At 41.2% G+C, this 72,089-nt stretch overlaps 1 protein-coding gene across 1 annotated transcript; it reads left to right on the forward strand.

Annotated features, from left to right (window-relative positions):
- Positions 1 to 7,205: 7,205 nt before the first annotated feature.
- C9H14orf39 (chromosome 9 C14orf39 homolog) lies at positions 7,206 to 40,852 on the forward strand. The gene is made up of 18 exons (XM_009514205.2): positions 7,206 to 7,320; positions 10,364 to 10,420; positions 10,750 to 10,806; positions 13,809 to 13,935; positions 19,231 to 19,320; positions 23,806 to 23,993; positions 24,477 to 24,519; positions 24,935 to 25,055; positions 26,264 to 26,358; positions 31,192 to 31,331; positions 31,794 to 31,873; positions 33,914 to 33,999; positions 34,089 to 34,153; positions 35,269 to 35,339; positions 36,996 to 37,153; positions 37,679 to 37,814; positions 39,294 to 39,351; positions 40,576 to 40,852. Exons 1-18 carry the CDS (start codon positions 7,206 to 7,208, stop codon positions 40,776 to 40,778), a joined length of 1,890 nt encoding a protein of 629 aa, XP_009512500.2. The 3' UTR covers positions 40,779 to 40,852.
- Positions 40,853 to 72,089: the final 31,237 nt, after the last annotated feature.

Here is a 72,089-nt window from a genome sequence, read left to right on the forward strand (position 1 = left end):
CCCCCAGACCATCCCGGGACAGGGGCTGGAGGAGAAAAAACTGCTTTGAGAGGGTGGAAAGCCTGTGTGAATGGGCAGCTAATTGAGACCGGCCAGATGAGGATGATGATGGTTACTAATATTACTGCAGGTCTTTCTTTTTCTTTTTTTTTTTCCTTTTTTTTTTTTTTTTTTAAAAAAGCACGCACATGATCTGGCGAGGGAGTTACTGGGCTGCAGCCTAATGACCATGAACAGAGGGAGACAGGCTCCATAATGAAAGCCAGGACTGTAGGCTAAAGAAATGAATCCTCATTAAGGGCAGCGAGAGCAGCTCGCGGGGGCGAGGGGCTGCCCCCCAGGTCCCCAGCCTTTGTTCCCCAGAAACCGGCCCGCACGGGGAGATGCTGGCAGCTCTGCTGGGAGGGGAGAGGAAGAGAAAGGAAAGGGCAACAGAGAAATGGACCCAGGAACCCTGTGTTAACCACTTAAAGGGTGACCCGAGGGGGGAAATCAGCCCAGCCCCAGCAGCCCTGCGCCCTCTCCAGCTGTGAACGCCGGGCTCTGTATTTGGGAAGTGGCACGGTCCGGGGAGACCCGGCTTGTCCCTGGCCGGGGAAGGGCCTGGGGGCTCCTTGCTCTGTGCCACCAGCCTTGAGAGAGAGATCAGCTCAAAGGGGACCCCCCCGTCCCTCTCCCACTCCCACAGTCGTTTTATTCGTGGCCGGGACCCCGGCAGGTTCCCTCCCACCCCGTCGCTCCGGAGGAGCCTTACCGCCGCGCAGGTCTTTGCCTCCACAGCGCAACCGGGACCCCCAGGATCGACCCCCACCCCCATGGGACCCGGTGCCGTGTCCTGGAGCGGCTCCCCGGGAAAGCACAGGGTCCTGGGGTGCCCAGGCTCCTGGCTCAGCCCTCGTGTCTCATTAGAGATGCCTGCGAGCCTGGGTGGGCACTCGGGCGCGGGCGTGCCCCCTTCGTTTCTGCCTGCTTCCTTCCACACCCCCCCACACCCCCCACACCCCCCCCCCAATAATAAGGGCACTACTCGTGACATCAATAGCCGGCAATGACAACCACCTTAATTTAAGTCACTGCTCTGACCCTTGCTACAGGTAAAGTGAAGAGTTATCCCTGCAGAGATGAACACACTGGAGAACAAACCAGCACATTAAAAAAGATTAATCAAAACTACTCCCAGTAATCCGTATCGGCCCAACGGTGTGCTCTCCGGCATCCCCCCCTCCAGGGCCTTAAAGCAAAAAAAAAATGCTAAGCAACATGTCCATACACCTTCATATCAGCAGTTATCAGCTGTCCTGGGTCCCGGAATCGCAGTCCCTGGGAATGATTTATCTAGACAGAATTTCTAAACGCAGCAGAGGTGCGAATATGTGGTGGGTTTTTTTTAAAAACCTCTGATTGGCGTTAAGTATTGCATTCAAAAAATACCCCCGGGAAAATGAAGCCCCACGTTAAAGGTCTTGGTAGGATTGCCGGAGATGTGAGAGTTCATTAAGTGATGCTAACCCAGCCCGCAGCGTTGGCCGAGAGCCGGCGTGCAGGCGGCCCCTCGGGAGGGTACCCGGGCGTTTTTGGCCTTGGATGGATATCGGCAGGGCCCGGCCTGCAGCCGGGGAGCGCTGCGCGTCGGGCAGGGCTTGGGGCGGCTCCCCGCTCCTCCGGAGGAGGCAGGACGGATGCTCAGCCGGAGAAGAGTGCCCGCCGCCGCTTATAGGAAAGGTTACTGGAAATGTCAGCCCCTCCGGGGAGCCGGGGTTTCGGGGGGGCCGGGGGGCGGCGGGGACCGTCTCCCACCGAGCCGCCCGGGAGCGCTGGGGGAGACAGGACGCCAGGCTCAGCACGGTATGGCGGAGGATGCTCGGTAGGGAAAAGACCCGGGTTTCGATGTCTTTCCTGTGCTTGCCTTTTTATTTTTGAGTGCCATAATTGTTCAAGTAGTAGCTAGCAATCGCTCCGTTTCTTCCTAAAAAGAGTTATGTTTAAAGCTGTAGTCTGCTTAGTGTTAGGGAGAGAGTGCAGGCTGGGTCCCCACTTAAATTACTGACGACCGTCGAAAGCACCAAAGAGTCCCTAAAATGCTGTCGGACCGACAGAGATGTTCGCCTACTTTCCACTCTCAGACCACGTATTCATTAAATCTTTGCCCTTCGCCGTATTATTTAGGTTACCTGTAATACGAAGTGGCTGGTATGTTTGATGTTAGAATAAAGACGCACAGAAAACTCCAAAAACTGAATTATTTTGAGACTGCTTAAGAAAGACCTTCCTTGTACAGGGCCCCGGTCAAGGCCAGGGCTGCAGGCAGAAAGGATCTATCTTCATTTTTCTTTAGGGTGTAGATATGGGCCTGGTTTTAAAGTCCCCGAGCCACCGGGATTTGTTTGGCTGCTGCCTTTACCTGCAGGTAAATACACACACAAACTAATCCCCTTCTAAACTGAGATGTGTTCACACAAAATCTGCACTCTGCTCAAAATCGCTGGGTTCCATCAGGGTTTTCATTGAAAATTCCGACAAAAGCAATCAAACAAAACCTCAAAGTATTCAAATAAATCTAGAAGTTTTTGACCGTTCAGGTGTTCCCCCCCCAATTTTTTTCTTTTCTTTTCTTTTCTTTCTTTTCTTTTCTTTTCTTTTCTTTTCTTTTCTTTTCTTTTCTTTTCTTTTCTTTTCTTTTCTTTTCTTTTCTTTTCTTTTCTTTTCTTTTCTTTTCTTTTCTTTTCTTTTCTTTTCTTTTCTTTTCTTTTCTTTTCTTTTCTTTTCTTTTCTTTTCTTTTCTTTTCTTTTCCTTTTTACTTTTTCATTTTTCTTTTTCTCTTTTTCATTTTTCTTTTTCTCTTTTTCATTTTTCTTTTTCTCTTTTTCATTTTTTTTACCTTTTTAAAACCTTTCTTTACCTTCTTTTTTCCCATGGGAAGTGGTCCTTTGAGAAAAGAAGGCGTTCTTGCGGCTCCCTTCCCGTGGGAGGCGGGACCTGAGAGCAGAAGTCGTAAGGAACACTATTTCGTGTCTATGGAAATGCAAAAAAAGACCTTCAAATATTACCTCTTCTCCCAGGACGGGGACAAGGGCTGTCACGAAAACACTTGTTTAGCAGAAAGCAGGAATGGGGACAATTCGCGTGTTTGGGGGAGGGTGCAGAAGCAGGATTCGTACCCTGAGACAGCGGAGTGTCTAAATGCTTATGGGGCTGAGTGTATGGGGCTGAGGCCGGGGAGGTGCTGTGCCACGGCGGGTCCGCGCCCCGGCACTGTGCCGCCTTCCGGCCCTGCCCGCAGGTCGCTCGCTGCAGATGAAGGCTGCTCGGGAACTGGGGTGCTTCCCAGCCAGGATGCTCCTCCGCAGCTTTGGGTGCCCTGTGGGAGTCGGCAGCGTCCCGCCCAGGCCGGCCCGGCTCCCGGTTCGGCTCCCTGGCACCGCCCCGGACTGGGAAACAGGACCGGGGCCACCGCCGAAGGTGGCACCTGCGGGAGCTCCAGCACTGCCGGGGCCACTTCAAGGAGCGAGTTTATCCCAGAGCAGCCGCAGGAGGACGGGAATCGCCCGCCCCTTACCCCGAGACATTGCCATGACTCCTCTTCTTTTTTTTTTTTTTTTTTTCCAAGATAACAACTAGGAGGTCCCTGAACCTTGCGAGTTTTAAGAGCCAGTACTTCAGCCTCTCCGCGTTACCTGCTCATCGCCTTTCTGAGCTGGTTATTCAGGCTGAGAAGAAAGGCGCTTGTGTGGGACTCCTTTACCCTCTCCCTGCCCCTCTCCAGCTGCGATCGCTCCCCCCCCCACCCCGTGTCTCCAAAACACTGCAGGGACCCCCGTGTCCCTACCCCGCTGTGCGAGGGAAGGCACCGGGCGCTCTCCCTCTGCGGGAGGCCGGCCAGGGGAGGCTCAAGGAGGGCGACGACGCTTCCCGGCTTCCTCCGGGGGGGCGTTTGGCGGGGGTGTCCCTAGAGATCTTCCCAAACTCGATCATAGGTGCTGCTGGGGGCACTGGGAGCACTGGTGCCCTGCCCTCTCTGCGGTGAAGGTCTCGGGTTCCTTTGTCCTCTCCATCAGCTGATGAGGAAAGGAGGGCTGGGGGGAGCCCGCCAAAAGCGGGGGAGCGGGGCTGGGAGGGAGCGGGGCCCGCCGAGGGGCAGCGCCGGGCTGGCGGGTGGCGGGCCTGGGGCTCTGCCAGCGGGCCTCGGAGCCCCTTCTGAGCCCTGAAGTGACCCTATCTCTTTTCAGAGGAATGCAACTCATTCATCATTGATTAGAGATGATACTATGAAAGAGTCCTTCCTGCCTGCCGGCTGGTAATGAAAGTAGTTGTTTTCGGCTTAGGGGTTGCTTTTTTTTTTTTTTTTAATTTTATTTTATTTTATTTTATTTTATTTTATTTTATTTTATTTTATTTTATTTTATTTTATTTTATTTTATTTTATTTTATTTTATTTTATTTTATTTTATTTTATTTTATTTTTAGGGGGATGCTCTTGCGAAGCAAGGCAAAACAAACAAGGCGGAACCAGCGGGACACAAAGCCCTCCTTTCTGCAGCTGCCGAAACTTTTTTTTGGTGGGTGCCACAGCGACAACCTCGGGTCGGGAGTTCTTGTAATAAATGGATGGGTTAAAGGAGCTCCGGGCCCTGAAAAGCCCCAGTGGGGACCAGCTCTTGACAGTCCTGAGAGGGAATTAACCGGGAAGTCCCCGCTGCTTTATCCAAAGCCTGTTGAAATGACTGACAGCCTTCCGGGTGAGCTCGGGTCCCTGGATCTGTGGGAACCTCAGCCCCCCTTGGCATCACTGCTTAAATTACCGGGATACCGGGAGGTGTTAACGAGCATCACCGGACTGGTCTGCTATTAAATTCCTGTTTCTAGAAGTTTGGGGGGGTGAGGTGTCTTTAAGAGAATTGCTTAAAGAAAAAAGCGATTTCTCTTTGGGTTTTATTTAATGATTTGAGACGAGGGGCTGCAAAGCGGCAATTGCGGAGGCTCTAAGGGCATCTAGGAATTAAAGCGTCCCTGGGGAAGCGGCTCTCACCCCCCGGGGCAGGCAGAGAGAGAAGGTGGGTGGTGGGAGCAGCACGGAGATGCGCTTGGAAAGGAGGGAGCCTCCCCGCCAGCGGGGTGCACACAGCAGAGGCCGCAGACGTGTGGCTTCCAAAGGAACATGCCGGTTTCCACTTCTGTGTCTCTCTCTCTCTCTTTTCTTTCCCCTCCTTCATCTCTGACCTGGAGCCAGGTAGGTCAGCTATTTCTCTTGGAAGCTGCATTTCTTGTGGGTTGAATTGACTCTTCTGCAAGCAGCACCGCATCTGACCGACACCCGTGCTGCGGGCGGCAGAAACAGTTTTCTGCTCGTCTCTTCCGTCCTGCCTCTATTTCCCCATGCGTTTCTTTTTTCATTAGCCATGTTGATGTCTCCCCCCCAACCCGTGCCCCCCATCTAATGTATTTTCCTTTATTTATTGATAGTCTTAAATCCATCCTCTCCCCCGTTAATCTCAATAGGGAGGAAAACCCAACCCTGTTACTACCGCAGTTTGCAGGGAAGCATCATGTTTTACTTTCTTCCGCACCCCGGCTATGCATTTTTGCCTTGTAACGCTGCACATCAATCAAGAAATAATCGCACACAATTTTGTTAGCGCAACTTGTGATGAGCGGCGAGGCTGCCGTGGGCACCGGGGCCGGTGGCGATCCCCAGCGCCTTCAGTGCAAAGCACTGTTCCAGGATGCGAGTGGGGCAATTTAATGTGTTTTTTAAACTGTCAGAGGGCCGGGCCGCACCTTTAGACGTGAGATATGGAGGGAAGAAGGCATTATGCAATCGCTACACCTGCGGGCCCCCCCCGAGTCGCCAACACGCGTGCGACCGGAGGGTGGATGAAGCCATTTACACGCTGCGCGTTCTCCCCGGTAGATGGAGCATCTTCATCGCTTTTCACCCATGGCCCCCGCCGCGGGCTCGGCCCTCGGCCCCGAAGCACTCGGCAACGTTCATCTTTCCCTCATAATGTTAAGGCAAACGGGTGTTGTGGGGTTTTTTTGGGAGGGAGGGTGAGGGGGGTCACACGCACCCCGCGGGTGTGCCCCCGAGGGAGCGGAGGCGGTGGCGGCGGGCTCCGCCTGTTGACCTTCCTCAGTAGTCCCTGTCGCTGTTTACAGCCCCCCAGAGGCTAGCCAGGCAACAGCGAGACCCTCTCGCCCCTCTCCAGCCTTTGGCTGGCAACCAGGCCGTCACCCCTTTCCAGGCGGTGAGACCACTCTCCACAAAGCTGCTACGGCCTGATGCCAAGGTGCTTCGCCGTTCCCCCACACGCCAGGGAAGGGGCCCTCGGCGCAGCAGCCCAGCCCAGGGGGAGAGAGCTCCCGGCAGCCCCCGCCGCCGGGAGGGCAGGGGAAGGGGGCCGTTCCCTCCAACCCGCTTCTCCCGAGGGCGTGGGGCGGCCGGGACGCGACGCCCCCCCCATCCCGCGGCCTGCGGCGGACACGGCGCTCAAGCGGCCAGGCCGGCCCCGGGGCGGATGGAATTTTTTTTTTTTTTTGGGTGCCAGAGCAGTGTCACAGGCTGCCCAGGGAGGGTGTGGGGTCCCTTCCCTGGAGACATTCACACCCCGCCTGGACGCGGCGGTCCCGTGCCCCCCGCTCTGGGTGTGCCTGCTCACGCAGGGGGTTGGATGAGGTGATCTCAGGAGGTCCCTTCCAACCCCCACCATTCTGTGATTCTGTGACCTGCTGGCAAAATGGCCTTGGCCCCTTCTGCCGGCAGGTGAAGCCGCTCCAAGTCTGCCAGCGGGAAGCCCGACCGCCGGGGCGTTGCTCCAGCCTGGTTCCGCACCCTCCCGCCGGCTCCCCGCCGCGTCTCTCCTCACGCCCGCCCAGGGCCAAGTGCAACGCCTTGCCATTTTCCCACCTCACGGCTGTGAGGGAAAGAAACGCGGCGGTGCTCGGCCCCCGTGGGGGCTGGAGCGGGCCCTCTACCTCCCGGGGTAGGTTGGCGGCGGCTATGGGCCGCTCACGTTACCCTCCGGGACAGCGGGGACGAAGCTGTCGGAGCGGCGCTGTGGCTGTGCTCCGGGCCCCTCCGCTCGGCGGCCCTGGGCGAGGCCCTGGGCGAGGCCCTGGGCGGCTGTCATGGCTCTCCTTGCCCTCCCCCCTTCCGGCAGTGCCTCAGGCGGTCCGGAGCCAGCACGTCCTGGTCACTTTCCAAGGGCCGATGGCCCCCCAAAATGAAGAGAGGCCACCGGGCCGCCCCGGCCAGTCACCCCTCCGCACGGGGGACCTGCTCCCCTTCTGCCGCCATTTTGTGGTCCTCATCCGCAGCCCCTCTGGTATCCCACAGGATGGTTTTTTTTTTTCCCTTACCATTTTGGCAACAATGGGCTTAATTTTTAAATTCCAGGAGTTTAGGGAATAATCTACAGCATTATCCGTTTGTTTGGTGTGTGTCCGACTAAGTAAAATATGGCAATCTAGGAGATGTTTGACTTTCTGAGGACTTGACAGACACATCGGTAGCTAGTAATGAAGGCATGGTACATAATGTACGGTCGCAGTGCGCTTTAAAACATCAGTGTTAGTAACAGGAACTTCATAAATGAAGAGCCCTACAATTATGTTAACTCAGATGTAATAACTAGAATTGCCAGCAGTCAGAAAAGGGCTTTGATGTTAGAAACAGTGAAAACAGCTGGTTTTGAAGAAGATGGCACGTCTTCACCTTGAATGCAGTGCTCAGATCTCCTCCCAGAGTTCCTAAAACGGTGTGGCAGAAGAGGGGCAGAGGAAGATAAACAGCACGATGGGAAGCATGTTTTTTTTAAACAGATCCAAGAAGTTAGTCTAAAGATGTGAACGCTACTAAATTACAAGAAGAATCAAATAACCAGTCACTTAATAGTCTTAAATGGTAATGAATAGCACAGGAGAAATAGAGCTTGCTCTCATAAGAGCCCTGCTGGAATTAAAAATATTTATATAAAGCCAACAGAAATTAATATTGTTGCACAGCTGACAATGGGTAGAATTGAGTGTTTGATTTTAAGGAAGACATTTACCTCACAGATTATAGGTATTTTTCAGCTTTTAATGAAGAACCTAGAAATGGCCGTTGTCAGATGGGGTATGAAGCTACTGCTGTAACTCTGCAATGAGAAGTGGCATTAATGTTAGTGTTTTGATAATGGCTAGAGCTTCCATCAGGTAGATTGTTTGTGGTTTCTGCGCTCAATACAATCTTGTAATATGTGAAACTTTATTGCCACAATTTAATTCCATATAATTACATTAATGCAGTACAAAAATGCAAGATGCGTAATTTTTTTCTTCTGGCAGCGTTCTGTATAGCACCATTAGAAATAATATATGCAGTTTGAAGCTGTTTTACCCATTGCTGTTTATTACGTATTTATCTTTAACAAAAATAACAGCCATATATGAGAATACATCTGAATTTGTCATCCAGAGTTGGCTAATGGTTCGATGCTACTTTTCTCCAGTAGGATCAAGAATCAGCCTTTACTACAGTCCTATCCTGTAAGTCATCAATTGTCCAAAATTCAGATATCTTTGGTTTCAGGCTGCTGTTAACTACTGTTTTTAAAATCTACAAACATCCTATGGGTTACGAGTGCAATTGAACCTCCCTTTTTTACACATGTATCCTCTTAATTCACAACACAGACCAGCATTTGTAATTTGCAGTTATGTTACTTTATTTTAACAATATTCAGGGTAACAGGTATTTTACATATACATGCTTTCAGAAGCAGTCATTTTCTGCAACTTTACCCTTTACATAGGTTGTATTGTAAAATTACAGAAAAGAAACTAAGCAGTCACTTTAGTTCTGTTTCTTCCTTCTACAAAAGCATTCAAAAGATAAAAATAGTCATAACTGCCTTAGTGACTAGATAATAGAATAGCATGTATCTTAATAATATGCAGCTGTAGAGTCTGCTTTGTCGGTGAACTTTGTCTTGTGATTTATAAACAAATGAGTAGAAATTCTTTGCTGTTTTAAAGTAATGTTTGTGCTTTTTATTTTTCATTCATCTCTGTACCTTCTGTGTGCGCCCCAATGTTTTGCAGTTTTTATGGGAACTGTCAGGGAAACACAAACACCGTTAAAGTCTTTCTAGAAAACAGATTTTTAATATATGCTCCAAACAAATTTTTGCATCCAAAGGAATTGTTGAGGATTTTCTTTCACATGGTGTAAAAGCAAAAATATTCTGCATTGACCTGTGGCTTGAAGTAGTATTTCATAGTATTTTTCTTAGTATTTTCAGAAAATGGTTTTGTTTGCTCTCCTAAGTGTTTCCAGGCACTAGGAGCTTGGGTTCTGAGCTTTTAAACACATTTGGTAAAACTGTTCTCTCTTTCTCAGTGTTTTTATCACAGCCTGTACTAATCCAGTCACTTGGATTAGGTGTTCTGATCCTCACTTAACTATTAGGCAAATTCATTTCTGTCAAACATCCAGCATTTTAAATGCTCCCCCACCCCCTCCTGTTTCCACAGTCTCAGTGCTGCAGTATGGAGCCTTAATGCCACTTTAGTTAAGTTCTGCAGTTGTTTTCTATTCTACTTTATCCCGGATTAGGATCCCATCACCAATTTGTTGTGGCTTTACTTTTAACACAGTTCTAAGGGTACAGGGAAGTCGTTGTGGGGCAGTTCAATATCAGTTAACCTTGCTTAACGTTAAGTATATCTAAGCTAACTAGCTGTATTCGGTACGTTCTGATAAAATGGTGATTGCATCCTTTTTAGAAGACTATATGACTCCCAAACTGTTTAAAAAAACCATAACTGAATTCTTGCACATAACACCACTATGCAAACAGAATAATGGATTTGTAATAATCTGCTTTCCACACATGTGTGTTCTGTCTTTAATCACACTTATGCTTACGGTTTCTGATTTAAACGTTCTTTTCAATTACTCTGGGAGGAGTGTACACAATGGGTAAGTAGCTTTTTCTTTACCAGCATTGCAGTCGATAGGCTTAGTAAACCAGCTGGAGTAGAGGCTACAGATTTTGTACACCAGCATCTTTTCTTGTATTCTTCATGCCTTCTGAGAACATTAAGCCTCTCAAAGATAGAACTGCTCCAGGAACAATTCTTTACATAAGTGATGTACCTCCTTTTTTCCTAACTGTGATTTAGACTTTCAATGAATCCTTTACCACTGTCAGTGAGAAATTTGGTTCCTCTAAAGTGGTTTAGATACTAGTTCAAAAGCAGTTAAAACGTTTTTCCTCCCTTTTGTCTTAAAATGCATGGTAGTGTCTTGCAATTTTTACTTGGTTATTGTATCAGTAAAGCTTTTGACTGTGTAAATCCCCAATTTGCATTTTGCTTTTGTAGTTTACGCAATGAGTGACAGGCTTCTGAACAACTTAGACAAGCTTCTGATCGAGTTTGGTAGGTCATTATGTAAGATATTTTTAAATCAATAATTACTATTGCAATACATATAGTAATGTGTTCTGCTTTAAACAGTTATATTAACTTCAAATAAATTTCTAATATATAGGTTTTGATATTTGCCTACATAATGCATTGTTAGCTGTGAGGTTATGGAGAGGGGCACTAAGAGCTATTTAATAGTAAAATTGCTATTTAGGTATTTTGTTAAAATCTTTGTCAATCGGTGTTTGTGCAGTTAATGCTGCACAACATACATTTGTTTGACAGTTCAACTCATATATATATATGTAAATATTTATGAAAAATGTTTATTTTCTTCTTAGTTTTCCAGCTAGAACAAACTACTTCTGCTAAGGAACATGTGAATCAACAGATAAACCGTGAGTATAATTTTACTAGACATTGAACACACTGCTTTTGTTTCATTAGTCCTGGTACGTGTTCTGTGTTTCAGGGGCGGAAGTGAGCCTAATAATGAAAGCTGTTCCGTGTCCTGCTCTCACCCTACCTCATCTTTTGCCATCAATACTTGCTCATTCTCCCTAGCAGACTTTGCTTTTGCTTGTGACTTTCAGCTAATGCTGTTCAGCTGTCTCATGGACAGCCAGTTTCGTGCTGCGCCATTTCCTGCTCTTACTCTGTAGCTCCTCACAGTCACTGGCAGTTCTTTGATTCAGCTGTGCTTGCTCAATACATCTGCCGTTTGCCTCCCTTTCTTTCTTCATGTTTTTTGTTCTTTCCAGATTTGGACCTCTGCCTCACTGCTTCTTCTCTCTGTTTTCTTATAATAATGAAAGTTCTCTCAGTTGCTGCTACCCACTCAAGCCTGGTTCTTCTTTTCTGCAATCAAGCAGCTGGTAATTTTACTTGAAATTCAAAACAGTAAACCCAATGAGAAAGTCTTGCTCCACGTCACATTCTTTTTCCCCAGGACTAACAGTCAGCATGATATTACAGACTTAGGTCTGGACTGATTTTCTGTCACCATGCTGCTGTGTGGTATCACTCACTCATGAGAATGGTTGTGGTAGAGAAACTATTCTTTCGTCAATCTGAAGACATCTGTGCTCTTTGCTGGTACTTCATAGGTAGAAACTGAAGCTCATGACCCTCAGGAAAAAGAACAAAAGAGAGTTCTGGTCTGACTGGTGTTCCTCTTGAAGGCAACATTTCTAATAATCTTGACTGATACGTCAAAGCAAGAACTTATTAATTGAGTATCAGTATTAAATTGAAGCACTGTAAACATTAAAATATCTGTAACACTAAATTTGGTACACCTAGAATTCTATTTTTACTCTTTAGTCACATAATTGAACCTTAGAATTGAGCTGCTTCTTAGCATCTATGCAAGCTTATGGTAAATGACCATACTTTTAGAGAAAATCCAAAGGCTGTGTAGTAACATGGCATGGCTATTTGCATGTTCAGTTGAGATACCTCTAAATATGTGTGAACTCATAACCAGCACTCACACTTGTAAAAGATTGGGTTAAATCCTTCAAAAACTCACTCAGAAATAGTTCCAATGATTTAATTTTGTCTGTGTGTGAGTATTAATTGGCAGAGGAACAGTTATAGCATTCGGCCTTGGACTTCTAGTGTGAGATTCCTCAGGGTTTTTTGTTAGAGTCCCTTTATAACCGGTGGAGAGAAGTAGGCACTTTTAGGGTGCAATTTGTCTCATGCTGAAGAAAGAGTTTAAAGTAGATTAGATAAAGTAAGATTTTAAAAATGTCCATTGTAAAGTTGGGCGAGATGGCTCTCATCCACAGGGGTCTTGCGAAAGCAAAGGCTGAGAACAACTGACTCTTGTCACAGAAGTGCTCGTCTATAGAAAATACTAAATGAAATGTGAAGTGTAGAGCTTTGCTTATGTCATAGGTATTTTGCTAATGTGGTTATCTTGTATCTTGGTAAATTGCAAAATGTCATCTGCAGGATACTTGCAAATACACCTGCTTTTTTTTACAGAAATCACGCGTATGTCATTTATCCAATAGTTACATTTCATGCTAAGTAAGGGCAAGTTACTCACTTAAAATATTAAGATATTGAAGATATTCAGGATAACACAAGATATTAGAATATATTGAGAATTTTTTGCTTTTCTCTGACTAATGTTTCTCCCTGAGAAGTGTTTTTTCTGCTATAAATGCAGCTGGCGTTGACAGTGAATATATAGCAAGTACCACAAAACCAGACCCAAACTTCAGGATGACCTGACGTTCTACAGCAGTAATTCAAACAGCTCAAGACACTTCTCGCATAACTGTGATGTCCTTCCTGGTTAACTAGTTGAGAAGGGCAGGATGTCTGTGATTGTCTTCTCTTCAGGGCCACCAACTTTGGCACATAGGGCATTAGGGCAGCAGTGATGGCAAGGGCTGACTTGGCACTAATAAATTTGAAACCTTGTATGAAAAAATAAGAAATAAACAGCACAGAGAAAAAAAAGTGTACCTACTTGTGCTAATTGCATTGGAACGTTAGCATGCTCGATAGCTCTCACAGCTTTTACTTGTGAAAGAGAATACTGATCATGTTCAGCAATATGGATTCTCTACTATCCACTCATTCAGAAAATGTTGTCAGCTGTCTGGTGTTAGAAAAGGCAGAATTGAGAATCTGCCTTAAGAATCTCTGCAAATATCATAGCGCTTGAGGATTGGTTGTTATAATGCATGTTTTTCATAATTAAACTCCATCTCCTCTATAAATTTGTCATACATTACATATTCCCACCTTGAGTAAATTATCTTAATTTCTCTGTTTCCATTTCTAGTAATAATTTGCTTGTATGCTGTTAGTGATGTTTTTATTTCTCCCTTCTTGTAGTCAGCTTTCCCATTCAAAACATTTGTGTTTCTGGACCTCTGTAAAAGAAAACAAATGTTTGGAAGAGACCTTTTATCTCAAGCAACTTTTGTGCTCCAGTCAGGCTCCCCAGCTGCAAGCATTACCAAGGGCAATGTGGCTTACACTGGTTTCCCTGTATACTACTTCTAGTGTCTGCAGATGCTGTGGACTGCAAAAAAAAGAGAGGGTCAGCTCTGACTCTTGAGAGTTGTTTGATTTCGACCACTAATAGTAACTGCAGTTTTATATAGACTGGGATGCACAACCAGCGCAAATAATTTTTTTCTTCCAAAGTCAGCCTCAAATATTAGATGATAATTAAGGTACTCGCCACACCACTGAAACTCCCTAAGTTTTTGACTCACTTTGTTCTTGCTTTGCTTAATTGCAGGCTGTCCACTCATCTAGCACTTTCCAAGTATTTTGGAAGAAATTTTGAATCATTCTGAATGTAGAGTTTTTATGTCATGGGTATGTTGAAAATGCATATGCTTACTTTTTTTAATTTTATTTTTTATTTCAGTATATACTGCAAAAATCACAGAAAAAAAGAATGAAATCGCTAGGTTGCAGGAAAATATAAATAACAGCAATGATGCAATTGCTGATTTGTGCAAGCAAAATGAGAGTAGTAAGGAGAGCTGTAATGCGTAAGTATAATATAGCCTGAACTTTGAGTTATGGATGGCATTAAGAATGTCAGTGCAGAAGTAGTGTAAAAAAATGTATGGGTGTGTTCAGGCAGGAATACACACATTAAAGAAAACCTTGGTTTTCTCCTTTATTTTTTACGCTGCAAATTGTCAGGTACAAAAATTGCAGTATTATCTGTCTCTTGAAAAAGTAAATTATTAAAAAACAGACTTAAGTTTGTTTTAGTTTTTTATTAGAATCAACAGTTTTCAGAGTTCACAGGTACTGTCTTTGCAGCATGCTAAAGTATTCAAGTAGTAACATAAACAAGTATGTTCAAGTAAATATAATTTTTCTATACTTGGACGCATCTGAGTTCTGTCAAATTTGAACATTATTAAGAACAATGTTCAAAAAAGTTTTTTTTTAAACTAAAAAATATAATAACTATCAGTGACAATAGGGCTCTATAAGGATGTTCTTTGTTTAATTCTGAATTGAGCTTCCTGAAATTGAAGCATTTTTCTATTCTTTGTTCACAACATGTTTCACATTACTTTTTTTTTACTGCAGACTGCAGAATCGTTCTTCGAGGCACACTGTTTTGATAAATGCAATGGGCAGCAGTTCAGTTTTCTTCATAGAATTTTTAAAATCAGATTATTAGTGCAAGTTTTAAATGCAGATCACTTTTGAGTCTTAGTAATTCAAAGTTTCTCAAGCAAGAATTTGGCTACAAGGAGTTTTTTCTTACTGACATGGAATGTCTGATTTTAAAAAATTACAATCTCAAGTGTCTGCAAGAGTAGCTCAAAAAGCAAATCTGTTCTTGACAATACAGAAATTTTGGCGCGGATGATATAAACCTGTCTCTTCATTGCAGTGTTAATCTCTCCACAATCTCGCTAGTTCCTTGGCAGTTGAAGTGATGATTTGTTAGCAAATTTATCCGTTTTGTTTTCTTGCTATTCTGTAGCTAAAGATAAGTACTTGAATAAAAATGTCCATACCTATATTTTAAACTTTTTTTAGGATGTGGATGGAGAATGTGGGTGTTTCTAAGAGTAAAAAGAGAAGTAAAGATAGCATCAGGGTCCTTTCTAGGTTTATTTTGAGCTACCTGAAAACAGAAGGAGGAATGAAATCATTAGTGAATGAAGTGGGTATAGTGGCTAGCTGTTGGAATCTATTGCCATACCATACTGATCTGTAGCTTTGTCATAAAAAGAGTTGGGAAAAGATTTGACTTTGACAAGAAAATTCCAATTTTCCTTTACATGAAATTCTTGCCTCCAATGCAGTATAAAATAAACACTTTTGTTTCTGAAACCATTCACACTACTTCCTTAGATATCTTTTAAAGTTGCAAATCTGTTTGCAAATCACAAACTGTTAAGTGATGCAAATAAAGAAATAAAAAATTAGGGGTAGAACTAAGAGTCTGATCTAAATTTTAATCATTGAATTCAATGGGTTTTGGCTCAGGTCCTACAAAGAATAATTAATGGCATTAGTGTAAAGAGACTGAAAATGAGAAGTGACTCATTAATGAATACATGTATTCATAGAAGGACAATGCTTGCAGAAGAGTAGAGACTTTGTGTCTTAAATTATTGAAAATGTCATTTAACGACATACTGAAAACTGTGATAAACAAGCCCTAGCTATAAGATCAGATAATTAGAGCACTTATGTAGTAAAATCATCTTAAACTAGTTCTAAAATTTATTCTAGTTTATACCCCATATATACTGGACATGGATCTAATGCTGATTTTGTAAATTCAAATACTGTTTTGGAGTCACAGTCACCCCCATAGCTGACTAGTTACTCAACAGAGGTCTCAAAGAAACAACTTTTTGTCTGGATTACTAGACATCTTAAGTATATTGAAGCATGTTTGAAGACTTTGAACAAAATAAGGGCTTCATATATTCAACAAGTCTACAGAAAATATGATAGATGGGACAGGTGTATTGGGTTACTTCTGTGTTTTCTAAAGAAGTCCATGTTGTTCTATATAATAAAAACTGAAGGCACAAAATGACCAAAATGAAATATATATTTTTAGATGAGTGATGACATTTTTCTAATATTTAGTTTCTTGAATGATTTGAACTAGAAGTGTTGGTCCCAAAACAATAAGTGGTGAAGTACTGCTGATGGAACCTATTCCAATTTTATTTTTTTTCTTCTATTTTTGAAATTTGGGTTTAAGGACAGGGAGATTTCATGGAAATAAAAAAAAAAGCCAGATGAACTCAGAATGTTGCTAATTTGGAAAATAAATTGTTGTCTTTTCCCACTAGCTAAACTACAGGATAGTTTTATTGCTTTCTGATTTGTACCCTAGCTGATGAAAGGAAGGACAAATAAATGTGATAGCTGCCAAGAACCTCTGTGAAACAGTGATACATTTAGCAAACTAGTAGATGAGCGGCTTGAATCCTGTATACCTTGTTATGTTCACCAAACAGTGTTGTTCTCTGTGTTTTTCCCATGTCCACAGGATAGATGTGAACACAAAATGTAAGGCACAACATGGTTGTACTTTGATTAATAAAAGCTCTATGAGTTTTTAATTGCTTGGGGTTTTTTTTCCTCCAGTGAAAGGCATGGAGTTTTCTGAGTAGATCACAGTACTTCTGTGTCAGTACATTTTTATTTCAGTATTGTTGGTTTCTACTTTTTTAAAAATCTGATCCTTTAAAAATTCAGCTTTCTGCTGAATTTGCAGTAGATATGGTGAGGTAGCATTTTGTAATTGTATTTTTAATCACAAGTGGTGTCAAACAGTTTGTGCCACTAGTGCTAAATTTCCTGAATGGATGCTGCAATTTCTCATTCAGCTTTTTTGTTGACAAACTTTACTGTCGATACAAATGTTGATTATATGGTGTGTTGTCTCACCACCTGGAGTACATTATTTTTTGTTCAAGGATATTGGACTTCAGCAAATTATTTGTCAGGGGTTCTTCCTTTTTTTTTAATTTCCTTGACAGAGATTGCATTAAGTTAGCTATTAGTGAAGCCTCAATTTTATTCCACCTTTGGAGCAATTGTCCAATTGCACAACCATGCTTTGTGTGAGTGCATGCAACAAACCCTCTAGTTTTGAACCACAGGGCATACTTACATCCAAGAAATGTTTTTTACTTACTCTACTCATGAATATGCGGTGTAAAGTGAACTGTATGTCCTTAGTTGCTCTCACCTGTCCAGTAAAGAATTGCTTGATTTGTTCAGTTGCAACCTTGTTCTGTATTGCCATTTCTCCCCCCCTCCTAGTTGATGTAACTCTCTAAATGTTACTGTATCTTTGCTGTTCCAGATTCACTTGGTCTCTTCAGTCCTTACGATTTTTCCTTCTTCAATTTGTTCAGTGTTTAGCTTTGATAGACTTTTTCCTAAAATTGGGTTGTGTTGTACATCTTCTAGGACAGATAGTTCCACTCAGACAAACTTCATTGTAGGTGTTTTTGTTGCCTTAGGGTAGCTTGTATTCTGGACAAAAGCTGAAGTTACAGACCACTTTAAGCCCTGACTAGAGAGAGGGTGTACTAATTTTTTCTGTAGAAGGTTCCCTTGGAGGGAGAATGTGATTTTTCACCAGAAATAGGATCTCTGTCCTACCCTAGCCCAGTCTGACCAGGTGATTTCGGCCATCACCTGAATCTCAGCTCCCAGCATCTCAGAAGTTGCCTGTTAACAACCTGCCATTATGGATATTATTCTCCCTGAATAAGTGGAGTGTTTGTCAGTAGCAGATATACCTATTTAGCTAATTTTTCTGTTCTGTTCTTCCCCTCACAACACTTTGGTATGTGTTAAGTCATATTAAGGTATTACTCGCTGTTTGGAGGCTCCGTGCACCAGAGGTTTCTGAATTTGTTTCTCACCATTGCTAACTGAGCAGGATCCTGGCCATTTGTTCAGTTATAGTTTTCTGCAGCAATACCTTTTCTCATAGCTGCTACCTCAGCTGGGAGGGAGGAGACATCCAGGCCTGGATGGCTCATGGTCCTTACACCATCTTTTTTCAGGCAGGATGCTTCCTTTTTAAAGACCCGTTATATGCCTCACCTAAAGATCACATCTGAATTTCACTTGAATCAGAAAGTTTATCTGCCTGTTTTTCTAGAGTACCCACACCCAAGGAAGAGGCATCTCTAATACCTGGATGTTGAAAAAGTACTATGAGTTTACTAGTCATAAGTCCTTCATGTATTCCCTGAAGTTGCAGTGCTTTCAGTACCATCTACAGCATCCTGCTGTAAGAAAATCACTTTGGTGGGCTGCATCATAGCTCTTACACTATAGGAGGCTCTTGAAATGAGAAGAACAAAAAATGGATTAATTGTGTTTCAGGGCTGTAGGGGAGCTACTTGAGAGGAGATCCAGGCTAAGCACTATGGAATGTGCACCCATGGGTTTGCTCTAGCGGAATCTAGTTATGAGCTGGGTACGAGACACTCAGCACCTCTTGTCTGGAGACAGGTTTCTGCAATGGGTGCATTTAACAGTGTACACATACTATATAGCCAGGTGCCAACTGTGTGAAATATGAAAATATGTGTGGGTGATGACTTAGAGGTGAAAAAGAATGTTACTTAGCAGCAACTGAAGTTCAGTCCTACTCTGCCATTAATTTATTATTGGCTATTAGCTGGCGTGTTTTTCTTTAGGGGCAGAATTTGAGTTCAGATCTAGTCATCAAGAGGTGGTATGTGGACCTGTGACTCCAAACTGCCAGGTCGGTTCTCCCAGTGTCTGGGCTATAGTACTGAAAGATAGCATCTCCTTCTGGCTGTTTTCTGAGCAGGACTTGCTTAGCAAATGGAGGAAATTCTGAGTTTGTGATTGCTACTTGCATTTAGGTACGAGATAGGTGCCGGTGATTTTGGTAAGAACAAAGCTGTGTGCATCTCCAACAAGAAGATTGTACCTATCTAAAGGATTTTCTGATGGTGCTGTTCTGAGTACCTCATTTGTGGATTTGGATGCCTAACAGCTTAGCTTTAGGCTCCAAAGTTCTGTGAAGAACACCCTAATTATTCCTTAAAAATGCTTTATAATCTTTTTTAATCATATATATATATTCTTGAATTTGCAGCTTTAAAATCTTAAGGGAATAATTGTATGCATGTGAACACTTTCTGTACTAAAACCATTTATGTTTGACTTTCAAAACATTCAGTAAATTATTTGTTCTAGTAAGCTACCTAAAGTAACTTGATGTCTTCATTTCTGAATGGCTTTTTATTAGGAAAGACCACTTATAAGCTTTCTGTTTTTTCTAACTTTCTCCACAGCTGGAAGCCCACCTACGCAATTCTTAGCAAGCATGAAGAATATTTGAAAAATGAACTTGAAGCTTTACAAGAAGCTACAGAAAATGAGAGGTATCTGTGATTGTGAGAGATGAGGTTTCTCTCAGTAGTACTTACTAACCTGTCTAAACTGATCAGCAGAGATAGTGCAGTCTGTGTCAAAAATTTGTTGTAAACATTTCAGGATAATGTAAGTGACTGAGTAATTAAAAGAATTTTTGGTTTACATTATTATGTCATATGTAATTTTGTAGTTACCAATAGAGTAGGATAAAATATGGCTTCTTAAAACTCAATTTCTTCCCAAATGCCTAATAAAATTTTTCAGAACATTGTTTAGTTGCCTACAATTTCAAGAAAAGCCCAAGAAATAAAGCAATAAATGTTTCAGCTTTGGCAGAAATATGAAATATCAGAGTGTATTTATAAGACCATACATAAGTTCTATCTAGGAATGACTTCTTTTGCCATTATTATAACATGTCTTCATGTATACTGTGATTTCAGTAGTTTCTGATGGGTTGGGAAGACTTTTTTGAAAATACACAGGTTTTATGTCTTTTTCAGAAGCATTATTTAATATAACCTAAGCCTTTGAATCCATATATGGATTAAGTAAGAAAACAATTGGAAGCATTTAGATAATTTTATGCTTTTCTTTATATGTGAATATGAATTGCATAAGATTATTAGAATCTACAAATCAAATTTTTGTATACTGCTGTATATTCTTCAAAATAACCACAAAGCATTCAAATTCAGTATTAGATCCTGAAAAATAGGGTGAGTGGCTCAGGAAGGCCTGGTCTAAAACCTTTTTGAGACCAGTTTTGGGTAAGATTCTAATCAGCATTAACTGTGAATTCGATTCTGTTCAGTAAGTGGCATTTCAGTTGTTTCATCTTCATTTTTAGGTTCTGCATTTTAAAGAAATAATTAGCTGTGCAATGTAGCTGCCTACATTCAGTGGAATAAAGAATAACCCCTGAACATTTTCACCGAAATGTTGAAAACACGGTGTGCCCGGTTAACCTTCTGAAGTTCTATTTTACACTTGGGTAGAACTGATCTTCAATTTAGAGAGGTTGCTCACCTTTACTGATCTGCGTGTGAAGGGGAAGAGGTTGGTTAGCCCTATGGTGAAAAAATCATGGCTGACCCATCTAAACATCTAAATACCAAGTTAGGTGTATTCAGAGGTGTAACCTCAGCTAATTTAAAATGTTGGCTTTGGTTCTTTTGTAAGTGTTCTTTTTGCCAGTTGTACAAGACAGCAGAAATAGCATGCCTGATAGCCTTTAATTAACTCATTTAGTAGCTTATCTGTCTTCTTCCTGTTCAGAGCTCTATATTTGGTGAAAAATAAGGCTAAATTGGCTTTCTATGAGTATATGATTAAGCCATTTTGGCTTTCACTAATTTGAGCTGACAAGCCAAAGAAGCATTACTTTTAAATTGCTTCTTTAGATAACTAGTTCCAGTTCAAACATGAAAGTGTTTGATCTGTTTTCCTGAGCTTAATTATAAGACATTATGACTATAAATCATAAAATAAATTTAATTCCTGTATTTTTAAAAAAGTGGCTTTCTCAAATATAGTCCCTCTGTACTGTAGCATTTGATGATATATTCGGATCAGCAAGATGTGCATTCAGTGAATTTGAAATATTTAGATAAGGAAGCAAGTAAGTACATTTAGAACTTTATGCACTGAATGTGCTTTTTAGCCTGACATTTGGGGGCACTGAGTACATACTGCTTTAGATGGGAAGATGTTTTAAAAAGATGGGCAGATCAGTTGGCATTTAATTAGGCACTTATTATGGAGTATTTAAAAATGGTCCACATTTTTTCATTATTATTAGTTTTAAGAACATATAAGAACGCTTATATGAACTGGAAGTTCATCCTGAAAATAAGTGATATGAAGAAGGAAAGAGGAATAAGTAGCTATCCACATAATGTTCAGGGGTTTGGTAGATGCTGTCCTTTTCCCATTGTCATTAGATTAAAACTTTTTCTAATGACTTTAATGTGAACAGTGCTGAATTCTAAATAGCCTATGTTTAACTGCATGAACTGGAGGATGTGAATTACTTATTAAAAGTAGTGACCACTTCTCAAGACTGCTATACTTTATATGGCCATAAATATTGATCTGTGAAAAATATATTTTGGGAAAAGCATATAAAGTTTGAGGATTATTTTCAGAAGCTTGAAATGTACCTGCTACAACAAATTATTTTACTTATTAATATTTCTAAAAATTATTTGTAGTGCATTCTAATTGTATACCAGCTAATTTCTTTGTTGCTCACTTATTGTTTGTAGCATCAATTAACTTAAATAGGACTTAATATTTTCCATCTTTCATACCTGGGAAATTTTGTACACTATACACAAATACCCAGTAAAGCAAGAAACTTAGATTCCTGAGACCACCTGTGTAGAAAAACAGATTAATGTAATTTTTCTACATGAAGTTTGGGAAGTGTCAATTCCTTGGTTTCACAGTGTTGGTCTACAACATCTTTCCCCTGAACAGGTGTTTTGAACTTCAGTCAATTTAACAGGAACTAGTACCTGAAGTGTAGTTTTATTTGAAAATTATGAACTTGCCTTTTTTTCCCCCTGTGCCTTTTGTTTCCCATTTGTAAGTGCAGAAGCTTCTACTGTTGACTTTGGACACAGATTTTTCTCTCTCCTGTTGCCTCGGCTAGGCAGCAGCTAGCCAGGGGTGTCCGCTTTTCAGTCATGGTGCATTTAAATGATTAATAGCAGTTTGAGATAAAACATGTTCTTTAAAGAGGAATACTGTATGCTTCACAACCAGTGAAAGCTGTTCCTTAATGTAGGGTTTATTCATGGTGCAGGTAATCAGGTGGGTCTCTGCCTTTAGTTGCTATTATGGACTGTAATTTGTTTCATAAAGGAATTTCTGGCTAATCTACAGGTGTACTAATAATTTAATATTTTTAAGTTTGCTTCTTTCTCTTGTTCACATAACCTTTTCCTGGAGGATGGCATTTTCTTCACCTTCTGTGATTTCTTATTGACGTATTCTAATATCAACAACTTTGTATGATATTTCTTTCTCAGTTAAACAACTAGCCTGCGTTAATGGTACATGCCGGATGTCTGTAGCCGTGATATCTCTTTATAAACATGTTCCACCTGCATAAATGGTTACCATCAAACTCTTAATATGTATTTTGCATATGCCTAAATTTATCTTTTTTTCCAGAGTGAGGGGCATAGAATATCAACATTCGAAAAAAATTACGTCTTTTAATTTCATTTTAAGCAGTTATTAAGCTTTTGCTTTCAAATGCAGAAAGAAATATAGTTACTGGGCACTGGTTGTTATTATTCACTATTTCAAAAAATATTAGTAGTTAACCCTTGTCTTTGTGGGAAATACAGGCTTCCTGCAGGTCTGTACTTAGATTACCTGTGTGTGACACTAAGAACCAGAACCAGTTCCTCAACTGCTTGTTAATTATTCAGCTTTCCCAAAAATACTACTTTGTACTGGAAATCATCTATAAAAAGTTATGCCTAGCAGCATTATTGGTTTCATAAAATACATGAGATGGTTGAATATTTGATCTGCCATTGGCTATCTATCCTGTAAATTCCTTGCCTGAGTAAGAAAACCTGAAAAAAAGTATTTTCCAATGCAGTCACTGTCTTTGATTTAACACAAGAGAGTAGCTGTTCTGTGCAACAGCACTTTTCACTCTCTTCTTTCTAAACAAAATATTGATCAATTTTCAGCTTTATGTAATGAGTTACATCCCGTTACTTGTTATGGTATTTGTTTGCTTTCATAGTACAATTTTTTCAAAAGCCAATTTAAACTTTTAAAATGTCGTGAATGTTAATTGATGCTACCTATTTTAGTGATGTGTATCTCTACTCACATGAGGTCAGTTAAATTATATTAGTGTGACATTAATTTAGCCGGCAGTCCTACAAGAAGCTGAGCATTCTGGCTCTTTGCCAATTAAACATTCAAGTGTTTGCTTAACCTTAAGCATGAACAGTCCTATTGTTTTAGTGTGAGTAATGTGTGTATTTAAGGCTTCTCTGAGTCAGATACAGATTACTCAGCATCTCCTTGGAGGCAGCCCTTAGTACAGTGATGCATCAGGCTGCTCTAAATATGGAATGCTGGGCCAAATTCTCTTTTACTGTAACTTTGATACAGTTCCACTGGAACCGGTGGAGTTGTGCCAATATACATGAACCAAGAATTTGGCCTGCTGTGAGTTTCATGATAATTGCACAAGGAAAAGACTATTTGTTATCTGCCAGGCTGCCTTTGAATATGTTATGGTCTACATTCCTTTCAGAACAATGAGGTTTGACTGTTTTTTACATCATGAGTGTATTTGTTGTTAGGAAAAAAATAGAGCCAATGGTATATTAAGTATAATCCGACTTTCTTCCAGGACAGTAGCAAATCTAATTGAGCTGATGCCATAAATTAATAGGCTTTTTCCATATAAACAATGGTTTCTTGTGAAAAAAAATAAATTGCATGTATTTTTATAGGAAAATGTATCAGGATTACATAACCCAGTATAAAGAGATTCTGAAGCAACACCGTGAGAAATATGCAGAAACTCCTCTTGCACAGGAGTATTACAAAAAAAAGAAAGAGCTTGAAGAAATCCAAAACAGAGTTTTGAAACAGTCTGAAAAATACAGATTGAAAGAAGATGCTTGCTTGGATAATCTGGGTACTACTATTATCAATGCTTTTACAGTAGAGCCTATTGGTAGTGCACTGCATGTGAAAAGTGCTGTGCATAAATCCTCTAATTAATTTTCCACAGTTTCTCTTAAGCTAATAAAAAAGTCTTCTTTTTGGTACACCATTTTTAGGACAAAAATCTGTACCAAACCAAGACTTTGAACAAGAATTGAGAGTATACGTGCTAATATTCATTCCTCCAACCCATGAATGTAATGGGGAGAGATTTGCCATTGGGCTTCTTGGGGTAAAAAAGTCCTAACATTACTTTAGAACTAGCCTCTCAAAATTTTAAATTTATTTTTCATATATTACTAGTGCTGTTTTTAATGGCCTTACTCTCATAGTGCTATTTCTGTTATGTATACGAAGCAAAGATAAGTGCTCCCGATCTATTAATTTATCTTCTATTTATAAAGAAAATGAGACTTGTGAATTAATGATCTGAAATAAAATTTTATTTCTGCAGAGCTTGTTCCTTTTAAATCCCTGAATGATTGGGCTTTACAGATGTATCCTTGATTTGTAGCGTTTATTCAGTTTACAGGGAAGAAAGTTTATATTTACCTTTCACAACTTTCTATTTAAAAGTATAGTAATTATTTAGATATTTATGTTGAGAGTGGCAGGATTGGCATTTCTCTGTGAGAAAATTGAAGGTCAGATAATACTGTTCAGTTTAAATTTAGGGGAGCATTTTGAGGAAAGAAAATAAAATTTCACTTAATGACATATCTGTCAAAAGGCTTCATTAAGGAGGAGAAGCCTAACTGAAGCAGGATTCGAAGACTTGTTTAGGAAATGTAGATTTGTCAGAGCTTTCTGCACCTCCAGCATTTGCTCTCATGGCATAGAGAGGTCAGGGATCTGATACTATCCCTTGCTTGAAAAAAGTAACGTTGCAATCTATATTCCATAACGCAAAAGTGCTTCTTCGAGGCAAAAAACACAGGAAATGTTAAAGCTTGCTGCAGTTGCTAGGCAAGAATCCACTGAACTACAAAAAGAAGCAGAGGAGTTAGAAGTGAAAATTAATTATTTAAAAAAGGTAACTATTTTAATTTTATTTTATATAAATACATATTTAGTATGTAGTATTTAGTACATAAATAGTCATATATACCACCATTATATTTTCTGAAGCTTAAAAAAAAGTAGTGTATTTTCAAGCACACGGACCAACAGGATGATTCCAGTATTAGTAATGATGTTTCTATAGCATCACATATGTTTTCTTAGAGAAGAGGAGTCCATGAATGAAAGGGCTCTTAAAGCTTGCTTTATATTGACCTCAGTTTACAGCATAATTTCTGTCAAGGCATTGTGTCACAATGACTTTCGTGCCAGCTCAAGAGGGCCAGAGAACACCCTTCAAGATATAGCAGGGCCATTCCTACTCAAGCTCCAGGGCTTGAGTAGACAGCCTTCACAGGTCCTACTGTTTTTTAAGGTTATGTTAATATGAATGTGTTTAACTAAATGTGCTTTACAATAAGAATCATGTAAATTTCTTTTTTATTTTTCCCAAATAAATGTGTGGGTAAATAATACTGAGAGATAAAGCTGGCTGATTTTAGTCAGGAGATGAGTAGAGTTCCACTGACTAGAAGACGGATTTCAAGGGGTGGTCCTCCAAATAAAGGACTTTGTCAGGACAGCACTTTGACCCACTCCTCTCTGCTAGGAGGTAAAAGATCTCTCCTAAGCCTGAATAGCCCAGTAGGCCAGTCTTGGAAAGAGTTTGGCGAGTTCTTATAGTACTGCATCTGGACACTCTCTGGCCCAGATGATCAAGGGCTCCATTTATTGCTGTGTCACCCATGTCCACTTCAGCCAGCCTTACACTGATAGAAGCATATTGTGCACAGGTGGTGTTTTCTGTTTATATTTTGTGATACTGTTTGACACTCGTAGTTATAGACTAAAGTTCCTAATGTGGTATGTGCTGTATAAACATATAGTAAGAAGGGACGTGGTGAGTTTATTTTTAACTGTGAAGGAGACCATGTAAGGAGCTGCTTGTTCTGAATAGATGTGTAGAGTCTGTGCTCAAAAACTTCTGTGTTTATTCCAGTTGTTACAGTTGGTCCAACAACAAACTATTGCCTCTCTCTAACCCTGTTCCTTCAGACTGTCTTGGCTACAAAGACTGCTACTGTGCACTGATTCATCAGTTTTAGAAAACCTTTGCAGCACATAGCTATAATTTTTCAAGTTTTTTCTGATTTTTATGCTATTTGTTCTTTATCTTTTAAGACATTTGAAGAGACTACAGAAGATCAAAATAATTCTGAAATGATTGAAGGAAAAAATCATAAAAGTCTAGAGAAGCCAAAGGAGTTTAAAGAAAGGTACACTTAAAAATAATTTCTTTCCCTGCTTTCATCCAGAGTACTATCTCAGCATTTACACAAAGACTGCCACAAACCACAGATTGTTGCTGAATAGTGACTGGCAAGCTTCTGTAACCCTGGTCATGTGATTTAATTATGTAATTTTAAAAGTTTTGTATTTCTTGGGGTTACGATGGTGGCAAATTTTGATTCTTGGAAGCTAAATGTATCTGGAAACATACTATTAAAAAGTATTTTGTAGAAACCTTTGCTCCTCACAGCTACTGCTGATAGATCTATGCGAAGTTTTATGAGTTCTGAATACAGCTACAGTGACTGTACAGTGAGAGATAAAATACATTAACTCTACCAAACACAGAGTTGGGGAAAAAGAGTCAAGGTTCCACAGGTCATTTGTTTTCAGCTCTGAACTACTAAAGAAATTTAACTCTTATTTTAGTTCTTAAAAACAAGCATGACTGAAAGTTTCATAGACAGGATTAATGGCTTAGTAAATTAGTCAGTGGACATTTACAACTGGGACTCACTTTAATTAGAGCTCAGTTACAATGACTGAAAATCAACATCAGGACTGTCTTGCACTTATCTGGAGTCCTTGTGAATGTTGAAAAATCACCCTTACAGCTGATGTTTTTAGACCAAAATCCATTTTAAACTGAAAATATGTCCAAAAGACATTGTCCAAGTGATTTTACATTATGGTGTGACTGAAGAAAAAGCTTTTTAGGGCTTTAAATAGGGATTTAGAGGACTATATCTATAGAAATGTGTAATTTTAATCATCCCTAAGACTCTTTCCATGGGGGCATCTTAGGTTTTTAATGTCTTCTTACAGACCTATGAATTATTCAGATGATTATCTTTTGTGGTTTAAGCCCTTACACCCATTCTACGTTCTTATAGAAGCTTTTTGTAATTGGCAAGACCTCAGAAACATAGGGAAGCAAGAAATCAACTTAGTTTTAAGGTAAAGAAAATATGGGAGGCATTGCCTTTGAATTTTCAAAGAACGCCATGTATGTTCAGTCTGCAGAAAGCAAAATGCCAATTAAAGCCCTATTATAAAAGGCAGAGATCTATGCTCTGCGCATGGAGGCGTAACAAGCACTCAGCCAGGCTCCTTGAGGAAAGGAATTTGTAGGGTACGTTGCCAGGCTTGCCAGCTGTATGTTTACCACTGTGTCATGGAGTCTTCAGGTGCTTGAACCTTCACGTGAAGCTGTGTCTCGATTGCATACAAGTAGATCTTGGTGCTCTTACTGAAGCAATAATTCCATGGCTTGCATCATGGTTATAAGATGTTGTAAACATTTTACATTATCCTAACTCCCATTGTCTTTTAACCTCAGTGTATGCATTTATGTGATATAGTATATGGTATCAGACCGTAACCTGATTATTTATTAATATGTTTTTCCTAGAGTAAATTTTAAAGCTTAGTTATGTCAAAGATATCCATAACATAAAGGCTTGTAGAAAATGGCATAAAAATTGTTTTTAAAAATCCCTATTTGCCATTAGTGTATTAAAAAAAAAAGTCTTCACTAGAAAGCTTAGCAGCATCCGATTAAGTAACTAGTGATATTAAAAACAGGTGTATTATGAATCTGTGATTATAATCACCGTGAAAAAACCACAAACAGAAAATGTGCTAAGATAATGAGTCGTGTGAATTAAAACCTCTGCAGACTCAAGGCAATGTACAAAACTATAACAGCAGAATATGGGTACCAAAGGCAGTGGTCTCTTGTGAGCTCTTCTGCAGTCACTACAAAGTTCCTACTGAGCAAAGAAAGCTTTGTGAAATAAAAAGGGGATATCTTCATCTTCTGCCACAAAAGAAGAAGAAGGGAAAAAAAGAGTCGTACTATGAATCTCCATGAATTGATGCAGACCTGCGTGAAGAGAAACCAGCAGCATCAAGGGAAAGAGCTGAGCAGGGCAATGAAAGCACTGAGCAGAACAATGTACAAGTTAATACCCATGAAATGCTTTAGAGGGCTACAAGACAAGAAACCAGCCTGCAGGTTAATGAATGGGTGCTGGTACGTTCTCCTCTGGGCAGGAGGATGGCAGTAGTAACTGTTGTTTTAAAAGGCTTGGAACATTTTAGTTTGAATCACTTATTGCTGGCCAGCCAGTCATTGATTAGGCTGACTGCAAAACACAGATTCCTCTTCTCATACCAGCTGTTTTCTCTGATTAGTGGGCTTTCATAGTTCACCAGTTACACAGACAAGTATCATACTTAAAATTTCCAAATCAAGACTTTTCATTAGTCACCAAATAGGACTCAACTCTCTTGAAGTACTGGTCTTGATTTCTCAATTAGAGATTATATGTATTATATAGAAAGGCTGACCCTTGAACTGTGCTTTGGCACACAGCATGTTCAGTCTCTTTGGTTTTGTAAAATGTTCGGGAAAGCTTTAATGACATTATTATATAATTCTGTTTAAATTTTTTTTTCCAATTTGATTACATATTAATTCCACCTCTGAATACCTAAAATATCTTAAGTTCCAAGAGAGGGACTTTTGCTGAAACTTATTGTAAAGGATATTCCTTGGTGGATTGTTGCAGCTCTTCCAGTATCTTTGCATTACAAGTGATTAGCTTTTACTGACCAAAGAAAAACCTTTGTAATGTAATTATTTGAAAAATACTTATCAAGCTGTTTCTCGACTTCTAAATGTAAACATATATGAAGAGTCAACCCTGTGCTGACCACAACCTCATGTGCAATTATTAGTTACTAGTTCTTATGGCAGCTAGTTATTACAAATCCTGCTTCCAAAAGGACTTGCTGGTATGTGCCTGATTAGAATACTGAACATGGCTTCAGTAGAGAGTCCTGATAAACAGCACAGTAGCAAGTGTGATTCTTCATATGTATAATCAAATACACTTGATTCCTATAGTGAAGATAAAGTCATATTCATCTCTGGGCTTCATTATACTACAGAGAAGAAGCAACTGCTAAAGAAATGGGATTTTATTTTGACTAAGAATATCTATTTTCTTCTTTGTACTTTAGTAAAAAAAAAATGATCTATTTTGCAGTATGGATCAAGATAAAGATTTTTTATCTACTCAGATGTCTACTAACAATGAAGTAGAGAAAGAAGACAAATGATGTTTCTTGTTCATACCACAATTTGGACTTTTTTGAGCTTCAGTATGCAGTTTGATTTTTCTTTCAATGGTTATTAATTATCTCAGAAGATGTGTGTGGATTTTTCTTCAGTAGTGTTTTTGGGGAGGGAAGGGAGCAGGTATATTGCATATGCATAAAGTTTAATTGCAGGCTCTTTTGGAAGTTTTTTTTTTTACTTAAAAATACATATTTTAAGAGCTTCTGGTCCTGTTTATAACTCCGCCATCGACACGTTCTTCCGAATAGATATGCACTGTAAAAGAATACTGTATTTTGTGAGGAGTGAATTTTTAGAAATATAGAGTTGTCTGCTAGGCTCTACAGAGCACATAGAAACTGACTCCGAGAACTTTTAAAAACACAATTTGACATCTTAAGTTCTGTAAAAGAATGGTTTATGGCAATCTATCTCATGACCTCAGCAGCAGCAGCCTTGTTCAATTCATTTTTGAATGATATTTGTGGTAAAGTGGCCAAATAAGCCATGTTGTGCAAAGGGAAGCAATTTTAACCAGGGTTACGTGCTCAGCTCTGTTTTTTTCTCCTTGGTTTTGCGTCCTCTACATCTGAATGTAAAGATGCACCAGCCACATACACATCTTAATTCCTGCAGTACTCATTCTTGACACAGGTAATATCTATAATTACTGTAACTGGAGGAAATACAGAATTTTTAAAAAAATCTTTTATTATTTTTTGATTGATGTATTAGGTGATATATGGTTTATATAGTTAGTTAGGTTTCAGTCTGGGACAGCACTAGGTGTATATGTAACTTTACAGGTGACGATAGTCCTTTTTGTTGGAGTTATCTGACTGAGGTGCACACATGGTTTTATGTGATCACAGTTGTGCATGTATATTAATTTAATATGGTGTTAGGTCCATATATCTTAACCAGTGCTTCTAGTTTGGTATTTTTTTTAGTAGCGTTGCTAATTTTACTCCACACTATCTTATAAAGTGCACCATACATTTTATCTTATTTTTATTCATGGAAAATTCTTTATTTGTTCTGAATAGTGTTGTTTCGTCAGCTATAAACCAGATGTTGTAGCTGGAAGCACAGAGGCACTAAGCAGGAGTGCTAAAGAGAAAATAAAATAGAACTCATTATTTTAAAAAATAGTAAATGTTCCTGTGCCAAATGGCCACTTTACCCTGCATTGTTCTGCTAACCTTTGTCTTTCTACACTGTAGAAGGCTATTTACCCTACACAGATAATTACCCCACAAGTGAAAACCTTGCTGCAGTTTTCTCTTTTATGTGTGTTGTGTGAGTATTCCAGACAATCTCAGAGAGAGAAAAAGTGGGTTTTAAATGTGAAAATGTGATTTCAGAACTACAATAATGAAGTAATTTGATAAAAGTGTAAAACCCCAAACTGCTAATACTTTTCTTTGATACTGACAAAATTTAAGTCAGCAATGTTCTTATGATTGGCTTATTACTACTTTATGCCTTGTGATTTCAGCAAGATTCTCTGTCTGATATTATTTAAAGAAAAATTCAGTTTTTATCAACTGCTGGAGCTGAAAGAGGTTGAACCTCCCTGGCAGCATGCATCTCCCTTGGCAGCATTCATCTCCACTTATTTGAAGCAGTTGTATTTCATTATTTCCTTCCTTTTCCAATTGTTAACTTAATTCTTTTTAAACTTATTTTTTTTCAGGATATTTGAAGAGAGAGAACAGCCGTCTTTGCTAAATGAGAAACATCAACTGTATAAACCATTACACGTCCCATGCATTCCTCGGAAATTAGTCCAGTCTGTACAGAGTATTAGATTCTCAATGCAACGAACAGAAACAGGTGCAGTGTGTTTAATGATCTTTCTGTGAGGATTTTGGGTTATTTTTGTGTAAATTAATGGAAACCCTGATAACAAATGTAGTGAACTGCTCCTACTGTGATAGTGGAAGCCAGGCTTTCAATAGAAGTTGGGTACTTACTTGTCTTTGTGTTCTGAAAATCCTTTATGTCTGATTCCTCTCTTATCTGGGCAATGAGTTAAGTAACATGACAGGTATACCTGATACATGGTGTCAGAAAAATCTGAAACATACGTTTAGCACTGTTTGCATAAGTACAATAAATATTAATGGAGTATTATTTGCAGTAAAATAATTGATAACTTCATATTTTGTGATAATTTTCATTTAGCTCTCTATTAACAGGAAAATTTATAATCTGTATTCTCAAGTTCAGTTTAACAATGCCATGCTTTGGATACTTAATTCTATTGACAATATTAAGTAATACTTGTTAATTTAGGGGGAGAAGAAAAAGAAAAACCTATGGAACTTTCAGTGGCGACTAGCAATTCCTCCAGCCTTACAGAAAATTCATCACAGGTATGTATTTCTCCCGCTGGTAAGAAAATTATATGAATTGTTTTATGTTTAAATTTAAAACAAATATACCTAGTGCTATTATATCTTACATAAGCCTTGTTAACACTGGAACCAGGATGCTAATCTTGGTAATCTGCTATTACTTGATAATTGGAATAAAAATCTTTCTTTGGTTCCACTTCTAATTCAACTGAAAATATGTACGTTCTTACAAAGTCCAGCTGGTAGTCATAGTAAACATTCTAATGCCAGACCTGAGGTAGACCATCTATCCAATTTTATGTAATAGTTTTTAATATTTAGAATAACCTTTGTAGATTCACTTGGTTGTATGTAGAAAATTTTTTGAATTCTGAAGGGGGAACATAATCTTTTATTACTGATTAATCATCAGTCATCTACTCCATAATGAAGGATTTCATAAACGACTAAATGTGCAGGATGCTGTACAGGACTGCCTACAGTTAACAGCTCAGTTCTGAAGTTTAACTAGAAACAAAAATCTGGGCTGAGAGAAATAAAACCATGAGCACCATTGCTTTATACACTTGAGGAGTTCACAACTACATTTTCCATCTCTCACCCCACAAACAAATAGTTCCTACGGCACTTTTTTTGAAAAGGTGAAGTGTATTGCAGCTTAATATCTGAAATATGCAAACGCAATAAACAATCCAGAAACAAATTGGAGGAACAACTTGCACAGTCATGAAAACCACTAATAAAATCTCATTAAGTGCAAGAACATTCGTAGGAGTGACAGATTGTTAAATTATAAAAGGAGTACTCAGATAAGGTAAGGCAGTAGGAGGTAAAATAAATAGTATGCAACTATGTTTGCTGTGCAGAAGCCTGGGGAAGTTTCTATACCAAACCCTTTCTTTATAAAGGCCATCTCACTTGAACTATTTAAAACCATATTTTAATGAACTACAAAAATTGTCAAGTAAAAAATTAACAGAACCAGTTGTGATTTTCTTAAGAATTTCAAGGGAACTGAAGAATGAAGTGAGTGAATGGTTTAGGATGAAGCCCTCATAAGATAAGGCAATGTGAAGGGCAATGACTGAGTGGAACAAGACCGGAAGAAATTTCAAGCAGTTTTGATTTGTGATGGGCTGAGGGAGTTGAACATGATGAGGATGGTGGAAGGGCTGTTGCCAGGGTAATCCAGAGATGAGGATGGGAATCTGGGACCAAGAACTGCACTTAGAGAATAGTGGGAAGCAGTAAGTCAAGGTTAAGGGAACTTTAAGAAAGGGTGATGACAACAAGGAAAAGAATATGGAGTCTGAGGAAAATAAAAAAGATTGGAAGAAAGGAGGTTGCTATGATTCAGAAGAGGAGTGCTGTAAACTGCAGGAGTTGAGTGACAGACAGATTCCGCATAACCAGCCCTTTTCCCCCCACCCTGCATTGAATTCAGTTTGGTACATTTTGCAAATTAAAAACAAACCAGAACTAGCAGCTCCCTGTGAAATAATGTGTTATCTGATGCTGAGACATAGATTCCTAGTGTTACTCTGCCCGTAAGGCACAAATACATGCTACGTACGTATAAGAGTCAGGGCTTCTGATCTGATGAAAATCTGTGAGGCAGGAGTATTCCCATGTTTTCTGCAGTTTTTCAGTCTACACAGGAGATATGTTCACTGATGACACATTGACTCACTTTGGCCTTTGGAAATGGCTCCAGCCCTTTCTGTGCTGTCAAGCGGGAGCAACATGGCTGCAGCAGTAGAAAACCTGGGTAAAGTTTGTAAATTATGTAATGTGATTTGTATGACAGGAAAGTTAATCATTCACCTGTAGTCATCAATGCTGTGAATGAGACTTTATCAAATATTGTAGAAGTTGTTTTGGGTATCATGCTGTTAAAATGTAGGTAAAGGAAAGGTAGGCAAAAAAGTTCTTTATGTTGCCTGGTACCTAAAGAAAGGTTAAAAGAAGGGATTTCCTTAGTGTAAGGAGAAATCAGAGTGATATTGTTGAAGTGACAATTTATTTGCTGTCTATTTTGAATTTTTTGCTATGTTTTAGATGGTTATTGACGCTGCAGGGACAAATAACCCACAAATTGCCCAAGTTCCATCAATACCAAGCTTACAAAACCAAACACAATTCAGGTAACTTTTCTTTAATAAAGTAGTTTTCATTCTTGAGGTTAAGGTTTATGAAAATAATCCATATTCAAACAGTAATTTTTGTTTTTTAGACTGGTAATTGCTCCAAAGCAGACAACTTCTAATCAACAGTTTGAGAGTGAAAATGCAGTAATAGGTAAAGTACCACTGTCACTTTTTTGACGGGATGTGCAGTTACTGTAGGCTGGATCACATAATTATAAAAGAGAAAATTCTAGAGGCCAGAATTTCATTCTGGTATTAAGTGGTCCACCATTTGTATTCCTTTTCCACCTTGATTCTTTAGTTGAAACTTTGGGTATAGCAGACAGGCAGAGTCCTAATTTAAATAGAGACCAAACTGCTTAGTAATGTGGGATTCAGTCTGCATTGACCATTGCTAATGAAAGGAACCTACCAACATCTCTCTTAAATCCATGCTCTAGTCTCAAATTACTTGGGTAAAATGCAATCCAGTCTGAAAATCTGCCCAGAAGCATGAGAAAATGCAAAGAAAAGGAATATAATAAACTCAGTAATTTAGGAATCTTGACATATCAGATTAAGATTATTAAAAATTACAATTAACCTGAGAAATGCTTACAGAATGCTTACAGAAAAAAACCCCAGGTTAGTTACAAATACACCTATAGTTTTTGAAATCAGAAGGCACTGAGCTTCAGTTTAAATACATTTTTTCTAATGATACTGCCAGTTTAGATGCATGTCAAAAATTATAGTCTTTTTTAAATATAAATAAGATCCTAATTCTGCATCCTGAAACACAGGCTCTTAACCTGCAGTGCCTGAAATGTTGCATGGTCTGAAGCTTAGAGCAGGAATTTTGATAACATTCTACTCATTTCTCATCCTGGCTTTTGCTCAGTTCTTTAAGATACATGTCAGCAGTGTCGTTTGGATGTGCTCTTTATGCTGTTTCCACCTGGTTTCTGTTGACTGGTTTTAGCACTCTCAGAGGGCAATAGCTGGATTAGACAAACGTAGCTCTCTCAGGGAACAATAGCTGGGTGTGGAGAACATACCAAATCGTTCAAAGCAGCCTATAAGCGTTGCTTTAATGGTAGGGAGTGAGCGACAGAACAACAGGTAACTATTATGGACATAGCCACAAAGTTGGTTATTATGAAACTACAGAAAGAACACTTCCTTACCAATAGCAGTGCCAAGTTAGTAAACCTTTTTCAAGGATTCTTTCCCACAAGGTAGTTTTTACTTATCCATTATAATACAAGCAGTGTCTTTTTTGTATAGCAAACCAAGAGGCTAAATGTGGTGATAAAGAAGCAGAAGATGAACCAAAGGATTCTTCATATATACCTCAAGTAAGCAAAGCATTTCTTATATCGTAAGTAATTATTTCATTTAGAATAAAGTATCTTGACATATTTGAATCTATTCACAAGAGGTAAGTCTCAAAAATTGGCCAAATGACTCATCATAAGGCCCCCAACAGGTGAGAAGCCAATCAGTGCCCTGTGATTGCTAATATAGTGATCATTGCTCTTGATCATGTCAGTGTTCTGTGGGTTTTTATGCTACCTTAACAACAGGCTATGAAGGATGAGTATCCTATGCACTCTCTAGTTTTTGTATAAATTGGTGCATATAATTTTCATCAGTGTGTGATGATGAAACATTTTTTAAAAAATGTTTGCATCTGAAACTCATCTCTCCCACAAAACTATAGCAGACAGGCTCTGTGCTGGCTACAGACTCTGTATGGCTCCATTGGCACTGCCTTTACTAGCTGTGCCTGAGTGTGAGATGAAGCTCACCATGCCATAACATTCAAGCCAGCTGTGTGTACAGCTTGCATATATAGGTGATACCAAGATGTGATTTAACACCAGCTAGCAGCAAAGCACCACACAGTCACTTGCTCACTCCCCCCACAGTGGGATGGGGAAGAGAATCAGGAGGGTAAAAGCCCAAAAACTTGCAGGTTAAGGTAAAGGCAGTTCAATAGGTAAAGCAAAAGCAGGGCACATCAGCAAAACAAAATAAGGAATTCATTCACCTAATCCCATCTACAGGCAGTTGTTTAGCCATTTCCAGGAACACAGGGCTTCATCACACATAACAGCTACTTGGGAAGACAGATGCCCTAACATCCCCTGCTTCCTCCTTCTCCCCCACAGCTTTTATTACTGAGCATGACATCATACGGTGTGGAACACCCCTTGGGTCAGTTGGGGCCAGCTGTCCCAGCTGTGTCCCCTCCCAACTCCTTGTGCAGCCCCAGCCTACTCACTGGTGGGGCAGCATGAGAAGCAGAAAAGGCTTTGACTCTATGTAAGCACTGTTCAGCAGTAACAAAAACATCCCTGTGTTTTCAACACTGGTTTCATCACAAATCCAAGACACAGCACCATATGAGCTGTGAACTTTCAGCCAAAACCAGTACACGAGGTCAAGTTTGAGATACTCCTTATCTTCTGGTTGCTGCACTACAGCCTGATGCCTGCGGCAGCTGGTGGAAAAAAATGTCTTTAAAACAATGTTGAGTCTGGTGGAAATTGCTCCACAGAATCCAAGCGTACATCCACTTTTAGCATTTTCTAAGGAAGAGGAAATAACTCAGTCAACAGAAATATATTCTGATGATGTTCCTTTATTTCACTAGGGAGTATCGAGAGGATTCTAGTGTGACTTTAAGCATTATTCTAAGGTGTACTTCAGAGAGAAATAGTTCTTTTATTCAAAATCAGTGTTTTCAGTCAGTTCACGAGTTTATTTTTTTAATGAATATTTTCATATATAGTTTCATTCACAAGAAGTCCATTTTAAATTAGATCAATTAAGGTTACAGTTTTAAGTATGGTGAATATGTCACTGAGCATTTTATTAAAATCCTTTTATTTTTAAAGAGAATAAACTAGCATTCTAAAACATATAATGGATATATTTCTAGGTAAACGGACTAATGATATTTTGGGAAATTTTGTATGCCATAAACATTGTATATTTCTTTTTAATAGGACATACAAACATGTTTTAAGTCAAATGGAGATAATCCTGACACAGCAGAAGAAAGTGCAGAACATTTTCTAAGAGCGCCTGAAACACCTGAGTTTGTAGGAACACCTGACTCAAAGGGGAAGAAAACCCAGTTCTCTAAAACACCTCCATTTGACTTGTATGATTTCAGCTTTTATTTTGATTTTGAGCAGTTGTACTGATGTTTATTGTATAAGCATTTCCGCTGTTTTTGAAAGATACTGCAGAAAGACTTCTGTAGAAAGCTCTTCTGAGAATATTCAATTGTTTTCTGAATTCTGCTAGGTAATGTATTAGATTTTCTTCTTACAGTATCATTTCCGCTTGAAGCTGTTTTGAAAGAGGGGTACTCTGTTTGGAAATATATGAGATATGAGATAGCTCCTTTGCTAAAATTGTTGTCTTCTCCTGAAGTTATATTTGTTACACCAATTTCTATCTACAAACAATTTTTTTTGGTAAAAGGGTAGGGAATTGGTAAGAACACCACCTCACTTTGCTTTAAAGAATTGTGTTACCCATTCTACGTTGCAAAAAGAGATTCTTGATGGAATGTCTAAAAATCTGATCTAAAAAAGTGACAAAACAGAAAATGAGAACAAAATAGCTATCTACGTTACTTTTAAAAACTCTTAATGTAGTTTCTTCCTTTCTGTCTTTACAGCATTCATAATTTAGGTTGTGAAGAAGGAACATCAAAATCTCCAGCTTTCTTTTCTCTCATGAACTTCTCCCAGAAGTCACCTGGCTTTAATTTATTTGATTCTTCTGTGTTTGGGGCAGAAAATTCATCTGATGAGGTAAAAATGAGTACTTGAGAATGTTAAATTTCCACAAAGCAAAATATGCTAAGAAAACAGCAGTGATGGTGAATAAGGTTTTTCAGACTGGCTATCTTTGTAGCTAATAAATTTTTTACTAGCTTGCTTAATTTTACATTTGATATCCTTTGACAATGCTTATCTTCTGTCCTGGTGATCCCCCTATGATGACTTCTGATCAAGTATGAATCTTTCCCATTGATTTGATCTTGTGCAAATACACGGGTGAATAGATCCACAAAAAGGATTCACAAAAAGGATTCTGTAAAACTTTAGGTACCCTGGCAGAACTCACAACTCACATGCCTATCCTGTCTGGTTTCATCTTGCTAAAGTAGGGAATCGGGTACTTGAAGTTTTTTTTTTTCCCCTCCATTTTTCACAAAATGCAGAGCACTGAGAAAAAGAAAGGACTATTTGTTAGGAATATTGAAGAGCAAATATTGATTAGCTATACTTAGAGGACGGAGATTGGTAGGCAACTAATTGGAATAGGGAACAAAATCCAGGTCTTGCTTTTCCTTTGCAGGTCCCATAGCTATAGTGCTCTAGAGTAATTTTTATTCTCCTGGGATAATAGATAATGGGGTATTTAGGGTAGCTGTGTGCCAGTGCATAGTGCCCTAGCAATGTAGACTCAAAGCCCATTATGTAAATGAGGGATTAGAAATCAGGTATCTCCTATTTCAGTAGGTGTGCTCATTCTTGAGGTGACTAGATAAAAGCTGAAGGAGGTAGGAAGGAAAACACCATTTTATTCTGCGTTTGGCAAGATAAGTGTTGTTGATATCTCCTAGCAGCAGCTGTGTGTAGGAGAGAATAGAGTGGTGAGCAGTTTGTGAACTCTTCAGGAATGAGGTATTAAGGCATCTAGTGCTGTTAGAACCCACATTATTCTGTGCCTGCTGAGTGGCAGAAACCAAGAATTTACCAGCCTCTAGCAGTCATGTAGGATTCTCTAGAGTTAGATGGGAGTTTTGAAGGTCTTCATTTGGACTTAAGTATCTATCATAGGTCTAGCCTAAGAACTCTTCTCAAGAGTGATGAGTGGTTATTCTGCTACTCTTTCTGGCAGTATCAGGTCCAAGTAGGCAGCAGTTATGTTGTTGCTTAGAGGTTTTCTAAATTGTCACAGAATGAAATAATTCTGAATCTTTTCAGTTTAAAAAACAGCAGGAAGCCAGATCAGATTTTCTCTGTTCTCAATCTGATGTTTTTTCCCTGAAGAAAGGAGGGAGTATATTTGCAGATGTAAGCAAATATCATGAAGCCTATTTCATTGAAGAGTTTACCATGCAACTTCAGGGACTCATGTATACATTTAAATGCAGATTTTATGAAGGCTGCTAACATTCACTGGGATAGTGTCTTTCTCACCAAAAGCAAATGAACTGATTACATATCAGCATTAGAGTTTATCTTCTCATTCATTAAATAAAATGACTGTTTACATTTCAGACGGATGAATGTTATTCTGTGGGAAACTTGAACCCTCTGTCCCCACACAAAGATATTGGTAAGTCTGAAACTCAGATGTTCTTGTCTGTGCTGTCTGTCTTCTGCTTGTGTTTACATAGCTGACAAGCTCGTGGCCCTGCTTAACAGGGCACCTTTGGTTGTCTGAAAGGCTGTGATATTGTAGTTCAGTGGTTTATTGTGTTCATCTGTGTTTTGATTAGCTTAGATCTTTCCCTGCATGTTTGTCTTCAATGTGTGAGATGTCATGAAAAAAGAGGTATAAGAAAGAAAGAAAGAAACAGGGATAGTGTTAGGTGGGCTTGTAGCAAACTGAGAGGAGCTGCAAGGGAGAAGAAAAATTTAAGTGTCAAAGCTTTTTCACTGACAAAAAAATCAGTTCTTGGAATGTGAAATCTATAGTACTTGGTAAATACTACTTTTTAATTTAAGGCTACCAGCTTAGTGTTGGAAAGAGTACAGCTGTCTGTTTTTTATCTCCCTCAACTAAAATGAAAATAAAGTTTCCATTTGGTTAAAGAAATCTCAGCGGTAAACTGACTTCCATCACGTTATACCATTGGAGGTACACAACAAGTTAGAGAGAGGAAATCAGACTTAGTATCTTCCACTCACACTAAGTAAGCCACACACATTTACAGATTCTGTGTGAAATCCCGGCTTTACTGAAATGAAAGGCCAATTTTTTGGGATATCAGTAGCATCAAAACTTACTCTTAATCAAACACGCTTCTGAAGGGAACTGTAATCTATGCTTTTTTTTGAGGTGCTGCAAGTGCAGAGCTACTTTTTAAAAGTGGATGAGTATAAGGTTGTATGCATACGTAACTGTTGTAGGGAAAAATGTATGAATTTGGTGTTACTAAATATAAAACTCAGGTGTTTTTCTGATGGTAGCTGTGTTTCTCCAAGTATTTCAGTGGTTGATCGCATTGTTCTTTAGAGAAGAAAGAATCTGCAAAAATATATCAGGTTGCAAAGACCACTGTTGCTTACTATTCAAAATATTTCACTCAGTATATCATACAGAAGTGTTTTGTTGTTCTAAATCATTCAAGTACTTCACACTTCATTCTGTGTAGATTCTAATAATGCCCTCCTTGAAGTACCATTTCTAGCGCAGAAATAGACACACAACTATAGGCTGATACTCAGCAGGATGTTGGGAGTACAATGTTATTAAAGAAACATACTATGCTGAATGCAGTATTTTTTCAGTAAGATTTAGTCTAATAATAAAGAGATATATATGTATTCCTTATAGGAAGCTTGTTTGGGAAGTCAGAAAGTGAGGATGCATTTGCCTTTCCCTTCCCCTCGGAATCGTCTTCTCATGCATTTGGAGATGGAAAAGATGACTTTAGTTTTCCATTTGCATTTGGACAGGATCAGAGATCATCACAGTCTCCTTCTGTGAAAGGTTTTAATTCTTCCTTACAAAATACAAAGCCATTTACATTCTTTTGAATACCTTTGACTTCCTTTTAAATTCTTTTCCTACTTAGCCTTGACAAATGTTTTCAGTTTCTTAAGTTAAAGTACACAGCATTTCATCTTCTCCTTTCATTTCATGTAAGAATACATCATTGCAATTGCTGCAAGAGCATGTCTATGTTTATCAAGCACACATGCTTTGAGATGCAGCTTTTATTTTTTTTTATTTATTTTCTGAATATGTTGTTTTCATAAAATGTTATGATACGCTCTCATTAAATTGGCACTTACGAGCAGCAGAACTATCATTTTACAATAGTGTTGAGTTAATTCAATATCTGTGAGAGAGCATCTAAACTTCTAGATAAGTACTTTCAGCCTCTGATTAAATAAATCGTATAGAAAGTGTTCGTAAGACTAACTGTTTATTGTAGCAATAAAAGCTGAATCTGAGTTAAAGACAATGTTCTTAAATTTGGTGTTATACACAGAATATTTATAATTTTTTTGAAATAAACAGTTTTGTTAATTTTATGTAGAGTTTTCTAGGTACTTCTTAATATCTGATGTGAAATAATATTGCAGTTATAATACTTAACGTTTCAACTTCTTTCTAACTTGAAACACTGAAAGCAAGTTCCTTCCTCTTTATCTAGTACCTTTCAATAAAAGGTACAAAAGCAGGCAGTTCCCAAAGTCTAACTGTGGTCAGTACAAGTGTGTCCACCAGTTCTCCACAAATGTCTTTCCTTATGGAATGGCTGGCTGTGAAGACAGCGTCAGGGTTACTCAGCAAGGAATGCTGACTCTTCTGAGCCACCACAACACTGCGCCCCGTGAACCCCTTGGAACCATCTTCTCTAGAACTAGCAGGTTCACATTTATAGCCTTTGAAGGAAATACCAGATCACTTCTGAATTATTTTTTTCTGTTGCATGTGAACCATAGGTTACTAATTTTTGAAACTCCTATGAATTTATGAGGGAAATTGGGTTTCTCAGTCACTTACTATGAAGTAAACACCCTACCTGACAGCAGGCAAGCAAAATGCTGAAATGGAAGCAAAGCAAAGAGGAGATCACATCATCAGGCAGACTTCACAGAAGATATTGCAGATGCACAAACTAGTCCGAAGGGCGCATGGGCTGAGTGGAAAAAGTTGACAAAAAGCATCCTACCAGTACGGTCTGTTCAGCCTACCAATAAAATGTCAACAAAATCCAAAGGGGAGTAGAGTCCCCTTCCCTCTGCTGACCTGCAAAGCCCTAAATGACCAAAAGCCCAGTTATATATGCTACTACTTCCTTTCTGCCGAACTCCTAAATGCCTTAGAACTATTTTTGTGCAGTCCAGCTTCTCCTTAAATACTTGTGCCTAGAGATTTGTGAAAGTTGGGTTTTGTTTTTTTTTTACTGGAGAGGGATCCAAGAAGTTTTAGTGAAGTGCTGCTGCTGAGATTCAGCTAATAAGAAGGGAGAAACATGGATTTGGTGTACTTTATGCTCTCCAAATGTGGGTTTCCATGTTAAGGTATTTTAAACAGCTTTTCTAATCTGCTGCATACCTCATAATCTGAAAAACATAAGATAGAGGCAAGTTTGAGAGCCTATCTACATTATTTGGGGTGGTGTTTTAGGGTATGCTACTGCAGATATTCTGAGATCATTTAGAAAGCCAGAAAGTACCATTCTGTTTGCTCAGTTATTCCGTAACTGAAGCTTGTTCTCCTGTGTTCTGGTGAATTCTGTCATCCATGTCTCTGACACTACAGCCTGGTAGTTGAGGCTGCTGGCCAAAGTGGGAGAAAACATAGTTCTAGGTCTTGCTGGATGTTTACTTACACAAATTAGATAGTCTGATTAATAACCTAAAAGAGAAAGCTACTTCAGAAGAGGCAGCCACTCAGTATTTGGGATACTTTTCTGAGATCTAAGAGCATGAACTGCTTATAAACATGCACTGACATTTTTCATTGGTATCTGTCAAATTCTTCCTAAAAATGATCCCTTGTTATTATGCCTATAAAATCAATAGCAGTCATGTTGCTGGACTGCTGAGACTAGCATGTGTCACAGTGACCAACGTCATTTTGTTTTGCCCTTTGCATACCCACCGGACTACATCCACCTCTGGCCTGAAAGTGTAGACAGAGAGCCTCTTGTCAGTGTAGCAGGGGCTGCTTGAGAGCAAAGTGCCATTTGCTCATTACCCCTTGTTATTTGCAGTTATTGCCCCTGTGGTGCACATACAGTGAACGGACTGTGCACTAGTTCCTCATTCTTCAGTGCAGAGTCAGTAATTTGTATCACCATTGAAAGTGTGGAAAGCTAACTTAGCTGGCTCTGGACTTGGAATGGGTATTACACACATGACTATAACTTAACTAGAGACCAGTAACCTCCAGCAGTGGGAAAGCAATGGCAGCTGGGAGTGGTAATCTCTTAAAAGCCATGGAGCTGTCTGCAAGGTGGTAATATGGTTATCTGTGTACCTCTCCTGCGATTCTGTGGAGGTTGCCTGTTTATTTGGTCCTTGTATTCTTTCAGCAATGCAGTCCATGGTTTGCTGAATGCCATCTTGTTTAGGTCTCCGGTACGTGGTGTATATGAGAGAAACAAAGCTGAATGATTTTTCTCAGGGGAGTCTGCGCAAGGTCACAAAGTGAGATTTTAAAAAAAAATATCTTTTACTGATAAATATACACATGCACACACATAGGAAAACATAAGAACAACTGTGCTGGTTCAGCTGAAAGGTCCGTCTGACTCCTCATCCTGCCTCCAATAGCCACAGAAAGCAAACGGCTAAGGGCAGGTTTATGAACCAGATTGATATTTTCATAGCACATCTTCCCAGTGAGCAAAAATTAGCAGCTGAGAAACTTCCAGAGCAAGAGGAAGATGGTGCTTGATAGCTCCCGAACAACTTTCTTTCCATGAATTTATCTGCTTACTTTTTGAATTTATGCAAACTTAGAACATCCACCAGATCCTGCAGCAAGGAGTTGTGCAAAGAACTTCTATTTATTTTGCTACTATGACCCAGGAGTTTCGCATGGCGCCCCTAAGTCTTGCAAACTTTGGGGCAGGGGTAGACGAATCATTGCATCATAAGAAAACAATCTTAGCCTATAGCATTAATACGCTTAAGCATTTCAAGGAAATAAGCTTTAAGTGCTACTTATTGTAACAGATTGGAATGTGTAGACTTACAGTATTAGATGGTAGTAATCTCCCCAGTGCAAGGCTGATTGCATGGGTAGCAAGAGTTGGCTAATCCTTTTCAGCCAATGGCATAAAACAAGGATTAGTTTTTCATTTACTGCAACTGAGTGGGTCATTAGGACCCAAAGACACTAATGAGCCTGAACAGGCAATTGGATTCTGGTTTCAAAGTTATGGGCTAGTTTAAAAGGAGACGATTGTGTCTTTTAATGACTTAAAACATGATGTTTCGGTGACCTTTTTCCTGAAAAAAATGAATGAAGGATATAACCAGGGAACACAAACCTGGAACAACGATTTTTTCTCTTGGCACTTGAGTTGTTGCCAGATTTGTTGCCTTAGAGGCTGAATGGCTCATTTAGAAATATCTCTGCTGCCTTGCTTTTATGTTCTGCTCTTGATGTCTCCGGAGTTGACACAAGTCACATGCAATCAAGTCTATATTCCTGGTGGACAGGCACTGTCCTAATATTCTCTGACTCACACCCAGGTTGTTTGCAGCTCAGCAGTTCTGCTTCCAGACACATCACTTTGTGTTCTGATGCTAACATCTTGCTGAGAAATTGCCTCTTGGCATGTTGTTTCTTGAATCCTGTACCTTGCTTGATTTGATGTGAAGATGATGCTCTTTTTAGCACTTGCAGCACGTTACCTTTGGAAAGGTAAATTTTTCCCCCCACCTTGCTACATCCTGGATTTTCTTGTCAGTAATCACTTGAATTCAGCAGTAATAGGTAGCTTGTATTTGGTTTCATTCAAATCAAAAGATGCTGCCAGAAGGGTATAAAAGAAAATATTTTTTAAATGGTCATTTACATATTGATGAAATGTTTAAACATATCCAAAAGGTAAATACGTTGACTGTTATGATTCCCCAGGAGAAATAATGCCAAATGTTTTAATAACGTGAACTTAATTTTCTGTTTTGTACCACAGTCCACAAAGCAGCCACAAAATTTTTTCACACAGTGCAGGGCTTGCTCCGTAGTCCTCTGGGACTTGGGTTGGGGAAAATCAGGGGGAGACGTACAGGGCTAAGTGAAAGAAGTTCTTGCTAGTGGGGAACCAGCTGTTATGACTGGTGGGAAGCTTGGTAGTTGACAGTCCATGAAGCTTGGTAGCTGACAGTCCGTACTGAAACTCAGTTTGGAGCTTGCAGTTCCTGTCTGCTCCCTTCTGCTGGAGCAGGAGTGCCTTGAGCTAAGCATCATCTCTTGCTGCTTTTCTCTTTTTCTTGAGGCACGTGTTTAGCTAGTTTTACTATTTCCACAAAATGCATGATGCCGTCATCAGTGGTGTTGCTCACTGCCACAGCTGCAAAGGGCTCGTGCCCAGAAGCTGTGGGTATCAGAAGTGGCTAAAAAAGTTTCTTAACAATTAACCACAAAATCCTTTGTAAGCAATGTTTCCATTATGTTTCAGGGAGGTGCCAAGCCTTTGAAGCACTCTGTTACCCAGGCAGGACTGGCGTGCACCACAATTTCAAATCATGCCACGTGGGTTGACAAATGTCACTGGATACAATACATGCTTCGAGGTGATTTTTTGCCTTGGGATTCTTGCCCTGAGCACTTGACCAGTTGTGTGTCTCACTGCTACGTATATTGAAGGAGTTATCATATGCAGCTGCCAATTTCTTTTTCTTCTTTGAAGAGGCTCTCAGAAATATGCCAGTTATTATCAATGTGACCTTTGAAAGGTGAGATGTTACACTAAGGCCCTGACCACCTGTGCTCATTGCAAACCTGTTCCTTGCCACTGCTGTTGTTTTGGTGTAAGAGTGATGCAGAACATGGCTTCTTAGATTTTTTTTTCCATCTTGAACTAATACTTGTGACTCATAATCGGAGGCCAAAGAGCAGTAGAGTTCTGATAAAAAAAGATGTAAATCACAGATTATGTGGAAAAACAGCACTGAACGACAGAGTTGCTTTTAAACCCATGCTGGCCATCCATCTGGAGCACTTAAAATAAGCTACTTCTTTGAAGTAGGTCATGACTTCCTGTAAACTTCCGCTTTACCTTGGATTGTGCTCTTACGGGGTTTCCAGAAAAAATAGACAGTTTTTTTGCTAGCACAGGAGAAGTATTCTGATCACAAAACCAGTGTGATAACTGTTGGATACATTTTTCTGCTTCAGGCTAACTTCTTAGACCTGAGAGCTGTGAGAGTGGCTCTACACTATGGGCTTTGCAGGCTTGATGCTGTTCCTGCACAAGCTTGTAATTGTCATTTGCCAATTACAAATTTAAACAGTATATTAGTGACTAAAAATTATAATTTGCTGAGTGTGGGGTCCCGTGTATGGTAAGAAAGTAGTGTTATTATCACTTGTAGACAGGGTTGTATCAAAATTCCCAACTGTAGTGACAATTTTTTGAAGAATTGTTAAAAAAGCCAATAATTTGATGGACAGGAAGTTAATTGTCCAGGTCGCTCTTTACATAGTCCTGAGATATTCTTGGTGCTTATCAATAGGACATTTGGATTACATGTCTTGTGTCGCATTGAAACTATAGATCTGCCTTAGGTGATTATACCGCCCCGTTATCACAGCCATTGAGCGTCTCACAACTCCCAGTAACATAACAAGGAACTGAGCTCAGGGTCAGGTTTCTGAGGGATGTTAGATTGTTGTAGACTTCCCACAGGTCTACAAGCAGGATCACAAGCAAGAATATTAGCTCAAATCTTCTGAAACTGTTGCTGCCTGAACTGCTGGAGTATCTACAGCTACAGATTCACATAAAAGAATTAAAAATATTAATGGTAAGCAAGAGATTTTTGTGCTGGCATCAAGCCACTGTAAGTGTTTCTTTCCTGAAGAATCAGAAATATTGCATCAGAATGATGAGCTGTAGATCAGCTCCCTTTGTACGTAAAACATCTGTGGGTTTGGCCTGAAGGCTGTGCACTGCCTGTGTCGTTACGATAACCAGGGTTTGCTGGAGTACGGAAGATCCACACACACTGTCTGCTCATGTCCCTGTGTCGATTTTGGAGAAGGAGAAGGGCACAGATGATCTAAACCGGGAGAATTCCTGTGTTGCCAAAATCGCTTTAGTGTTACCTTGGGCACCTCTGTGATGCACAGCAAAAGCAAAGCACGTCTTTTTCAGTATGTAAATGGCACGCTCACAGCAGCGTAAGGCTGGCAGCCGCACGTGCCGCTTTGTGTGTTTATCGTAGCTTGCTCACATATTGCAGTGTCAATATTTTAACACAGAACATTTTACATCACAAAAAGAACAAAAAAGAAAGATGCTTCAGCAGATATTGTATGTATTTCAGTTCCCTTTGCTGAGTTTTATCTGAGCTGACACTACTGGAATAAAGTAGATTGTCAAAGGGTGGGCAGAGTGATTTTATAATTTGCAAGTATTGGCATAAAGTAAAATAATGATTCGAATTTCTGTTTTCTGTCTTTCGTGGCTTACGTTGTCAGTTACGGTGATGTTTTTGACAAGGGAGTGCTGCTGGGTTAGTGATTTCTTCCAGAGCTTCAGAAATAGTTAAGTTATCTGTTATTATCATCATATCAAGGCTGACAGTTGATGGTCAGTGCTTACATATTGTCTCTGTAAATTACAAAATGAAGTTAGGAGCAGCAAATGCATCGCTCTGCTTTCATAAGGTAAATTCCATGGGATTCTTTGTTATATTCAGACTTGATAAAATTCTTGGTGCTTGTTAAGTTGTGCAGAACAATTTCAGAGAATAGTGTTTTGCCATCATAAAGTAAGGAAAATAAAAATACTATTCTGAGCAAGTCTCTTGAAAAATACTAGTGTTTTAGAAATCTTTCTATCTCTGCAAGTTCTTGAGTAGAATTTCCCGAGTGGAAGTTATTAGAACAATGTTGTTACTAGAGCAAACGTGTGCTTCTATTAGCTGGTTTTGTTATGTATTACAGGACAGTGACTCTAATGCTCTTGTGGTTTTAGAACCTAATGATCTACACAAGTAGATCATTTATATGTTAAATTTCCCCAGCTGAAGCACTAGTCCTTATCATTAGAAAGTTTTCTCACTGAGGGTTGTAATATGAATCCAGTTTAATTAATGTACCAGGATATTAAAAAAAAAAAAATCCAGAGAGAACAGCAAAGTTTAAATATCGAAGTCATAATTAGCTCTTCACTCATACAACTAAATGACAATTAAGTATGAAGACACAGAACTGCGGTGTGCTGTAATTGCAATGTAGATATGTGGAATTATGGAGCATAACCAGTGCGATCATGGTATTGGCAAAAGAAACCAGTAATCACTGCTAAATCAGTCTGATAATGTGGCTGAGATTTCAGGAACTGTGGAATATTGGACCAAAACTGAGTTTCATGCAATCAGCTACTCCTACATAAAAAATAGGTTGACTTTCTTATTCACTGTATGTGAGAACTGGATAAACTTTGTGTAAATATTCCTAGTTGGGGAAACATCGCTGCTGTGCTGAGGGTGCCGGAGCAGTGGCACAGGCTGCCCAGGGAGGGTGTGGAGTCCCTTCCCTGGAGACATTCAAACCCCGCCTGGACGCGGCCCTGTGCCCCCTGCTCTGGGTGTGCCTGCTCAAGCAGGGGGTGGGATGGGGTGATCTCCAGAGGTCCCCTCCAACCCCTGCATTCTGTGATTCTGTGTGATTCTGTCATTCTGTTATGACTTGAAAGATTGAGTTGAGAGCAATCCTTTCTATTCTCCCTTCATGAGTGAAAGCAAACGTGTCTGAATTACCTTGTTGTGGCTGGGAGACCTATGTAGCACTTGTCCTTTATGTTACAGGAGTGGCCACAGGGTACGGCTTCATCTTGGGCTGTGATGCATGACGAGAGAGAGTCCAAGCCTTAAATATTTTACAATTTTAAAAGACTGGACAGACAGTGATGTGCTGGATCATGAAATGGGAGCACTTCCTGCAAGTGCTGAGCGTGTCTGGTTTCCAGTGAAGCCAGTGGGAGTTAAGGTTGCTTAGCACCTCTAAGGCTGCTCCATCAAGCCTGTAGGACTCATTAATAAGAAAATATTGACCAAAATAATACCCCTCCCCCAAGTCTTCCTGCCCCCCGCCACAAGTTTTATAGCATTTGCAGAGGGGAAAAAGCCTTAAAATAAATACTAGGCACTTGGAAAATGGGATAGTTGGAAATAAAGCAGAATTCTTCTCTTTGGCCACGTTTTGTTAGGATGTCTCAGGAAAGCATCATGCACCAGATTCAAACTGGGCCATTTCCACTAGATCAATGTTACTGACAAGCCATGCTCTGAGCAGAGTTGTCATCAAGAACATAAGCTGGGAGAAATTTATAAAATCTGAAAAACAGCAGCTTTCAAAGTGCTGAATGTTCTTTCAAGTGCATGTCAGTCTGGAAAGATGATGAAAGAGCAAATCTGATGAGGGAAAGAGAGGCAAACAGCGAGAAGGAAAAAGTCACGGGAAAATCGACAGACTGACAATTACTGCCAGAGGTAGAACACATTTATCCCTTCTCACACCCGGACTGCAGTAAGACTGTAGGTCAGATGGATCAATGGCAGCATGCTCCAGTGCTTTCAGAGCTGGATCCGAGCGCAGTGCAGCAGATCTGCAGCACAGGTGTACCCAGCCCAGCGTTCAGCGCGCTCCGTGACGGCACAGCGGCGCAGCAGTCGGCCACGTGCCGGCCAACGTCAGGCAATGTAAAGACACTGCAGTCGACAGCGATACACTGGCTAAGTGGCCTGGGAGGCTGGCCTTGTTTTTCCTATGATAAATACCGTCTCTGTTGGGGTTATTTTTATTGTCATTACTACAGTCAGCATTACAGCTTCCAGCAGCTGTTGTGGGAGGCGAAAAGAAGGCCGTCCATATGGCACTGCATATCGTATCAGAGTTCTTGTGTTTGGGAAGATTCTTACGAATGAAAATGGTGGGTCATTTAAGGCCTGATTTTATTTCAGCAAAGTCAGTGGGGATTTTGGCATTTATTAGGAGGAGCAGAAACAAAACCTTAATCCCTGGCAATTCTGTTTGTATTACATTATACACAGAGTGTCACAGATGTGCACAGGATACTGTCAAAAACATAGGGTCATATGCTGCCATCATCTGCTCTCCCGCAACAGCGGGAGGGCTGAAGCCAGAGGCAGCCTGCAGACAGGCAGCATTGGGCCACTATTTCAGGCCACCCATTTCATTTTTTCCATCCCCTGTGAGAGAAAATAAGTTTTGGGGAAGTAGATGTGATTCACTTATTTATGCCATTCCTGGTCTCGCTGCTGGTGAACTCTCAAGATGCTGACAGTATCACTTGGCCAGACGCGCTGTTAGTTACTGCATGAGTCATCAGGTCTGGAGCAGAATGACAGACGCTTACAAACAAAGTGAAAGGGAGAGCATTTAAACAGAGGTTGAAGCAGGGGAGGACAAGCAGGATAACAGGAATAAGCAAAAAGCAGGATATCAGAAAAAGAACAGGGTCACAAAACATGAAGAAGGAACACTGGGTGGGAAAACAGAACCCCAAATGGGCCCTGTTAATTCCAGCTGAGACACTTCTTTCTCACCCAGATGCTTTACCTCCTCAGCGTCTCCTCCCCGCTGTGCATTGGCTCCAGCGAGAGCTGGGCACTACTCTGAGGACGTGGCCAGCTACTGCTGGGCAGGGACCTCAGCTTTCTTACCGCTTGTGTAGCTTATTGTTAGGACATCAATGGCCGATTACATCACCTTAGACAGGCAGTGATCTGAGGAGATGCTGAAGTAAAGACACAGCTAGTAAAACCATTGCTGAGATGGACAGTAGCAAAGCTGGAAATCCCGAAGCAGCAATGCCTACGCCTCTGTGTGTTTCCGCTTACCTAACTCCCCCGCTGTACGAAATGCCAGCCCTGGCACCCGGTGTTGCCACACTGGCCCAGTTTGACCATGGCATAAAGTATCTTTTCATTTGGTGTTTGCTTACAACGTGCCTCATCGTTCTGTAGTGTCAACCTGAACATGCCAGAGCAGTCGCTCTTCGTTTGTGAAGTGGGCTGCACTTCATCTAGGTGCTGCTCCAGCCTGACAGGCTCTGCTGAAATTGATTTCTGCATCTGAGCTGCTGGAACAGCACCTCCATCTCCTTGTCACAGCTAGAGGCACCAGCTGATCCCAGCAAATGGGTTTGTTGACAGAGTTATTCAGAAGCGGGCAATATTTATCATATGATAAACTTGTTTCATAGGATGAGTTTGTTTCGTAAGAAGCCAAGTGTTAACTGAGTCTGGTTACGTTCCTGACACTTTCTCAGAGTGGAAAGTAGAGCAAGGACAAAGCGCATGTTGCTTTTCAGCTTTGTTCCTCTCTCCAGTACTTACAGCGCGGTGTGAGTACCACTCACAGACTCCTGTGGCTGGCAGACCTGGCTGTTCATGATCATCAAGAACATCTGCTCCATAAGGTGAATATATGCAAGCACAGGCACATGCTCACGGACAAACAACAGCACAGTCCCTGTTCCGCACACACCGCGGTTGTCAGCCTCTTGCTTCCCAAAACACATGTGGATGTAGGAAGCTGTGGTTCTAGTGCAGAGTCTAAATAAACGGCTGAATGAATGTAAAGCCACTAACACTAACATTGCGTATTAGTATTTCTAACAAGAACAACAATAAATGCAGTGTCACAATTTCTGGAGCTAGTGCTATTTTATTAAGGTCATTGGCCAAGTTCCAAATTTATCTGTTTCATAAAGCCTCTGGAGAGCTGGGTGAGTCACTAATCTTCCTGTATCTCTGTACTCAATGGGTAAAAATTAACATGTTAATAATGGCTTTGTCATCATCATATTATTTTTATGTGCCACAAGGTCTGTAAGACGAGATAGTGTCTTTAATGAGACTGAACGAGTAGGGCGGGAAGCTAACTTAGTTAATTTGACTGAGCTTCAGTTGTGATGGCACATCTTTTGGTTGTTTAGACTGCAGGTTGAACAGGGCATGATTCACCTCTTCCTGGGAGTGAGCTGGGTGCCTCCTGCAGAAAGGTTTTAGGCTCTGAATGTGCAGTCATGATTCTGATAAAGCTGAATTATGATTTTAGTAATACATAAGCATGACTCATCCCAGGATTCCTGGTGAAAATAGACCCGTACGCTACTGTCCCGCTTCTCCACTGATGTGTCCAGCCTGTCTCGTTGACTTTGCCTCTTTCTGTTCCTGTCCCCTCTTTTCATACATCGGCAGCTTCTCCCGCTCCTTCATAAAGGCTAAACTTGTAATTTGCAAAACTGATTCCTGTGTCTAGCACCAGGGGGAGGTTTTGTAAATACCTCTGCATATTTCTTTTCAGGGTCTCATCTGAAAACATCTCTCCCCATGATGAATATCTGCCGTGCTGCAGTGCTGTCTACAAGAATTGTTCAAACTAAGTCGGGCTGTAGCAGTGGAGGGGAGTGCCCAGGGCACTGACTCCGCTGCTGCCGCCTACAACTGCGATTAGAGCTGTGCAGGGGGTGGAAGGTTTTATGACAGGTTTTGACATTGTGGAATATTACCTTTCTTCTGTGTTGGAGGAGGGGAGCAGTTGTCCACAAGGAAAATGGTTTATGGATGTCTGGGGTGAGCTGAAACATTTTTATTTCAAGTACTTAAAAACACAATTTCTTTGCAGTGTACAAAATGTAAGTCCTGAAATGACAATCTGAAAACTAAGGTCTGTGACTCTGGCCAGATCTGGGAAGCCTTTCAGTGTTGCTGGAAAACAAAGTATTCCGGCTGATGTCGACTCTATTCATATCCTGCTGATAAGCTTTTCTTGCAAAGCACTGTTTCTTACAGTATTTAGATTTCTTACCAGGACAGAGATTTGTCAGAAGTCTGTGTACCCCTAGGCCGGCACAAAGCTCGCGCTGAGCTGTCTGCTCTGGGTGCTGCTCCCCTTTCCTCTCCAGAGAGGAACGGTGTCCTCTCACCACGGCTGAGTATTTGCTGCAGAGGCGGCAGAGGGACAGCTGTTCTTGGCTGGGGAAATGCGGATTCCTGTCAGTGTAGGACATTTCTAATTTATGACAACAAATGCTTCTTATTGCCAGTACTGGGTTGCCATGCCTAGGATGTGTTTCTGGGAATGGATCTACTACATGGGGATTCTACTTTTTACCTTAATGCCACTTGTTTAAAAAAGTCCTGAAAGAGTCTTTACAAAGGCAAGAGAAGTGCTAGGTGCAGCGCCTGGCATGCTGCAAAGAAATCACTCCTCTACTTCCATCTTTTTATTTTTCTTTTTTTTTTTCTTTTTTTTTTTTGAATGAGAATGGAAGAATACTCCTGTCTTGTTACAGTACTGGAAAGATACATTTTTCCATACCTGAAACATCACAAACACTCACAGGACAGGCTATTGGTATTAAGTACAGCAAAGCTGTGCTGAGCTTTTTGCTTCAAGAACTTCAGGTGGAAACCTGGTGAAAGTGATTCTGAGCTTTGGTTGAGAAAATGTTCTGAGGTGTTTTTTCACCAGGGACAGTGTCTTTCTTTCCCAGGGAAAGACATGATCTTTCTAAAGCTATTGGCAGGAAAAGCGAACGCTGTTCAATTGGATGTTTAACCAAAGGTGTATATTCACGCTGGAGCCCTACCCTTCCTGAGCACGACTGTCACCTCTCCCATGTATTTGGAACTGCTGTGGGTACCGCGGGCATGACCCTGGTCACATCAGCCTGCCTTTCTAGCACCAGACAGACAAAAAGGGTCCCCTCTCTCCCTAAAATTCCAGGTGAAACGCACACACCCATCTCATCAAACAAAGTTAAATAAACTCTTACCTATAGAGTACATTAAGGATGATAATGTGCTGTTAGATCATACCTCTGTGTCTTTATTTACTGCTTTATCTGACCAGAGAAGGTATTCCACTAACACTGCGGGGGGACACGACATTTGACCGACCCATCTTCCTATACACCAGTGGAAGCATTCAAACCTCAGCCGGGGGAAGCAGAAAAAAACCCTGGTTGCCAGCACTCCCACCGACGAAGATACAAGACTTACTATTTCCTCCTATATCACAACAATCTTCCCTTCCGTGAGAACATCTCTGAGACTGATCATTTCTTAGGCTGTGTGCATGAACCCGCTGACATTGTGTCCAAGATCAGCTCACCTCACACATGTGCAAAACAAACCAGAGTTTGATCTACTTCCTTTACATTTTTGAGTTTGCACATGACGTAATTTAAATAAGCTTATCTTACTCAGAAGGAAGAAAACATTCCTACCTCAGTTTAGGCAAACCAAGCAATTATTCTGTTACTAAGTGTAATTAATGCCTAATGATTTGCTTTGATTATAGGACAATCAACATCTGCTCCTAGAAGTAAGGATTAGTAACCCAAGCCGTCTCTAGTATTAGAAGGTAGGGGGTTCTTTTATGCTAAAATCTATTTTTCCGCGTTCATTTCATAGCAGAAAAGAAAAGTCCTGTGCTGAATTCTCAAAGCAGAATAAAATGAAGGTAGTATATTTTTGAAAGAATATAGAGAAAACTTTAGAATGCTTTCATGAATTTGTGTTTTTGAGTGAAATCCATGCATCTCCATCCTTTAAGAAAGAAATTACTTTGATCTAATTCTCTGACAATTTTTACAGGCAAGTTACAGCCAAAGCATTTAAGATTGTGCATCTTCTGGGCAGCAGAGGTATCTCCTGGAACAGAAGGTTGAATGAATAAGAGGCTACATTTGATATTTCTGTGTTGCTGATTACTGCTAAATATTCCCTCAGTTTAGGAAACAACAGAATGGCATTTTTTAGTGATAATAGTAATTTTTCTAAATCACCTGATTAGTTTCTCTTTTTTTTTTTTTCTGTATGGCTGAAGAATTACAACATACAATGAAGCTGCAAGGCTAATCATTCTTTATCATCTTTTATTGATCCTCCAGATAGAGATGGAGTGCAGTTAGATGCAAATACTAATCCAATCGTATAACGGACGTCCCCATATGGTTAGTCACCAGCTTTGCCTTAAGCCAATCAATAATCACTTTGATGAAGAAAAATAAATTTGGATTTTTTTTGTTGAAAGATTGGTTGTCAGTCACCAGCTCTGAATGCTGCATCTACCAGGTGACACCCAGGTCTTACAGACTTCTCAGTCACTTCAGGGTCTACTCAAAAGTAGTGCTTGCAATGGCTGGCAGGTAACTTAGGAAACAGTTCTTGTTACTCGGATTACTGCATAGCCAAGGACAGAATTAACTTGAGCCACACACCTTGCTTCTAAAAGCCTTTAAAAGAGACTAAACACCTTGTAAATGAATCAGGCTTTCATTGTAATATAAACAAAAAATGTCCCTGAAGAAACGATGTCAGTATAAGGTATTGAACGCAGGAGGTATGCGATATAGGCTCACCTGGGGGCTTTTATTCTCCCATCTGTGGTTGAACATTGCAAGAATGGAGAGTGAGTCCATAGTAGGCACCTGGCAAGCACTCGGTTTATTCTGTTCATGGAAGCTTTCACAGAAACGTTTGTCTGCTGTGATACGCACAGTGCTGAATACAGTCAAGAGACACCAGAAATGCTGACATTTCAAGTGGCTCTACTTCAGCCCCGCTCTGAGTTTGGCTGGTTGAGAGCTGACTCCTGTGTTTGGTCTCAGGCTGTGCATACGTACTCTGTGTCCAGAAACTGCATTTCCAGTTCTCTTGCATAGGAATTCATGCTGCAATTGCAGAGAGACTCCAGCAGGTCAGGACTAGCGGTGAAGGATGACGACTGATGATTCGCTGTAAGTTCAGGTTAATCCAGTGAATAATTCTGTAATACCAAATACTCGATATTCACAATGAACTGCCTTTGACCAGATGAGAGCTGAAACAGAGACATTGCAATAAACTTAAAAAATAAAAATGTCACATACCTGAACACGTAAAGGAAATAAGACATGCTGTGGGATGTCACACTTACCATGTATTAATTAAATACATTGTACACTGAAAATCATGTCTTCCCTTGGCTTCATTTCCTCTTGGCTTGTACCTTTATTCAGATGGACTATGTCATAGACCTGCATCAGTTACAAGCTTAAGATCTTCCAATTACCTTCCTACCCTTTTCTTTTTGCCTCCTATCTAACGTGGCTTCACTATGCCTTTCAGATGAGCATTTCCCTCTGTTGTTTATCATGGGGCTGAGATCCAGGGTTTTATTTCACCTTCTGGCATCAAATCTCCCTTGTCATCTTTTTCCCTTGTGGAGGCCCAGAGACACGATGACTGAAGCAGGACATTTACTCTCATATCCTCCATTTGAACCAAGTTCTGTCTTCATGGTCTGTCTGTAATATTTTAAAACTAACAGATGATCAACCGGATCTTTTGTAAATCCCAGCTTGAAGCGTTACTCGTTATAACATACACTGTGGACACACCTGGGAACCTTCAGCAGGATGAAGTAGGAGCTGTGGTTCTGTGATTCTGCGCAAGCACAGTCCCTGCACTAAGGAGTGTGGCCAGATCTGCTCACTATTAGCCTACTTTGTGTGAGGTGCATTACAATATACAGCTGGCTCTGAACTGGGTGGCGTGAATATACTCGAGCAGACTCAGAAAGAGTAGAGCAGCATTTTTGTGACTCTGCACTAGACCCTCTCCATCTATATTGCTTCCACAGTGCCCGTATGCAAAAGTGATTTATCTGCAAGCTGGATAACCTGCCAGGGGATAATGGCAAGGGAACAAAGAACGCACAGAGTACGTAGCAATACATTGATATCTATAGGTACTTTCCCCCAGCAGGTCTTTAAAATAGAGAAGCTAAACACTAACAAGTACCAAGCACACAAGGTGCCAGAATTTATTGGTGAAAGTTATTTGTAAGCCAGTATATGGACTTCATGCGAAGTAGGAACCCAGCAAAAAACCTGCCTAAAAGATGCTCAGAATCCAGCTCCTGGGCAAAGTCTTTCTCAATATGTCTTCTCTAGCTGGAGGATGAGGACAGTTTTGGTGTATGTTCTCCAATAGGCCCCTGCATTCCTCATTGCTCATGGTGTATCTTTTTACCTTTGCTTGTAATTAGAGCTGCTTTTTGATTGGTCTCGCCAGCAGTTTGAAGTGGGTTTTTTTTGGTTCAGAAATGTCACCTGGAAGTATATTAATGGAGAGAAGCCAAAGGTATTAAAAGCTACAGAGTCCCACATTACAATGGAGATATATTCTTGTGCATATTCCAGTGCAATCTTTGCAATGTAAAAGCAGAGACAAAACCTCTCCTGTGTTTCTCTCCTCCCTTGAATTCCATCTTTCACCACCCTATTCCCTTTGCAGATTGGTGAGTGGCAGTTGCTAAATATATGCATAATAGTGAAAACCACTACATAATACACTGCATTGAAAAAGAGTCCTGCTAGGCTTCTAGGTCAAGGGAAGGAATATCTCTTTCTTTCCTAGTTAGCTTATCTTTCCATTTGTCTCCTTTCTCTTTATGAAAGAGCTGATGGGGAAGGTCTCCAGTTGAAGGAGCTATTCAGAAAAAGACCTGACATTTTGAATCAAAATTCAGGCTGCCTCCAAACATCGTGTCACCAGTGCTATTAAACAATAATCAAAGTATAATGAAATTCATATTTACTCTGAAAAAAATGCATACAGGTGTTTGATAAGAAAACCCAGATAATTGCCTTAGAAAAGAAATCCATGACAAAGGGGTACAAAATGGATAATTTAGGCAGAGCGTGAAAAAATGTAATCTATGGGAGGAAGCGACAAGAGCCAACAGTAGGCAGAAGCACAGGTGTTTGCATTCTTATTCTATAGAGGACTGCATAGATACATGGGGACAAAGGCTTGGAAAGGGCCCTCCATTTCACCAAAGTCCACCCCTGGCATCACCAACAGTTTGGTGATAGACATCTCAAAGAGACTCACAGCATGGCACACACCAATCCCTGCGTGTCATCGTTCCTGGCCTCTGTGTCACGCAGTGCTCTGACATCAATAGCAAATTTAACACCCCCAGTGCATTAAATTAACACCCTTAGTGCATTTAACACCTTTATTGTGTGTCAGTGAGAACTTGGATGACACTGGGGAGAAGATTTTACCCTGTGCTATGGGTAAAAGCAAAAAATTGTAGCCCTAAACCAAAGGCACATGTCTGTCTGATCTATGGCACAGATTCCTTCTTGACCCCAGGCCTGTCATCAATTTAACCCTGACTTTGTGATAAATCACCTGCTACTTGAGAGGTTTCTCAGGATCAGCAGAAGCACCAACTTAACTCACATGAAAATCCATCCACATGTAGGTGTTTCGGAAGAGGCTGGAGAAAAGTGACTTAAATGCTTCATTAATGGTGAAAAAAAAAGTCCTTTCAGTCTCTTGCAAATGGTTGGAATGAGCAGCAAAGAGCTAACAGAGAAGCGCTTTGGTATTTGGATGAGGGCAGTAAAACTAAAATGTTGAAGACCACACGTGAGCAGTGTTCCCCTGCCCATCGCGGGTGCTCCCTCACCTATCTCAGGCTCCAGGGAGGTGTAGAGGCAGATCAAGAAGAATGAGGACTTGGGTGGTCAGGTTAAAAGTCTTTGTTTGTGCCTTTTGGACTTGCAGATGAAGTGATTTGGTTTGACTTGCTGATTTCATTGCCTCCTTCAGATGCCCCACAGTCCTGGCGTGGACTCTGCTGACATGGAAATTGTCGCAGACCAAGCTCTGTCCCACTCCCCGCAGTGTGGGTAGAGCATCTACTCTGTCATTGTTTCTTAAAGCTCTTCTTTGTAATATGATTCCTGCGCTCTCAGCCCATCCCGTGGCAGCAGCCAGGTAGGAATTACTGATGTGTGCTCAGGATTCCCAGGTGACTGTGTCAGGATGCGGGGTTGCTTATCCTGTCAGTCATGGGTATGTAACCACAGAGGATAATGAAAAAGCATAAAACCAAATGGGAAAAAGGTCTTTGTACATACTGTTTGTTGCCCTTTAATCTGTCAGTGAAGAGACAGCCACGCTGCAGTTATTAGGAGCTCCAATGCAATGAGCTGGAGCACCGATAGGGACCGGGAGAGAAGCATTTAGGTGTTTACTAACCTCACTGATGATCCACAGTTTGCAAAGGCCTGTGCATGTCCCACGAAAGTTCACACGGTTTGCAACAACCAGTGGCCTCGTGTCTTGCCAGGATAATACATCTCCACGCAGAGTAATTCAGCAAGGGTGACAGCAAACAAGGGTAGTGCAGCTGTGAGATGCTCCCTGGCCCAGCACCTAACAGCGTCCGTCACCAAGACTTTTGGGCACTGCAGCAGGGTGAGCAGGGTTACTCAAAGGGGAATTATTGCCATGTATATGAGATCTCCAGACTGTTGATGAGACAGGTGAGTCCCAGAGCAGAGTGGATTCTGCAGACTCCTGCTCAAAAGTGGTGATCTACCAGATTTCTACTGTTAAAATCCTTATGTAAGAGTTGTGCTAAGTAGCCCAATCCAAAGGCTGTATTCTGCTCTTCGGGGTGTATGCACAGCTCCCATCAATACCCATCCATGCTGAACACATCTGCCTGTTGCCTGGCACCAGGACATCTCAAGGTGGTAGAGCACTGCAGGAAGGTTCACATTCTTCAGAGGCTGGATAAGAAATGTTATTGAGCTAAAGAAAAAATCAGCATCATTAGAACTACCCGCTGCGCTTCACAGCGGAGCTGCCTCCATCAGTTCTTGCCCCTGCCCTGCCTTTCCTGCCTCCCTGCTACAGGTTTGAAAAACCCCAGTGATACACATAACTTCAAAATGTCCAGGGGCAAAACTTTCCTCTGCAGCCTTCATTGCATGTCTTGGTCTCATATTCACAAGCGCAGAATTCATTGTATAATCCACAACCACTCAGCACAAAGATCATTCTTGACACCAGAGGAAAAGTTAATGTATGAAGAAATAAAAGAATATGTAATTGAGATTTCCCCGGAGCAGAAAGGAGTGGAGAAATCTGCCACCGCATATCATGCATCTCACTAACAGATACATATTCATTCTGCTTAAATGTATTCTGGTAGTTTTTATGTATTCCTTGTAGTTCCTAACAATTATATCTGATCTCTTTGTTAGGGACAGAAAATGTAGACTTAATAAGATGTCAACAGACAAGGAGTATAAAGTAATTGCCCATTACGCTATAAATGTGTTATAATCATTTGCCAGAGGGGAAAAAGTCTAATTGAATGAAAACTCTTGATGGTTTCATTATGCTTCTATTAAGAGGCAGTCAGTCCTCCTGATCCAAATACAAGGCTTGACGCTTCTTGCATTTACAACTGCAGAAAATTTGAGGCAACTGCAATGTTACGGAGGGATTCGCAGTGATGCAGAGCTGGAGTAAGAGAGATCAGAGTGGGTCCTGAGCATTTCTAAGCCAGGATGAAATTAAAACATTTACCACGCACGTGGCTGAGGAAGAAAAATTCAATACAAATGAAAGCAAAGCTGAATAAAATGCCAGTGCTCTTTCCAGCAATGGCTGGAATCAAACAAAGACTGTGTGCGGGGAGAAAGCAAAGGGCTAAATTCTGCCTTTCAAATTGCACTGCTAAAAATCCAGGCTAATTATTTGCTTATTAGTTATTAAATCAAACTTCCTTTTCTCTGTCCTCCCTGCCACCCAGGCAGAACACAGCTGTAGAAATCCCTTTCTGTCTTTGCCAAGATCAGCCTGGCCTTTTTCAATCACTCACTAACTCCCCTTTTCTCTACTGCTTCTTGTTCAAGCTCCTTGTCCTTGCCTTTGTGCCCTGCATAATTCCAGCTCTTCCCCACTTCGTGTGCTACCCCCCACGCATCCTCCATGCCCTACGTACCAACTTCAGCATCCTGTGCGCCTGCTTCTCTGCGAACCTCTTGGCTTTTTCCCCTCCTGCCGCTATTCACAGCCTCCCTGAGGTGCTTCACAAAGTCATCCCCCTCACCTACTTTCAATACTTTTTGAAGAACCTTTTTGTCCATGACCTTAAATAAACACAAGTCCTGGTGGCTTCATCCACTTACCACATGACAACAGGAATTGTGGCTCCTCCTCTGTGTTAGCCTCACTGAATGCGTAGCTTCAGCGCTGGTGCGTTTGCCCATGCTTCCCAACCCATCCATCTTGGTGGCTGCTGTGAAGCGGTTTGTGAGCTCCGTGGGATGGGAACAGCAAGTTGCTGTGGGGTCCCACCTGTGCTGGGAGGAACAACACGTAGATTTGGGTGCCTTGATATCAGCAGGAGGGTGCCTCTGACTCTCCAGCTGCGGCTGCTGCAGCAGGGGTGTGGTGTGGGGCTGGGGAAGGGGAAGGGAGAGAAGTAGCTGGGGTCTCGGATCAGCCTGGGACAGTTGCTGGTCCCCTGCCTGCAGCGGGAAGCCCTGGCTGTTTCCATCAGCCCCACCCTCCCACAGACCTCCATGGGACAGGGTCTGTGCCTGGTGAGTCCTGTCCACAAGAGGATTTAGGGATGTGGCTCATAAGGTCAGAGAGAACGGGCACTCCTAAGCTATGCTGTCTTGGCAAAAAAAAAAATAAAATTTTGCCTTGTTTTGATTTATAAATGTATATTTTTTTTCCAGTGGGAGTAAGCACCATTATATCATGCCTTTTAAAGGCTGACTTTTCTTAATCGCCCTCTGTGGGTCTCTGCAGCACCACACACAACTCCCTGAGGACCTGCAGACCACCGGTGGGGAAATGTTTGCCACTCACTCGTTGGCTTCTCTGATTAGACAAATTAGTAAAGCTACCTGAGCAGAGGCATTTGTGCTAGCTGAGGGCCTCTCTCAGCAGTAAGGATGCACCTTGGAGGTAGCGAAGAGCAGTGGTCTCTTCTGCACGGAGAGTTTACAGCAGTGATGAAGCCTGACAGCTGCTTCTTATGCTCACTTGCACGTATGCAAGGTACTGTGTAAGTTAGAAGACAAAGGATAATCACACTGGCCATTATATATGTTGTGCAGATGATGTTCTAACTAGGACCATCACCCTAACAAGGGGGAAACTGATTGACTATCTGCTTAGCAATACAGCCTTCTGGCCCTAACCCCGTAGGCTGCCCAGTCTTTCTATCCCTCTGTCTACCTACCCAGGCAGTCTGTTGCATACCAAGTTTTCTGCAAAACGGGAAGGTAACAAAGTCTGCTTTCACTCCCCGTCTCTGTCAATACAGTTTTCTTTTTAGCAGATCTGCATGCTACTGGTATGAATTTCTACCATTACTGGCATCTTTTTCAAAGCTCATGTTTGAGGCTCAGCACAATAAAACCTGAGTTGTTTATGTAAAAAAAGTACTGGGTGGATAGACTCAGCAGTGAAGCTGGTTTTTAGGCATGTCTAACCCCTCATTATCATTTCACTAAGGAAAATATCCCACCTTTTCATTGGATTTATTTCTGAGGGAAGCACACCGTGCTTCTCCCAACCTCTGAACTCACTGACCATTTTCAATCACATTTGAGAGTTGGCTTCCTTAAAGTTTGTCCAAGAAGAACTAGCAGAGAGAGGCAGGTTAGTCTCCCACTGAAGGAAGGACAGGCAGAATTTGGCTGTTACTTGGTGCCTGGACGTGAGCACTTGGCCAGGCAGCATCACAACCGAGCCAAGGTGACGCTGTCCTGCCGGAGAAGGGGAGGCAGCTGGGGGCACTGCAGCAGGGAGGAGTTTGGGGGACAAAGAGCACGTACCCGCTGCAACTGAGGCATCGCTGCTTCATGTTGCAGTATTATTCATTACTCCAGTAAATTTTTATCCTCATTTAATTGGCTTCTGCCTTTACATGAACAGGCCATTGCATAATTCTTGAATCGTGAATATTTCCGTTAACTTTCTGCCTCTTTTGAGCTGGGGGAAAGACATCTATTTGTCCTGCCTCCTTGGAGAGGGTTGTCTCTGTATCTTGTCAGATAGTCTCAATGACTCCTCTCTGTTTGGAAAGCTGCTTGCTTGTGCTTGCTGGTGCAAAGGTGTCTTGTACCTGTTGCAGAGATTTGTTTTCACTGACACCAATCTCCTGAGCTCATAATAAGATGGCATTTTGAAATATTTGCTTTCAAAATATTTACCAAGAAACAACCCTCTCATCTCAGACTGTTGCTGAGAGTCGGACTTCTGTGTGCGCTCCTTGACTTCAGCAGTAAAATGGTTTTGTTGTGCATCAGATTCAGACTGTGAGAGGAAAATTGCTGGTGGAGCCGTGTCTGCAAGCTGAAGTGTTTCCCTTCAGACAGAGCCTGGTCCAAAGCTACCTGGAATTAACGGCACTTTTTGCCCCAAAGGCTTCTGAACACTGTGGATTAAATCTAACTGCGATGAGCTAGTTCATAAATAGAGGAATCTTTGCTATTTTTAGACTGCCTTTTCCTGGGCAGACTAGTGGTATTGGTAATAAATGTACAGTTTCTTGTACATCGCAGTGGGATTATTTGTATCTCTGCTGATTTATATAAATACAGATACTCTCTGTTCAGAGAAACCCAGTGGAAGAAATGTAGCTAAAATGCTGAATTTTGTGCAGTCCAGTGTGCTAACAGCCCGAGCTGCTTTATTTTACACTATTTGGGGGTAAAAATCAAATAGAATGAGGTGATAAACAAAAACTGGTGTAAAAGATAAACAAAGAGCACTAAAGCCATGTTGTTTAAAGATCACTGTTGTTTTTAACATTACAAAACCAAGTCAGTTCCAAAATACCAGAATTCTTCTGTAACTTTTGGCCTATATCTAAAACTCAGTAGTTTTAACATTTTCTTTTAGTGTACCACAGTAAAAGGAACAGGTGAAAGGTGTTATGTGTAAGTTAGGAGCAGTTCTGCTGAAATCTTTAGCCAAAATTTTCAGCTTGGGCATGGAAAAATAGGAGGAAAACAAAGAGAAAAATCTGACTTTTAGTGAGAATTAAACTATTGTCTTTCCTGCTCTTGTGAATCACCCCCAAATGCGTAGTTACACTCTGACCTCAAAAGCATCCTATATTTTAAATATGTTTCTCTTGTTGCCTTTGAATTGCAATTGTTCTGAGAAGAGAAAACCCAACTATATTTTGGAGAGGTATCAAAGTATAGATTTAGGAGACTAATTTCAAGCACGCAGGCTTGAAGTTTTGACCAATAGGATTACACTGGTATAAACAACAGCAAAGCCCCAAATCTGGGAAAAATAACAAGGCAGAACGATCTTCTCAAAGAAGGACAATCCAACGCTTGCAAAAGCTGCCAAGGATTACTGTAAGGCAATAATTAATGACCATTGCTGCTGGGTCTCTAACTGATGCAGGGGGAATATTGATATAATCCTATTAGTGTGTTGCTCTCATTAATGTACTTATGTCAATTAGCCGAGCGTTTTAGCAGAAAGGTGAATTTATGAAATAGGGTTGTTTTTTTTTATCCAACATGGATTTCCAGTGCAAAAATCAATTTTGAACAACCACCAAAGATCAAGGTCCATTAATGAATCTTATCTGACACTAATGTTGTTTAATTATATTAAAATGTCACAACTAATTTAATGGCATCAGAGCTCCCTGCTGCATAAATAAACACAAGTTTGGTTACATTTCTAAAGAATTTAACTTTTGAACAGGAAAAAGATGAATGGAAATTCCAGTTTTGATAATTTTCTACATTTCTGTCCTTCTTAAGTGTTTTGAAATAAAGAGTAAGAAAAACCTGGCCTCAAAAGAACATTCACCAACATCTCAACAGTCAAAACATCAGAGCTTTGGGGACTATTTAGAAGAACTTAATTATCTTTGCCCCTTTCCTTCATTAAATACTAAGAAAGCCCTAGAAAATTGGTCAAAGCAGCCTGAACTTCCCTTTGTGAACATATTTCTGTGCGTGCTTGTGTCTTGGGGCAGTCGCTTGGGTGCAAAGCTGAAGTCAGACGCTGCTGTCCTGACTTAAGCACCGGACATCCTTGTGTCTCTGCACGACTGTGCTCATTCCATGGCTCGCCCTCATCGATGCTCCTGCTCTGTGCAACGCAGCACCCTGCTCTGCCCCAGCACCCGTGTGCCACAGCAAGGGCAGCGCGGGAGAAGGGGTGCAGGAGGGGGTAAAACTGGGCTCTGCCCAGTCGCCGGCCTGTGACTCTGGTTGTAAGTGGGTGAAAAGGAGAGAGACCAGAGACTGCAGTGAAGACGCAGTGAGGGTTTTCATCACTCCAACACACCTGAGCCTTGAAAATGAGTTAAAATAAGACACTGAACCAACAACTCTTCAAATGACTGATAGCTGGGGCAAAAGAGGAGATCTTAACTTAATTCCCACTGGGTTTTTTCTTTCAACAAAATAAACCAGCAGACTCTTTCACGGTTGCCAGAGCTGGAGCCTCAGTAAGAGATTATGAGAGCTGCAGCCAGTGACTAAGTTCGGATACAAAAGCATTTGTGATTGGTTTCCCGTGAGATGAAATTCTGTTATAAAACCTGCTACTCATTTTCCATTGAAAGACTAATTTGGGAGACTGTCTCTCTTTGTGCTCTAACTAGGCAGAAGATGGGTCAGATAAGTTTTACTTGGTCCTATTGATTTCACTGAAGGGATTTAATTTTATTTCTCAGCAGAAGAGATTAAAATATGGGAGATGCTTTATAGGCTTCTGAAATGTCAGAAACATGCCCCAAAGAAGCTACGGCATCGGTCCATCACCAAGAGCACCTCTTCCCCTTGTGTCAGCTCAGAGACATCCACCTCCTCACCACGGCCTCCTGTAGTATCATTTGCATCCAGGGAACAGTGTTGGCAGATCCAGGGCAAAACACAGACGACAAGCAGAGAAAGGAGAAATGAGCGACTCTGAGGAAAAGATGTGCAATGTGACCTTTTTTTTAAAAACTCGTCCCCAGTGTGTGCTTAATAAATAATTAATTGCTGTTATTTCCAAGCTCAGATCCATTTTCACGCAAATGTACTTTCAACTTCAGTGATAAAAAAAAGGGATGCTTTTTTGTGGATTCTTCTTCAGTGCAGCCCTGAAGCAATAAACCAAATTGACTGCTAAATTTAGACAAGAATACAGTCTGGCTGAGTCATCTCAGAGGCCATAAATTTATTAATAAGGGAGATCAAGACGAGTCAGGAAAGAATCCCTGAGATGCAGAGCTGCTTCTCTTTTTTGTGGGTCAAGGGTAGTTTGGGCTATGAAACACATATTGTATTCTCCTGTCTACATGTCTAAGTCTAGGTTTATTCTCCTAACTATGAAAAAAAATGCACTGAGGAAGAGCAACTGGCTGGAAAAGCAACTGCCCTGAGCAGGACTTCCCCATGCTGAGGGGTTTCTTGTTCCAGCCTAGCGACTCCATGCTTCTTCCTCTACCCTTGGGATTCCTGTCATTTCAGCAGTGGGTGGGTAACACGCTCTTTTACAAGTAGTATTTCCTATATATTACCTAGCAAAGGCATCCCTGGGAGTCTATTTTAAGCCCTAGCCAGTGTCTGCATATTTTTTGCAAAGCAGGTGTGAAGCCTGATGCTCAGTCGTATTCCTCACAGCGTACCTAACCTTCTAGCTCAGACTTTTTATGGATTTCACAAATTTTTTCCAGGTAAGAAAACAAATCCATACCACAAATACTTGATCTGTCCCCAGTGCTGCACAAATGAGGATACAGTCAAGCAGAAGATCCATTGCATGGCAAGGTAGGAAAAGAGAGAGGTGGGCTATGAATCAGGAATTGGTTCCCTTCACTGGAGGAAGGGGCTGAATCTCATCTTGCTTAAACAGGCAAGCAGGAGTCATCTCCTCCTGTCCATGCTGTCTCCTTCTCTCCCACCCTCTCTTTTCATCTTCTCTTCTCCCATCCATGCCTGGGGATCACGGTCTGCAATGGGCTCATTCAGCTTTGCAGTGGCAGATTCTGGCAACAGCTGCATCTGCAACAAGGAGTATGTTAAAACTTGAAAAAGCTAAGAGGGAGCTTGGAAGCCAAGGAAATGGGGGATGAAAGGTGTCAGCCGAGAATGGAGGTGGTCTGTACATTTTCTCACTGGAAAGCCTGTTTTCCTGCAGTGATGCACTTCAGCAGTTGGTGAAGGTGAACATGAATGGTCTGTGTGATGCTGCAGTTGCTTTCTCTGGGGTTAGAGCTTGCACTCAGGAAAATCACAGCCTTTTAGTTATTTAGCGGGAAGTTCCCACTTTCATCTACTTTGCCATAACACTTGTGTGTCCATCATCCTTGAGAGTCAGGGAGAGAAAGACAAGAACCTGCTTCTGTACTTAGAGCATCAGCCTGAAGCTGGGGGACTGCTGTGAACTTGACCCTGTTACTAATAGCATATAATTTAATCATCAAGTTTTTAGTATCAATCAACGATTATGAATATTACAAGTCAGACTAACCAATGCAATCGCTCGAATTCATAGCCAATCCCCCAAGTAGTAACATGAACCCAACTCACCTTCTCCAGGTGGCTTCAAAGAGACTATTTACCTGAGTAAAGAGCAGAACTTGATCCACAGCATTACACAAAAGGCTTGGTGTTTGCTCTACTTGGTCAAAATTCAGTGCAAAATGTGTCAGCACATATGTGGGTGACACACTATTGTGAAGAAATTAGGACACACTGTAACAAAGCCGTGTCACCATAACACACTGTACATGCCAGCCTACCCTTTAGACCACGCATCTCACCCCAGCCTGCCCCATGTTTGTACTCCTGTCCCAGCACACTTGAACCTTGTGCAAAGGCTGAAGAGCAAACTGGTCTCAGAGCAGTCAGAAGAGCATAAGGCAAAACTGCTTTATTCAACACCGGTGCTGGCCTCCTTGCACACAAAAAAAGGATGAAATTGCTGCAGTTCAGTTCCAGGCTTCTGCCTTACATTATAAGGTCTTCATCTCCTTTTTCTGGCTCCCAAGAAACTAAGTGTGACTTAGTGTGACTAGAGTGTGACTAGATTTGTCCCTTGTTTGGGTTGGAAATCCCTGTTTGAACAGGTTGATCATTTATGGGTGCTCAGTGCCTCTTGATCAGCCCCTGCGGGTTTTCTCATACCCCATATTTCAAGGCTTGGATGCCAAGACATCCCCGTGCTGGTGTCGTCCCACTGCTTGCCCTCTCCTGGCCCTCCCTATTACTGCGTGTGCTGCTCCTCCAAACACTTGAGTTGTTTGCAAATTTTTCCTCTCCTCAAGTGTGAAGCGGGGTTTCTCCAGGCAGGATTTTGCCCTTGGCTATCGGGAAGGAGAAACACCGCCATGGTTATGGGTGAAAGTCCCTCCAGTCACATTCCCGGGCTACAAACTTGAAGTGAGAGATCATGGACATTAATGAGATACCTCTAATTATGCTACCTGCTCCCAGCGACCGAATCCGCCCTTGGTGGACCTGTTTCATAGAAGCTGCTAGAGTGATAAAATTTACATCTCCTGGTGTCGGTAAAGCCTTTTGCACTGGTGGGAGAAGAGTTCCTGCTTAGAAATAGCTCCTTAATGGTCTTTAGGATTTTTTTTTCCTTTAAATTGCCCAAGTTCAGCACTCTACTGAGCAAGCAGGGGACAGTCCCCTAGAAGCAATGACTGCCACCTATTTTCACCAGAAGCACTTCTCACATCTACTTGGCTATTCTTCTTAAATTGCTGCCTAATTTTCAGTATAAAGAGTGCCTGAGGTACATGCTTTCCATGATTGCAGCTTTATTACAAACCTGCAAGAAAAAATAAGAGCTTTCATTGTTGTTTAATTCCTTTGAACTTCTGAATTCAGCTTCTCCAAAATACAGGCACATATAATGCAGGGAAAAAAAAGCACTATTTTAAAGACCACCTAGAATAAAGGTTGACATATATTTTCTCATCATTTTCTAATAAAAAACCCAAGCAAATAATCACATTCCTGCAATTGGGACCTTCGCTAAATACTGTGTGTTTTGGATCAGCTGTTGGAATAAAAACTAAAATTAAAATAAACACATTTCTGAAGTGACTGATGGTTGTAAACCAGGCTTGTAATTCTTGAATGCAGATCCATCCTTGGAACAACACACATGTTGTTAGTCACACAAATGTGACTAATGGCTGAGCTGCGCAGGGTAAATAAGAGTAAAAATAAGCAGGGTAAACACTGTTGTTTAATTGACTTCTGCCACTACAAATCTAGGCCAGATGCAGCCCTGGATTTCCAGTCATTGAAGAAAGAGCCTCATACAAAGAAAATCTATTTTGCAAAATACACAAGTGAAAGAGCTTGGAAGGTCACCAAACCTAAACAGTTAAAAGCAATTGCGTTTCAATTAAGTTGAACTGAAACAAACAGGCTTTAGAAAGAACGGTAAACACAGAAATGTTTCACTGAGCATTAAGATGAACAAAGAGCATATATCTTCTGAAATGCCTTTTAAGAGCCATCTCATCCCAGCGCAGACATGAGACATTGCGCTGCATAAAGCTCCCAACTTCTCCCCGCCCAGCGAAGCACAAAAATTAAATAGTTTTTCCTCTCCGTTCGAGATTAAATAATGGCAAGACGGCCATCTGAAGCAAAAGGGAAAGAAATGGCCGCACGGTATTAAGAGAGTTAATTATAGATGCAGATTAAAAGACAAGACTGAGTGGTGGAAGAAAAGGGAAGAGTAACCTCCGGCGCAGAGATACTGACATGCAGCAGTTGTCAGTCACCTAGCAACAAGTTTCCTATCCCTGCTGTGCTCTTTAATTCAGCAAATCTGCTCAGGATGTTGGGCTGTTCTCCTGACAAAACGCATTATGTAGTAGACTAAAGGATACAAAAATCCACTGTACACAACACTCTGCTCCCTATTGACCACTGATCCTTTCTCTCAACCCACAAAAGAGGCTTGCATAATGCTCTGAAAAGAGAAAAGTCTCAACAGAGAAAACATTTGCTTGTAATTGAGATTGACTACATAATGAAAATGATGTTCTTTTTTAAATTCAGCTTGTTGAGGCCATGCTTTTTGTCTCCTGGCTCTCAAAACCCATCCCTGCTGGGAAAAGGGGCAAACATTGTACAAACTCAAACCTGTGGGTTTTTTCCCTTCTTTTCACTGGAAGCACACACACGCACGCATGCACGCACATGCATTTTGTGGCTAAATGGGCAAGACCAGCTCCTAAAGACTTAAACAAGTTTGAAAAAAGAGAAGACAAATAAGAAAATAGTGGAGTGTTTCTGTGTTGGAGGGAAGCTGCCTTCCTTCTGAAGAGAAGCTGGGGTGTGGAGGGCAGAATATATTTTATAATTGTTTTGGCCAACTAAGAAGTACCACTGTCTGAGAAGAGTCATTTTATTACTGAATCCATGCAATGAGTTATAAGCAGACCCATGTTTGACCTGTGCGCACACATACACACACATCCTTACCTCTGCATTAAAGTCAGGACTGTGCCATGAGATAACGATCATCTAAATATGGAGAATAAATGGGGGGTGAGGTTAAAAGACTTAAGTTTTGGCACAGTGAACTCTTCTACAGTCCATGGCAGAAGTTTGGTGAGTGCTCCTCCCAGAGCAGTGTCACTGCTGCCACCACCAGGACACAAGGAGTGCTGGGTGTCTTTTCCTAAGACTTATTGGTAGGTCTCCTCTTGAGTCCAGAAGCTCATAGGAGAGAAGAAGGTAATGGGAGAGAAACTACAGCTCCATCCAGCTCACATGGATGTGCACAGCAAACTCAGCAGAAAGGTCTGCCAGTGAGACCGCATTTGGAGTACTGTGTCCAGTTTTGTGCCCCCCAGTTCAAGAAAGACGTGGAACTGCTTGAGCAAGTCCAGCAGAGAGCTACCAAGATGATCAGGGGGCTGGAGCATCTCCCTTATGAGGAAAGGCTGAGAGACCTGGGTTTGTTCAGCCTGGAGAAGGGAAGACTGAGGGGGGATCTCATCAATACCTATAAATATCTAAAGGGTGGGTGTCAGGACGATGGGACTAGGCTCTTTTCAGTGGTGCCCCATGACAGGCCACAGGGCCAATGGGCACAATCTGGAACATGGGAAGTGCCAGTTAACATGAAGAAAAACCCCTTCCCTGTGCGGGTGCCAGAGCAGTGTCACAGGCTGCCCAGGGAGGGTGTGAAGTCCCTTCCCTGGAGACATTCACACCCCGCCTGGACGTAGCGGTCCTGTGCCCCTGCCCTGGGTGTGCCTGCTCACGCAGGGGGTGTTGGACAAGATGATCTCCAGAGGTCCCTTCCAACCCCTGCCATTCTGTGATTCTGTGAAAACAAGCCCTCTGAAGAGGGGGTTGAGCCCAAATGACACGGTCAGCTCTTTGGGATGGAAGCGGTTCCTTTGTCCTGTCTGGAGAGGACGTAATGCAGTGGAGGACTAGCATCCTGGGAGCTCCACAAGTGCAGATAATGGCAGTGACATATGATGTCAAAATCAACCAGCTGACTCTGCAGCTGTGCAACTTCAGCTAAACCAGTGGTATCCCCAGAAATGATCTGGAGTTTCTTGTGGAATAACCCTAATCAGCACATCTGTGTGGAGCACACCATTACATCCAAAACTGAGACTGCAGAGGAGAGGGAACTGATCCTGGTGAGTCCCAGAGCACAGCACAGGTAGGGAACATCATGAAAACCCATGTTCCTTGGACAACAAAATAGGCTTCCAGTTGCACTGGCAGAAGCGCCATCACTTCGCTGTCTAAAGCACTGGTAGTGTAGGTGGAACAGCACTTTCCTCCCTGGATGTCAGAACTGCCTTCTCTTCGTGCTGCGCAGTATAAAGAAAGGTTATGTGCCTGTGCACAGGGAAATGCAGCAGTGAGATTTCTTCCTCCCAAAAGCTACTCCAAAGACTGAAAAAACACCACAAAACTTGGAAGGCTGTAACTCACCAAGATAAGGCTGACGGGTACAATGCTTCATCCCATTGAAACAGACCCACTTGGATTTCAGTCCAGATCAGCTGATTCCACCCTCTGCTCTCATAGAGAGGGAAGGGATGAAATGCAAGGGCCATCCTTTACCCTGTGGCTATTTCCAGCAGTGATAAAACACATTCCCCACTTGTACCTATAACCCCAGATGCTCATTCCTGCTCAAATGCCCCCTTCCCTTCATGGGGCTGAGCACCACCAGGCACTCACTGGGCGTGTTGCCACCAATAATGCCTGCAAAATGGGAGAGATTTGGCTACAGCTTGCCTGGGCCTCAACTTTGCTCTGCCCA

Source organism: Phalacrocorax carbo, chromosome 9 (assembly GCF_963921805.1).
Source record: "Phalacrocorax carbo chromosome 9, bPhaCar2.1, whole genome shotgun sequence".
Taxonomy (NCBI): Eukaryota; Metazoa; Chordata; class Aves; order Suliformes; family Phalacrocoracidae; genus Phalacrocorax; species Phalacrocorax carbo.

Coding starts and splice junctions, on each gene's coding strand:
- C9H14orf39 (XM_009514205.2), top strand. CDS start 7,206: ATGGCCCCCCAAAATGAAGAGAGGCCACCGGGCCGCCCCGGCCAGTCA. Junction 10,421..10,749: donor CAAGCTTCTGATCGAGTTTG/GTAGGTCATTAT, acceptor TTTTCTTCTTAG/TTTTCCAGCTAGAACAAACT. Junction 13,936..19,230: donor AGTAAGGAGAGCTGTAATGC/GTAAGTATAATA, acceptor CTTTCTCCACAG/CTGGAAGCCCACCTACGCAA.